Below are 72,089 nucleotides of genomic sequence, written 5' to 3'. Positions count from 1 at the left end.
GATTGCTGCTTGATAATACAATTTCAGATCTGGTAGGGCCAGGCCACCTTCCCTGGCATTTCTTTTCATTAGTTCCCTTGATATTCTGGATCTTTTGTTCTTCCAGATGAATTTTGATATTATTTTTTCTAGCTCTAGAAAATAATTATCTGGTAGTTTGGTATGACACTGAATAAGTAAATTAATTTAGATAGAATTGTCATTTTTATTATATTAGCTGAGCCTACCCATGAGCAACTGATGTTTTCCCACTTACTTAGATCTGACTTTATTTGTGTGAAGAGTGTTTTGTAATAGTATTCATATAGTCCCTGGGTTTGTTTTGGCAGGTGGACTCCCAGATAGTTTACAGTGTCTACCATATTTTTAAATGGAATTTCTTTTTCTATCTCTTGCTGCTGGGCTTTGTTAGTAATATACGGAAATGTAGATGATTTATCTGGGTTTATTTTGTAACCTGCAACTTTGCCAAAGTTGTTTATTTTTTCAAGTAGTTTTTTACTTGATTCTCTGGGAGAATCCTTCTGTTCTTGCTCAGTTTAAGACTGAGAGAATGCAAACTCCTTGAAGGTAGAGATTAGCATAGTTGTCCCTGTATTTCCAGCATACTGACTGGTACTCTGACATTTAATAAGTACTTGATGATTGATTGAAAGGCAAAAACAAAGAGTTTATATTCAATTGAAACCTAAGAAAAAAGAAACTAGTGAAAGAGAACTTTGTGTTTTAGTTAAGATCTCCTGGTCCAGACCCAACAGCATCCCAGGGTGTTGAACAAGCTTTGAGATTTGAATTTTTGATTGCTATCCATCTTTTTTAGAAATCGTAGCAAATCAGAGATATACCAGAAACTGAAGTTGGGCAAATGTCACGATTTTCAGAAGGATGGATTCTGTATGCTCTTGGCTGCTGAGCCTAATTCCCAGCAAACTTCTCAGCTGTATTATTAAACCAGTCAATGGCTTGTCAGCACTCAACCAAGTTGGGCCTTAGGGGTCAGCATACATTCATGAACCCACATATGCTAGGCTCACTTTATTTTCTCTTTTTTCAAAGCAGCATTGTATAATGCATAGAGTGCTAGACTTGGAGCTAGTAGAAACTTAGATCCAAGTCCTGCCTCCAACATGTACCAACGGAAGGACGAGGAACAAGTTCCTTAATCTCAGAGCTTTAGTTGTCTACCTGTAAAGTGGGAATAATGCCTGTAGTGTCTACCTCAGGGTGGTTGTGACGCTCAGGTGAGATTATGTATGGTGCTTTGCAGTCTTTAAAGCAGCGTATAAATGTCAGTTGTTATCCCTTAATATTTAGCATCCCAGGAGGATGTTGGTGTTAAGAGGATGGGTTTTTGTTTCAGGGAATAACTTAGGGTTCAAAAACATGGTGCATTTTCTCAAATGCAGTCCAATCTCTCTCTTCAACGGGGAGCGTTCATCTGTATTTTCCGTCTAAGGACTGACTGCCCCTTCGTTGCGTTTCAGCCTGGACAGTAGCCATTCTTCATGTACTTGACTTTTCCTGTATGAATCATGCCAGTATCTTTTGAGTGACAGTGAATGCCAGTGAGGTACATCTCTTCTTTATCACATCAAGACCAAGAATTCTAAAATTTCACCTGTAAAATGAAACAGCTGGAAGACCTCATCATCTCTAAGGATTTAGTTGTCCATTTGGAGTCTGCATTGGACATCTTTTGTAATAGTAACAGGTTTGGCCAGCATATTTTCCTGTTTTATACTTTACTTGACAATACTAGAAATGATTGTTGAATAAAGTTAACTGTGGTATTGTTTACCAAGGAATCTTATATAAACTTAACATGTGCATGACAGAACTTATTGGGAGAGAGCTTTTAAGTCCACATTTTGTCAACTGAAAACTTTAAAAATATAATTAACAAACAGTAAATACACTAGATCTTATTTTTTTAAAAAAGAATAGGTAGCATTTATATAACATTTTAAGGTTTTCCACAGCACTGAAGGTGTTATTTCACTTGAATCACTCCTGCGAAGTAAGTGTTCATATCCCCATTTTACAGATGAGGAAACTGAGGCAGACAGAGATTAAGTGGCTCCTTCAGGGTCCTACCGCTAGAAAGTGTTGGAGGTAGAATCTGAACTCAGGTCTTGTTGAGGATCTTATATTTTTGATAACTTTCATCTTTGTGGCTGCCATAGAAAATTGTATAGGCCTGAGCATTCTATTTTCAACAAGGATAATCCTTTACATATTGTAGATCATCTTCCTGTGGATTTCATGAGAAAGTATGAGTCTGGGTTAGAAGTTACAATGTTCCATATTGCTTTTGGGGGAGTTGAGCCATCCACAAATTTCTAGTAATAATACTGCCTCAAAAGTTCTACCTTGGTGTCTCATGTTCTGGAGGTGACATTGAAGGCAATGTTGGAGCAGTGCCAGTTCTGTCAGGTTCAGCCAAGACAGAAAGGCTTAGAGGGTGGTCCCAGCAGTATCTATTGTCTATTATCTGAGGACCAGCCCATGGAAATATGGAGAGGCATTACTCAAGAAGCTGGACACTGGGAAATATATTTCTTGGTCATGGCATCCTATGAAACAAAATAAAATGCAAAATGGTCTTCAGTCTCGTCTGGTCCCCACCTACTTAAAAAAATGGTTTTAATTCAACCTGTCCTTCCTGGGAAGCACCCTGATAAATCCTCTTACAAGGCTGATTTCCCACGTGTTATGCAAAACTCAAATGGTATAATTGTAACTCATAGTACGTTTCACTTTCCATTTTTGAAATTTGCCAGTTATATATGTAGAATGGTTCCAACATCATCTGCTGCATTTGACCAGATTTGTCATCTTTTAAGTTATTTACATTGTAATAGTCATGTATTTTGTTCTTTTATTCTGAATCACATCCTGCAGGTCTCATGTTTCTCTCATTTCCTTATATTATAATTCCTTACAGTGCTGTGAGGATCTGTTAAATGGATACATTATAGTTTTTTCAGTTATTGTGCACATGTTGGTTTTTCACATCTGTAATGATGGTGACAGTGGTGGGAAAAGGAAAAGAAAGCTAAGAATTAGTACAGTTTTTAAACAGTCTAGTCATTATTCTAGCACTGGGAACTCTAAACATAAGATCCTTGTCCAACAGCAAACAAATGGACATATGCTTAAAGGAAATGAAATTATTTTCACAGGTAAAAAGTAACTTACTCATGGAATCTCTTTCTTAACCTGTTAGAGTGAAGGTCAAAATCAGTACCAAATGAGAAGAAATGATAAAGTTTAGAAGATCCAGCGTGTCGTTATAGCACTTACGACTTGACCTGTTCAGATAAGCTACTGAGGATTAAAAATAGGAAGTAGAAAGACATTAATTCTGTTTACCACTATTTGCTACAGGAGTATAAACAGTGGAGAGACCTTCTATAACAAGGTCAGAAGAGTTTCCCAACCACACCACAACCATTAAAGGTCTTCTTGATGGGAGGCATGAGAGCTCAAAGTAACACCGGTTTAATGGGTTTTTAATGGGTTACTTTCAGTTCCAAATTCTTTTCCCCCTCAATCACCTGTAGAGAAGGCAAGAAAAACAAAGCCCTTTACAAATATGTACAATGATGAAAAATACATTTTCCCCATTAGCCATGTCCAAAAAACCCAAAAGAAACAAAACAAAGAAAACACACATTTGCTCTCTGAATCCGTCACATCTCTCTCTGGAGCTGGATAGTATGTTTCATTACGAGTCCTTTGGAACTATAATTAGTCACTGTGTTGATTTCAGTTAAGTATTTCAAAATGATCTTTATAACATTGTTATTGTATGAAATTGTTCTGGTTCTCACTTTACTTTGTATCAGTTCATACAAGTCTTCCCAGGTTCCTCTGAAATCATCCCCTTTACCTTTTTAAAAATTTTAACATTAATTTTTTAAAATTTCAGTTCTAAATTCTCTCTTCTTTTAGCCCCTCCCCCAACCATTAAGAAAGCAAGCAGTATTATACCCATTTTACATGTGAAGTCATGCAAAACATTGCAGTATTACATGTTGGTGAGGAAAAGCAAGAAAAATAAAGTGAGAAATTATGTTTCAATCTGCACTCAGAGTTTGTCGTTTCTCTCTCTGGAGATGGATAGCATGAATCCTTTGGAACTGTCATGGATCATTGTGCTGATCAGAGTAGTGAAGTCTTTCAAGTTGATTATCATTACAATGTTACTGTGTACATTTTTCTCCTGGTTCTGCTCATTTCACTTTCCATTTGTTGACCTGAAAACTTAATTTAAGAAAAGGCAGCAGGCTAAATGCATACATTTTATGATTTAATTAATTAATCAATTCCCTATTAAAGACAACGGTAACATAATGCATTATGGAGCCAGAAATGTTCTGGCTACCCAGTGCAGAAATCTTCTGGCTTATATACATTTTGCCGTGAGAAAGGAACTCTCCTAACTGAGCAAATCGTAAATTCAGTAAGACAGGACAATTAACAAAGCAATGTTGGTCAGGCCTTGGGATTCCAGGCTGGATAAACATATGTCTCGGTGATAAGGAAATCCCACCACTAGTGAGTGGCAGGCTTCCTGCCCTAAACAGATAACTGACATAGGAAAGGGTAAACAAAGTTCAATAGAAATTACGACCTAAGATGTCTGTGTTTTCTTTACCACTAATATGCCATAACATAGTATATGTCTACAAATATTAAGATATGGAAAATGTCCCATTATTCAAGATAGTGTCTTAGGTTAAAGGTCTCTTAAGGAATGTAGAGTCAGCCTTGGCTGGCTTTGTTGACATAGGAAGAGGCACCCTCTGAGTTTGCTTCAGAGAGAACAAAGAGATTATTCTAAAATTTTATATTAAACATTATCACATTAGTTCATATAAGGCTTCCCAGGTTTTTCTGAAACCATCCCCTTCAAGATTTCTTACAGCACAACAATATTCCATCACATTCAAATACCATAACTTGTTCAGGCATTCCCCTATTCATGGGCCTCCCCTTCAGTACAAAACTTTTTCAGAATGTAGGTACATTTGTAAAAATCTGTCAGAGCTGGATGGTGTAGGATTATCAGTAGTATACCTCATAAAACAATGAAAAGTGGTAGAGATTTCTACAGAAATTTTGGCACAAGATGCAACTATACCAGGTCATCCAAGGAAAATTTATAGATGAAACCAGAAGAAAGATCAACAAACATAAAAAACTGGAAAAGAAATGTTAGCATTTCTATGACAGTATTGTGTAATAAAGAGTGCTTGGACTTGGATCCAGGAGAAACTTGGATTCGACACCTGTCTCTGACATGTACTGACTATAGGACCATGGACAAGCACCTTTATTTCTTAGCCTCAGTTTTCTGATTTGTAAAGTAGGAATAACCTCTAGAATCTACCCCATGAGGTGATTGTGAGACTCAAAAGAGGTAATGTATATGTAGTGCTTTGCAACATAAAACATTATTTAAGTGTTAGTTGTTAATCATTTTAACATCCCAGGAGAATATTGATGTTAAGGAGATGAGTTTTTGTTTCAAGAAGCAAATGTAATACAATCTTCTGTTTCTTGAAAACAGAAGCTCAAGGGTAGCTTCCCACATCATTCTCAAGCTAATTATTAGCACTTCCACTGACCAGAATGCTAAATATTTGTCATCTTTTGCTCCTTAGAAGAAATTACCCAACACAAGTCACTTCTCCAGATAACAGACAACCTCTGCCTAAAACCACCGAAGGTGCTGAAAGATCCCTGAGTTCATTGATTTGTATTTTAGGAACAATCATTGTTTCTAAAACCTTCAAGACCAGAGTAAAGTGAGACTTTACTGATAAGTAACATCAAAATGATGTGCTATCATACTAAGATGCGATAAACATTTTCAGACATGGCCATTGGTGATGGCAATCAAATAAGGATCTTTTGCTGTTTTTGTTTTACTAAAAGTGCCTCTGATTGAATAATGTGATTAAAGAAAGTCTTTCTACCCATTGATGGGCCTGCCCATTGTGGGAAGCTTGATTAGGGGAGTTGTTTTGTAGGGGGATCCTGAGTATTTTTTTTTTTTGAGGCCTTGGGTGAGAGGGTTATGCCCTCTGGCTCTAAAAGTGTATAAATACTCTGAGAGTGAGGTTTTACTTTGGGCCTTAGTTTTTGTAAGAAGATTTGAGTGCCAGAAGCAGTTTTAAGGAGCCCCATCGCTTATGTTGGGGTGCTTACTGATACAACATTGTACTGATTTATTTTCCTTGACTGCACTTACTTGTTATAAGGGAGTGATTGTATTTATGAGGGTGATGGGAGTTGGTGGGTAGTCATAGTAAAACAAAAAAGAAAAAAAGGGTGAATGCATTTAAAAAAACACAGAAGAGAGCAGAATAAAATTTGTAAGGGGACAAGCAGGTTTTGTTACTGTTAAATTTTATATATATTTAAAAATTGAAATTAAGTTCAGTTTCATATATAATCCTTTCTACTTTTGTTATTTGCATATGAATTATCCATGTTTACTGATGTTTAAGTTTATAACAAAAAAAAGAAAAATATTTAATTTTAAATCAGAAGCAAAAGTTTTTCTCTTAATATAAGCATGAGTAGCTCAGCTTCAAATCATACCTGCCTAGAAAATGCACAGCTACCAAAGACCATGACTGCGTGCTCTCCATAGATCCAAAAGGTGAAGAAAAATGAAGACATATCTCAGGACCAGGAAGAATGCTGGAAACTGTCATCTGCCAGCATGCTTCTCCTTCCTCTTGGGCCCTAGACAGATAACCTTTAAACATCAATAAACCCCAATTGTGTGCCTAAATTATGTATCCGGTTCTGCTTTCCTTTTTAATGACATGGTGGCCATGTAGAGAGCATTTGCTGCTAAATATTGAGAGAATGAACAAGAGAAATGACTTCTCTGATTCCAGGATACCCATGAGTACCTCACACTTGACGTGCCCCTAACTCAGTTTATCATCTCCAAACTTCCAGTCTTTCTCTTGTCTGAGTTTGTTAACAACAGGATTATTTGGTGATTCTGTCACCAAAGTTTAATAGCTTTGATTCTTCTCCTTATTATGTATTCAATCAGGTACCAAATCCTTTTTCTTTTTCAATCTCTCCACCTTGACTAAAACCACCTTTGTTCAGGCTCTCTTTTTCGTTGTTATTTTTAACAGAATTGTGAAAGGCTTTTAAATGGCAAAGCAGAATTTATATTTTAACCTAAAGGCAGTGGAGAGCCAGTAAAATATTTAGAGCAGAAGAGAGATATGTGCTTCCTAGAAGCAAGATTTTATCTCCATTTAGGAAGCATGTCTGAACAGGTCACTGCTTAGGAGCCATCACTGGTTTTAGGTTAAAGTACAAATGTCTCTCCGGCATTGATTGAAAGCATTCCAAAATCTGACTCCAGCTCATCTTTCCAGGATGATTACAAGTCACCACCCTATTAGTTCCAGCCGGACGGACTTGCTTACCATTCTCTCCTGGGACAGATGATCTCCCACTCCTGTCCCTTTGCCCAAGCTCCCCATGCCTGGGATATTCTCCTGCCTCACCTTCACGAGGGCACTATAGTCTGACTCTGAGACCTTTTTTTTGATTTCCTCAGTTGTTAATGCTCCTGATCACTCTGTGTGTATGTATATATCCTGTATTTATCTGTGAACATGTCTGCTCCTCCTGAATTTAAACTCCTCAAGGGCATAGACAGTGTCCCCCAGAACCTATCAGTTTCTGGCACACAGTAGCCAGTAGATAAGTGTTTATCAGTTCCTGGCACATAGAAGGCGCTTAATAAATGTTTAACTGATGAATAAGAATCCTAGTTGAAACATGTTTTAGAGAAAACTATCACCAGTTCTCCATTATGGTATATGCTTTCCACACTGGGCTATAACTGGAGACCAAACTTGTACCTTTTCACTAAAAATGAGAATTACATTTTCATACACACCCCAGAGCCCCAAGATTTCAGAGTCTTTCTAACTATCCAGGTGGCAGCTAGGTGGTACAGTGAATAGAATGCCAGAAGATTCATCCTCCTAAGTTCAAATCTAGTCTCAGACATTTACAAGTTGTGTGACCTTGGGCAAGAAACTTCACCCTGTTTGCCTCAGTTTCTTCATCTGTAAAATGAGCTGGAGAAGGAAATGGCAAACCACTCCAGTATCTTGGCTAAGAAATCCCCAAATGGGGTCACAAAGAGTTGGACATGAACTGAAATGATTGAACAATAACAAGAAAAACCACTCTGGTTCCTTTGGACTCTTAAAATTCAATATTTATTTTCCATAGGATCATCAGAACTTAACTACCAATTATGGTAAAAAACCCATTTCCATTCCAAATCTTCTACTTTTGTTAAGTAGAAAAGCCAGTCAATTATCTTCTGTAAAATTCTTCCTTCTAGAAGGGAATACCTGAACTATCTATCTGAAAGTCATAATTCCTAGGTGGTACATGGGACTTTGAGAGAGGAAGACCGAGTTCAAATCCATCCTTAGACATTTACTAGCTGTGTGATCTTGGGTAAATAACCTCTGTCTGTGTTAGTTTACTCAAATGTGAAATGGGGATAATAATAGCACCTACCTCCCAGAGGTTGTAAGGATCAAAATATGATAATATTTATAAAGCACTTAACATAGTTCTTGGAACATAGTAAGTATTATATAAATGCTATCTCATAATAACATTGTGATTGTTAACCTTCACTAAGTCACTAACAGTCCTCATTTCCCCCAAATAACCATCAATAATATCTACATTCATTCAACAGCTTTCAGTTCTCAGGATATTTTTGTACGTATCATAGAAATCATAGACCCCAGAGATCAAGTCTAGCCTTATCTTTTCAGAACTAACGAAACAGCCCAAGAATGATTAGATTTGCCTAAGGACACACAGCTAGAGAGGGGCAGAGTAGAATGTCCTGACTCTGTAGTTCCCTGCTTTGTACGCTGTCTGCCTTTCTCTTTCTTCTTGCATCACACCACTTAGGTGCAGCTTTTGAAACTGTCTTCAAAAAACCTGATGGCCAAAGTCACTCTTGGCAATATCACAATATTCCACAAGATGGGGATATTTCTCCAGAAAAGAAGTATTCATTCCAGCACATGGTTATACTTCTATATCTTTCCTTATCAGTAAGTTAGGTTCTACCTTTCATATCACAGGATAAACTAATCCCTTCAGTTTACAGGTGAGGCACAGAGTCCTACAGATACTCTCAAATACCACTTTACTAGGCATAATCCCTCGACCCCTGCCAAGTCCCATGGACTATATAGTGTTATTGTAGTAGCATGAGGGGGTCTTCCAAGGAGACCTCATGACTTTCACACCTTCCAGGCTTTTGCCATGACACCAAAGGATCATGTAGCCCCACTTTCTCTCCTCTCACGTTCTTCTTAAACCCTTGCAATCCAACTTCCAACCATAATCATTCCACCAAAACTGCTCTCTCCAAATCTACCAATACTTTCTTACTTGCCAAGTGCAATGACCTCTCAGTCCTCATTCTCCTTGACTTCTCTGCAGCTTTTCATACTATTGATCACTCTCTCCTTGATACTTTCTTCTCCCTAGGTTTTCAGACACCACTCATGGTTCTCCTCCTACCTACCTGACAACCCCTGCTCTGTCTCCTTTGCTGCATTCTCTTCCCAATCATGCCCTCTAACCAAAAGTGTTACTCAGGGCTTCTGTCCTGGGCCCTCTCCATCTATACCAATTCACTTGATGATCATATACTCTCAAGGATTTAATTACCATTTCTATGCCAATGATTATCAAATCTACCTTCCTTGCCCCAATCTCTCTTCTGATATCCAATCTTCCACCTCCAACTGCCTCTTGGACATCTATCTAGATGTCCAGTAGTCAAGATATCTTAAACTCATTATGTCCAAAATAAAACTCATTTTCCATTTTCTTTCTTCCCTAAAGTCTCCCCACCCCCACCCCTTTCCTATTACTGTAGAGGGCAACACTACCCTCCTTCAGGCTCATCCTAGATTCCTATCTCTCACCCCTCATATCCAATGTTACCAAGCCCTGTTGATTTTACCTTTGCAACATCTCTCACGTACATTCCCTTCTCTCTTCTGACACTGCCACCACTCTGCCTCAGATCCTCATCACCTCATGCCTGAATTATTGGATTAGCCTACTGGTGGGTCAGCCTGTCTCACTCTACTCCATCCTCCATGTAGGTACCAAAGCAATTTTCCTAAATTGAAGGTTCAATCATATTACTCCTTACTCAATAAATTTCTAATGGCTTCCAATTGCCTCCAGGATTACATACAAAACCCTTTGATATTCAGAGTCCTTCAAAACCTTGCTCCCTCCTGCTTTTCCAGTCTTTTCATACCTTATCCCACAACTCTTTGATTCAGTGACAGCAGCCTGTCCTATGAACAAGGCCCTCTTATCTCTCAGCTTCTGGCATTTTCTCCGGCTGTCCCCCATGCCTAGAATGTTCTCCCTCCTCTGCTCAAACTACTGACCTTCCTGGCTTCCTTAAAGCCCTGACCCAAATCTCATCTTTTTTACAAGAAGTCTTTTCCAGTGGCTCTCAATTTTCACGCCTTCCCCTTTGTTAATTATTTCCCATTTATCCTGTATATAGCTTGCTTTGTATGTATTTGTTTGCCTATTATCTCCTCGTTAAACTTCCTCAGTAATGTCTTTCGCCTCTTTTTGTATCCCCCACACTTAGCATTGCCTGGCCCATAGTAGACACTTTATAAATGTTTAATAAATGAGGCAGCTACGTGGTGGATACACCACCAGGTGTAGAGTCAGGAAGACTCATCTTCCTCAGTTCAAATCTGGCCTCAGACCCTAGACAAATCACTTAATCCTGTTTACGTCAGTTTCCTCATCTGAGCTAGAGAAGGAAATGGCAAACCACTCTAGTATCTTTGTCAAGAAAATCCCCAGTGAATTAAGACATAACTGAAATAACTGCACAACAATAAATGTTAAAGCTTCCCCTTCACTTCTTTGAAGACCTAGAAACAAATTAATTTCTGTTCCACTTCTGGAAAACTCTCCTTGTTAGGTAGTTTTTAAAGAATTCAAGCCTTTTCCAGGCTTAAGATGAAGAAATTAAAGCTATCTATAGTCATGTGAAAAAATTATCTAAATCATTATTGTTTAGACAGATGCAAATCAAAACATTTCTGAGATACCACATCACACCTATCAGAGTAGCTAACATGACAAACAGGAAGATAAGTGTTGGAGAAGATGTGGGAGAATTGGAACACTAATGCATTGCTGGTGGAGCTGTGAGCTGATTCAACCATTCTGGAGAGCAATCTAGAACTATGCCCAAAGGGCTACAAAAATGTGTATACTTTGACCCAACAATATCACTTTAGGTCTGTATCCCAAAGAGGTCAATGAAAATAGGAAAAGGACCCACATGTACAAAAATATAGCAGCTCTTTTTGTGCTGGCCAAGAACTAGAAAATGAGGGGATTCCCAAGTTATGGAATGTTACTGCTTCGTAAGAAATGATGAGCAGGCAGCCTTCAGAAAAACCTGGAGACTTACATGAACTGATGCTGAATGAACATTTTACCCTAACCTTAACCCTAAACGTGCAATGATTTTGATGACCTTATCTTTGCTTAGCAATGCAAAGCTCTACAACTCCAAGGGGCTCGTGGAAAGCACTATCCACATCCAGAGAAAGAACTGTGGAGTCTAAATGCAGATCAAAGCACACCATTTGCTTTTTTTTGTTCATTTCTTTTTTCTGGTTTCTCCCATTGCTTCTAATTCTTCTTTACAATAGGACTAAAGTGAAAATGTTTAATATGAATATATATACATACATATATAAATATATTTAGAGAGAGAGAGAAAGAGAGTCTGTATCAGATTGCATGCCATCTTGGGATGGGGGGGATGGAGAGAAAATTTGGAACTCAAAATCTTATGGAAGTGAATAGTTGAAAACTAAAAAAAAAAAAGTCTTTTCAAGCCTAAATTTATCTCCTCCCAACTTCTATTTTTCTCAGTTTTGTCCTCTGGGGTCAAGCAGACAACTTACCCTTTGTTCACAAGACAGCACTTCTAATACTAGAAGATAGCTATCATTCCCCTCTACCACATAAGGCTTCTCTTCTCCAGGGCTAATCTGCAACAGCTACTTCAACCAGGTTTCATTTGGCACAACCTTAAGGGCCTTCACGATCCTGGTCATCCTTATATGGATGATTTCCAGTGTATTCATGTCCTCCCTATAACTTGCAAACCTTAAAGAGCTATATAAATGCTGGAATTCATAATGCATGTGTCTATGGGGAAAGGGGAAGGGAATAAGCACTTATATAGTACCTACTACACACCAGGCGTAAAAAGCTCTGGTGTATGTTTCAAATCCTACCACCCTCACTACCTGTTCAACCTCAGGTATGTTATTTTCAGCCTTGATTTTCTCACCTATGAAGTGAGGAAGTTGGACTAAATGGCCTCATTTCCTTTCTGTGTAATGTAAACCTGTACACTGGTAAGTCAGGGGAATCCTCTAAGAATAACTGACCATTTATATGGTACTTCATATGCATTATCTCAGTTTTGTCTCATTTTTGTGGAAAACATGGAGGGATATGGACCTGGTGGAATAGCTAGACTGAAAAAGTTATTCTACAGAATTTCAGAGTTGGAAGGAACATTGGTGGCCAGCTAGCACAACCCGATGATGTCCCATTAGGGACATTCTTGAAAGTGAGTGTCAAGTCCTTAATGACTAGTTCTGAACAGCACATTTTAGAAAGAACATTGATATGGTGACCAGGATGGTAAAGGGTCTGCCTGAGTTCACATTAAGGACTGGCAGTAGGAGCTGTAGGCAGTAGGTAATGTTTAGCCTGGACAAGAGTTAGGGAAACGTGATAGCTACCTCTAATGAGTTGGACTTTCATGTAGAATTATCCTTGTTCTTTCGGGCCTTACAGGAATCTCCTAGGCTCCCTGAAATCAAGACTCATGTTTACAACAGCAGTACTCTTCTAGTGCTGCCAGAAGGCTTCATGTCATTGAGAACCATAACATCTACAGAGAAGTAAAAGTGATAGGCCAAAGGGGAATAAAGAAGCACATGGTGGATACCACATTATTACTAGTGGAGAGAAATGGCATGGTTAGTAAGTAGTTCACTTAGAGAACTTATCTGGCTTCTCATGACCTGTCACATCTCAGGTATATATTTAATCTTTGTGCCTGTTCCCTCCTCTAGAAAATGGGAGCTGAACCCGATCTCTGAGGACCTATCTAGCTCTATCTACATCTTGAATGGAAGAGGTGAATTGACATGGAGTTGGATCAAGGGATCACTCAAGGAGAGTTCAGTTGTTCTTCTGGTAACGTTATTCAATGCCATCAGCATATCAGGAGATCTGGGGGAGGTCGCTTTGCCCTTCCCAAAAGAGGACCATGACATCCCAAATCCACTAAAGTATGAAAATGGAAAACAGGTCCTTTTAAAACAATTTTCTTACTTACACAGGCTATCTGTCCTGCTGTAATTTTGTTAACTCTTTTTGGAACAGAAATTTGATATAAACATACAAACATGAATCTTTAAACTCATGAGCCCATTTAAAATACAAAGGGACTGCTAAGTTGGTGGGTGGGGGCTCATACCAGACTCAATTTAAAATGACAGCAGACAGTACAATACAGTTCTGGTTTCATTTAGAAACTCTTTGTCCTTTTCAAGCTAAATTTGGTTCTTGAGGTCCTGAAGATAAAATTCATGTCATAGCCCTATGTATATTTGGGTAAATTATATGCAAAAATAATATGATACCTTAATACAAAACCCAATCAATTCATTATTATAAGCAGATTCTTAGGTTAGCTGTAGCCCCTAAGGATCTGAAAGAAATGTATCCCAAGGTAGGCAGCTTCAGCTAACAAGTAACCAGAGCTGCCAATCTTTGCTCAGCAATTGGTAAAAACATCTATACTCTAACCTGCTCAGAGACCAAAGGTATGATCAAGAAAAAGCAGTTAGAAGTAGCTCTACTCAGGTTGGTTTCAATAACATTTTACTTGAGGACAATGTAAATCTGTACAGTGGTTGCTATTAGGTTATAGTATTCTATCATTTAAAATAGATTATGTGGTCTAAAAGATTTGAGTTGCTCACATAATGAAGAGTAACACAGCACAAAGATTTCACCAGAGGAAGGTTTCTCAGAAGATTCTTTAGGCAAATCTATATCCCAAAGAGATCAAAGAAAGAGGGAAAAGTTCTATTTGTACAAAAATATTTATAGCAGCTCTTTGTGGTTGCAAAGAATTGGAAATTGAGGGGATGCCCATCCATTGTGGAATGGCTGAATAAATTGTGGCATATGTTTATGATGGAACACTATGTGCTGAGAATACCGTGTCATGACCAACTGTGAATGACCAAAGCAATGATCCCAGACAAGTGTGAGGAACTTCTGATGAAGATGCTGTCCACCTCCAGAGGAAGATCTGATGGATTCCGAGTCAGATTCAAGCTTATTGCATCATTTTTTTTCAACTTGGCTAATATGAAAATAGGATTTGCATGACTTCCTAGGTACAATGGGCATCATATTGCTTTGCCTTCTTAATGCTGGGGGGGAAGGGGAAGTAGGAAGAGAATTTTGAATTAAAAAAAAAAAACCTTAAAAAAAATTGTTGATTCAGTAGGTCCTCTATGGAGGATTTAGCTGACAGGGATAAGGATGTGAAGGAATTGATAGATTACTTAATACATGGTATCTATATTTAAAAGCACAAAAATGTATGCCAAGTATGACTTGGAGTCTATACCATCTCCAACAGAAGACAACTGACTCTTTCTTCATTTTCTTTACAACATACAGTTTCAGACTTCCCCTCCTCAACATTAAATCCAGTTGATTGATAATGAACAAATTGATTGGCCCATAACTTACCTACCAAGGTCAGAGAAAATATTTTAAGTTGCTACAACTAATTAATAACTTCTAAGATAAGATCTCAAAATTGTGATAGGAAATGTCACCCATAATCTGCTTTTCTATTCCCTAATTTTCACTTTAAATGTCTCCTCTTCTCTCTACTTGCTTGGTTTAACAGTTCTGGCTGAGTACCCCTCCAAACAAGAAACCTTTGTAACAGACTGTCTACTGATAGCTCCATAGTGACGTGCTGCTCTTAGCATTTGGTCCTTTCCATGACTCTCAGTCAGGTTTGCACCATTTTGCTGGTGCTACTGGAACTGGAAACTTGGTCTTCCCTAACTTCTAGTCAAGCCCTTTTCTACTTTACCATTACTATGTTACCCTATGTTATAAGGATCTGACAATATGGAGAAAAGAGGTGTAGACAACAGTAGGGAAGAAGTTCCTTCTTTTATTGAATGGAAAAACTAGCATTTAAATGTTATGTAAGCATAACCTACATAAGTAACCATTAACTTTAATTATGATCAAGTCCCACTAATTCATTTACCTAATTGTTTATAAGGTCCACTCTTCAGGTTAATTCAGCAGCATTTTCTATTCCATGCAGCAAGGGTAGAAAACATTGATTTTCATATCCATCTATCTGATAGAGGATTTTAACATCAGTAATAGTTGCAGTCATTTTCTTCTCTTTGTCAAATGTCAAATGTATGTGGTATTCTGACATTGAGAAATGAATCAAGTCTTAGGAAATTTAGACTGATTATTTGATACATAAAATGTGCTTAATTCAGTTTTAAATTCAACTCTCTACCTTTATACACACCCTGGCTTTCACCAACCATCTTTGTGCTGGAATTTTCCATCAGTTTAGTGTTGTCCCAAGCACAAAATCTGTAAGTGATGGGATACCAGGTCATGAAGTAACATGGCAGGACAGGAGAAACCTTCTTCTGAATGTTCAGGAGGGCAGAGATTTATACTTAGCTGAAGATTCATCATTTTCGCCTGTGACAGCATTATAAATTTGGTCAGGCGTCTTCGAACTGGTAGGTGTAGTCTGTGGTGTCACAGTGTGTCCAAACCCTTGGTAGTGACCCAAGGGTGAAGATGGCATAGAAGAAGCAACAGAAGTCTGGTCTTGAGATGATGATAATAAACTTGTATTTTCACTTTGTTCTTCCTCATTAGGAAAAAACTTTTTACTACGATGACCCAGGACTGTCCTTCCTTGAAAGGAAATACAAAAGTTTTATGAGAACTTTTGCTACAATTCCAACTGATAAACACAAAATAAGCCACTCTTTAAATATGCTAGAACCTCATTATGAAAAGCTAAGATTGCCTTCAAATAAAATCTTTCAGTAACAAAGTTCCTTACTCCATTCTTTTCTACCAAATTCTGGTCCACAATAACGTCTTAGTAAGGTGTCAGTACAGGCATTCAGTAACCTCCTGATCTAGATAAATTCAAAGTAAATACACTTATTGCCAAATACTTACCAACATTTCTTACTTGTTCAGATATGTCATCTCTAATATCTGAAATGTCCCACATTGCAAGAAAAGAATCGAAGCATGAGCCTTCTTCTGCCTCCTGCACATAGGGTTTGTAGGAAAAACTGTAGTGATGAGCAATAGCAGCAAAGAACATCTCAATACAGATGATGAAATCCTACAAGAGAGCACATGCTGGTCACGTTCTCTTTTATATCCTGTTTTTCACATACAGGAACAATTCCACGGCACTTCATAGAATTACAGAGGGTTGGGGTTAGAGCCAAGATGGTAGGGTAAAAGGTAGGGACTCACTTGGGCTCCCCCCAAAACTCTTCAATACCTTTAAAAAATGACTCTAAAATTCTAGAGCAGCAGAACCCATAAAAAGACAGAGTAAAATGTTTTTGAAGCATTCAAGTTTCTCTGATAAAGGCCTCATTTCTCAAACATATAGAGAACCGAGTCAAACTTATAAAAAGCCATTCCCCAAATGATAAATGATCAAAAGATAGAATCAGTTTTCAGATGAAGTAATCAAAGCTATTTATAGCCACATCAAAAAATATTCTAACTTACTGACTGGAGAAATGCAAAAATTCTGAGGTACTACCTCACACCTATTAGATTGTCTAAAAGGACAGAAAAGGTAAATAAGAAATGTTGGAGGGGATGTGGGAAAAATGAGACACTAACACTCTGTTGGTGGAGTTGTGAACTGATTTAATCATTCTACAGATCAATCTGGAACCATGCCCCCTGACCTAGCAATACCACTACAAGGCCTGTATCCCAAGAAATTAAAAAAAAAGACCTACATGTACAAAAATATTTATAGCAGCTCTTTTCTGGGGGTGAATAATTAGAAACTGAGGGGATGCCCATCAACTGAACAATGGCTAAACAAGTTGTGGTCTGTGATTACGATAGATTATTCTACTGTACGAAATGATGACTAGGATACTCAGAAAAACCTGGAAAGACTTCCATGGGCTGATGCAAAGTGAAATGTACTATACACAAAGTAACAGCAATATGTAGGATGATCAGCTGTGAATGACTGCTATTCTCAGCAGTACAACAATCCAAGACAACTCTGAAAGACTCATGATGAAAAATGCTCACCCTTTAAAGAACTAATGGTGTCTGAATACAGACTGGAGCATACTTTTTTACTTTTTCCTGAGATTTTTTGTGTTTTCCTTCACAACATGACTATTGGATATGTTCTGCATGACTACACATGCAGAACCTATATCGAATTGCCTTCCTTCTCAATGGAAGAGGGAAAGGGAAAGAAATGGAAGAGGAGAAGGGGCAGAGGGGAAGGGAGTGAATTTGGAACTCAAGTTCTAAAAACAAATGTTAAAAACTGTTTTTACCTAACTGGGGAAAAATAAAATACTAAATAAAAACACACAAAAAATAAAGGGTCACATTCTGGCCCCTTATCATGTGACTACAGTCAAGTTATTCCACCCTCTGGGTCTCATTTTCTCATTTGTAAAATAAAAGACTTAGAATAGGGGACATCATGGTCCCTTCTAGTTCTAAATCTATAACCCTATAATCTAGTACTGGAAGGGACCAATGTTCCTTTAGTCCAATCTCATTCTTTATGAGGAAACTGAGCCTAGGTGTAGACGATGAAGAGGCCTGAGGCAGAGAGACTGATTAGGGGGCCCTTACGATAGTCCAGGCAAGAGGTAATGAAGGTCTGAATCAGAGAGAAAAGTAAGTGGATGGAAGAGAGAACATCTGTGATTGGATCCAGGGGTGAGAGTTCACTTACTTGTAGACCTGTAGCCACAGCTTCTACTGTCTGCCATTCCCAGGTATGCTTTTCAGAAATAACTCCAACTTTTACCAACAAGGCAATGATTGCTGCTTGCCTACATGGAATGTTTATAAAAAGGTAATCAGTGCCAGAGAGATTGAACCCAATGTTTAACAAATGAAATTTTAGATTATATCTTAAAACTGTTGTCTTCACACGCCATTTTATTTATTTTTAGACCAGCAGGTATTGGCTAGCTTTGATATATGAATCAATTGCTACCTATCTCTATCCTATCCACTTGCTGTCACTGGACTCTGAGGATCTGCTCCCTCAAAGAGAATTAAGATATATATTCGTGGCATCAACTCCATAAGGACCTTTTTAAAACAGGGATAATAATACTGGCACTACTTACCTCTTAGAATTGTTTAAAGAAAAGTGCTTTGTAAATATTAAAGCTCTATATAATATAAATGTGAGTTAGTCTTTGACTAGAGTTAGATATATCATGTCCTAAGTTTAGTAGTCTGGACTGTGTAATATAATTGCATTGAGAACAGAATTTGCAAAACTGAACACAAAATTGTATGCCAAATATGACACATGCAAAGTAAGTTACTGTTCAACCACAATGTGAGAGGAATTTTTCTGGTAGACTTAGTCCTTCATAGCAATGCAAGGACCTAAAAAATTCCCAATAGACTTCTGATGCAAAATGCCTTTCACATCCAGAGAAAGAACTATGGAATTGGATCGCAGAATGAATCAGAACATTTTCTTCTGTATTATGTTCTGTTTTATGGTTTCTCTCATTCATTTTAATTCTTCTATTTAACATGACTAAGGTGAAAATGTATTTAATAGGAATGTATGTGTAGAACCTATATAAGGTTGCACGCCATCTCGGGGAGGGAGTGGGAAGCAGGGGGAGGTAGGGGAAAATCTCAGATATATGGAAGTGTTTGTAGAACACTGAAAACAAAATGATTCTTAAAAAAGTAAGCTATTGCTGTTATACTGGAAAATTCAACATTTTGACCAAATGAAGATAAGTGTTGGTCAATTAATTTTTTCTATGTACTTTTACTTAACAGTTATATTGCTTTTACATAAATGAAAGAATTTAGTAGAAAAGCAGCACTTACCAGAAGGAAACAAAAACAACCATCTTTACACAAAGAAATTTGCCAACAGGCTGAATTGGATTCAGTTCTTCCCTCAGTACTTTATAAAACAGCACAAGGCAATACATAGCAAACTGGGGGGAAAAAATTTTGATATCTCAGTTTTTTTTTAACTACCTGTCTAGAAAAAGTAAAATTATAAAAATGATCAAAATCTAGTAAGGAATAGCTCTTGTTATAACCCAGATATATGGGGGAAGAGAAGAGAGGAAAATAGAAAGATAAGACAGTGGAGAAAAAAAAGTGACAAGGTATATTGTTTTGGGAAGTATTTCCCTGGGATTGGACAGATGTATGATTATCCATAGATTTTAATTGTTAAAAAAATATATCTTGCATAAAATATTAATAAAAATGAGAATGTTTTAGTATTTTCTTGAAAATATTGTTTAAAAACAGAGAAGCTGGGGAGAAAATACTATACAGAAAACAGTGATTATCCAATGAAGCTCACTTTTGTAAAGGAGTGGAATTTACATATGCTGAGTAAACAAAGCAACAGATTTTACAGTGCTCTTTATTAGAATTATTTTGGTAAAAAATAACTTGAAAGTAAACATATAATGTGAAAATGCAATTTGACGATAAAGTGAAGTTCAGCAGTAAAATAACAATTAAGAGACTAAGACAAAACTATTTCCAGCTATCATTGAACTATCTAGTTTAGAACTGACTCATATAACTCATACTGGTAATTAATGATGTTGTGCTGAAGCCCTGATAACTATGAAACTAAATCTGATTAACTTCTTGAAGCAGTACACACATTTATATCTTCATTCTAAAGACAAAGATATCTTCAGATCTGTTTATATATTATCCAGTTCTTTAAAACCTGTTATCTTCCTTTCATCATCTTTTAAAAATCTAAAAATTATCAGATAACATTTAATTCAGAATTATTGCCTCGATTTTAATCAATTCTTTTGACATATCACCAATAACAAAGTTAAACACTGTCTTTTGTTTAATGAGCTAATCTAAAGTTTCTCTCACTTTCAGGAGGCCATAATGTCTCACTTACATCTCATACTGAGCTACAGTGGCTCATATGCAATTGACAGGTAGGCGGAACATGGACAGGTCAAGATAAGTCAACAAACAGTTAACAGATTCTCAAATTCCCAAGGTGGGCAGCTTAGAAAATTAAGTTTGAAAGTAGTATCAAATTGATCAACCATCATGTATTTTTTACTAGGGATTTAGTCACAGGTATTGAGTACTATCCATTAATTATCAGTAAAACAAGGAAAACGCATATTGTAAACTCACCAGTTGTGACACGTTGTTGAATATAACTAAGTAAGTCCAAGCATTTTTAAAGCTAAAGTTCCCTTCATCATATACACCAAGCAGCTCACAGATTCTAAAAATAGTTTAAAAGAAACATTACATTTACAATATAATTTCAAAGTTGTATTTCAAGGTCTTATGAAAAATTCATTTGCAGGGTTTCAAAATATCATTTATTAAGAATACTCTAAAATATTCAAGGTTGGATAAACAGGTTGCTCAAAAGTTACAATTAAACTATTTTTGTAAAAATGTTATAATGTGTGTTCATAAATAGAGCAAGTAAGACATTCAAAATAAAACATTCACTCATTGTATACATATAGTAACCATGGCTAAGTAAAAAAAAAACAAACCCCCACAATGCTACTAAAAAAAGATTCAAGTATTATTGTAGCATCATTTTAAAAAAGAAAACAATAGTCTGTTCTACTTAGTTTTAAAAAATCTAGTTAATGATATACCAATGTTAATTTCAAATCAGTTACCATCATTCATGTCTCGTTAATATCAGAACGGTTAAGAAAGAGATACGTATCACACAGAACACTATAATAAATGCTGCATGCCAACCTAAAGTAAAGCCAAAGATGTGACTAAAAATGACTAACTTAGAAACAAAAGAAAAAAAGGGGGCCCACAAGCTCTCTCTTTTGCAAGGTCATCTTCTGGTTCTCCCACAGCATGTTCATTACTATTCTGGATATAGTGGCAGGCACACTATAGGGTCCTATTAATATTATTTACTACTTTCTCACATCCAGAAAGCAGGGATATTGAATAACTCAAACTATTTTCCCCAAAGAGGTAGCAAAGAAAAATCCTGAAATTTTTAATTTCTTTGCTTTTTAGTATCTATTAACATTTCCAGGAAAATGCGTGTAAATTAAAGCAATATGACAATTTTGCCCTTTGTGTCCTTTGTTTTATACAACAAAGATTTCTGAAAATGACAAATTAATTACTTTAAATACCTTCTGGCATCCTCTAACTAACCATGTAGCCTGGCTCCAAGCCACAAAGTTAAAACGTAGCTCCAAAGCATTAATTCCTATTAGTCAGTGATGCTGTGTGGCACAAACATTTTAAAAATGTATTTTCTTGCCACATGGTAAGTTAAGAGGTATTTTCAGGTTCTATCTCCCACTAGAATGTAGGCACCTTGAGAGATTTCTGTCTTTAGTACAGCGCTTTTGCACACAGAAAGCACTAAGCTTACTGAACTGTGTTTTCTTGTGCAATGGAACTATGACTGTTTAACTCATCTGTTTTAAGTTAGAATTTTCACAAACTAAGTTGTATTAATAACAGCTATGTTATCCACCTGAATAACTGACATATCCTTAACAGTTCCAACAAAGAAAAAGGCAACAGAATGAAGTGCTTCCGAAACATTCACTTAAATACTTACAGAGCAATAATAGTTGTGAATGGTCTGACAACAGTATACTGCAGGACACCTAGTTTGCACCTGAACAGTAATACTCTGCAAAGAAAATGCAAATAATTCAATACTTTAACCACTCTTCCTAACTCAAATTGTCATGTGCCCCACTTGGAAGTACAGATAATAAAGCTAAGGAGGAAACAGGCAATTGCAGATGACTAGGAATAACTACTGTCTCTCTTTTCCCTTTGATACCTTAGCCATCAACAAATAAGCCATGCTACACTTACCCCAGCAAGGACAATACTGTTCCATTAAAAGTAACTTGGTAGTGGTGTAGTGACTATTTCAAAGCACAGGTAAGTATTATATTGATGTACAAACGCACACACATATACATCTATAAATATACAGATATAAATATAAATTTTAAAAATGAATCAAGTTAAATGGATTAAAAATGCTTCTTAATTGTCTTTTCACTGTGTCTTGAGACACACACACTAGGACGCTTTTAATATTCTAAATATAAACTTAATGAAAACCAAAGATTCTCAGCGATTGACTTGGCACTATAAAATGTCCAATACTATATACCAAAAGATATTGCCAAGTAGGTTTTTTTTTCCAGTAAAAGCAATAGGCTGATATTAAACAATCATATCTAGTTCCACAGGTGATCAAGTATACATATTTGCAAGCTTAAGTTAGAGACAGCCTACTGCTATAAGAATCTGAGATCAAATATAATTAGAACTTGGATTTGTGGACTTGTTTACACAGTGTAATAACCAACCCAATTAATCCACATCATGTATTTCAAAGCATGAAGTAACATCTGAATACTGGTTAACAATCTAAAAAACAAGCATAGAAATTACAGCTGAGGCTTAGTTTTGGCATACAAAATTATTATGATGTTCTTGTTTTGACATATTTTAAATAATCTAATAGAATTAAGGAAAAACTATACCTGATTAAGGCCATATAGAGATTAATCAATTTGGGCATTTACACGCAGTATGTTAGCAGAGAGGTACAATTCAACAAAGTTTTGGTCTTCTACCAGTAACATGCTAACATTTTATAAGGCTGGCATTATATTTGAAGCAAGGTGGTAATCATGGTTAACTTTTACCTGAGAGTGCATGCTCTGTATTATTATTTTTAGATACTGTCAACTTGATTTTTCCTGCTGAAGGAGGGGGATGGGGAAGGAGGTAACAGATGATATAACATGGCTTTGAAATACACCTTCATCCTTACATTCAGACTAAAATCATGAAAGCATATGACATTCAAGGAATTCTTACTAGTTAACAAATAAAATAACATAAAAAAATGACACTGGTTTGAAAGATGTTTGGCAAGTGTCCAATATCACTATCCTGCCCTAACACTCTGCTCTGTACTGATGGACACATGGCTTTGTGAGACAAGGTGAGGCCCTACCTAAGGAAGGTTCTCTTCTGCCTTGCTTCCTGCCCATGTCTTCTCTGCACAAGAAAAGTTACTGTTTTGGTTGACAAAGTTTTCTTTTGAAGTTGGAGTGTTAGCTAAACAAAGGGTAAGAAAACACCCAACAGATTGGCTGACAATAAAGGACTTAAGTGAAGGCAGTTAAAAGACTTCAGCAAGGTACCAAAAATGAGATTAAAAAAAGCTTCCCTAGCATACAACTGCCAAAAATTAGGTGTAACTATAGAAAATAAATAATCGTGCTTGTTGAGGACTCAATTACAACAACAACCGAATCGATGTGTACTGAGGATAAAATCAACACCAGAAGATTAAGAATCGAAGGGTAAAACCCAACATTTTGTAAGAAGTAGTTCAAACTCTTCCAAACACAAATACCATGAGTCACTCATTCCTTATATGGAGACTTTTTAAAGCTTCGATATTTGTGATTCCATGACTCACTGAGTAGGGCTAGGAAATTATACAACCAGCAATTGTCTATCTCTATGTAAGATGATGTTATTTTTCAACTTTGGCACCCTACTGGAATCTTAGGACGGATGTGAAGGTAAATCCAAAGTTACCTCAGATTTACCTTTTGTTTTTTGTTAAAAGCATCAAAAGCAAAAATTTAGTTTTTTTGAATGAATGATTTTAGTTTGCTAGGTTAGCTTTTTAATACATACTAAACTGAGTATCACTTCCTTCATGACCTCACTCACTCTTACTTGCTCACTGCCACCAAACTAGCTCAGACCATAAGCATCTTATGACTGGATCAAAGATTTAGAATCAAAAGGAACCTTAGTAATGACATAGTCCAAAACCCACTCATTTTGCAAATGAGGAAACTAAGGTCCAATGTGTATCTAATGTTAGGTATTAAGTGGCAAAGTCAGGACTGGCTTGTAAAAGCCACCTAACTCATTTCCTCAAGGCTAGTCTCATTCCATTCCATTCATTCTGCACACCTCCGCCATATCAGTGTTCCAAAAACATAGCTCTCCTTGAAAAGCAGAGACACTCCAGAGCCACAGAGCCTAAGTGAGCACAGCAGGCATTCGATAGACACAGCATTAAAATAAGAACAAACATACTTACTCTCCCATTGCCCATGATGGACAGCAGCAGAAAGGAGGCAAATGTTTCTGCTGATCTTTGGCTTCAAGGATTAATACCAGATTTGGATACCGGATAGTCAGATAATTGGAAATGAATCCCATGAAACTGTATATGACATAAGCTTCATAGCATTCTCGGCAAGTATCCACATATATTGCAATGGTAGGATACTTCAGAGCTATCCACTATGAAAAACATAAGTTAAAATTATTTCACCCAAATGACAACAAATCAATATTCTAATTCTCAGTACATTTTATATGCTACTGAACGTTATATTTCTTTTCATGTAAATATTTGAAATTGCCTCAGATGTGTTGAGCCTATCTTTAGCCTTCACTGGTATACAGATCATGACCTGGTCTAAAATTCCAGCCTGATAATCACTAGCTATGGGATTCTGGGAAATTTACTTAATTTAAGCTCTGGGAGTCTCCAATTCCTTATCTGTAAAATTGGATAATATTTTCACTATTTCACAGGGCTGCCGTGAGGACTGCATTTTGTAAACCATGAAGTGTTTTTGTTAGACTGGATGTCTGATATGTAATTATTCTGGCCAAATTTATTAATGTAAAAATCTGAAATAATAAACCTTACATTTTGAGAAGAGAAGAATGAGAGAGAAGATGAATGGGAAGACATATTAAATTATATATCTGTATCTGAGAGGGGTTTAGGATTCTAACCTGGATAAGTGGAGGTCAGTTTCTTTTACCTATTTAATCAAATGGAGTAATGATTCAAATCTAGATTTTCTGAATGCTGGAACCAATTTAAAAAGTAATGGTAACTCAAACTGTTGTGAGGAAAACACTTTGTATATTATTACAGTAACAAACTGCATTACAATTAACCACATTAAACATGGGCATGCTCAATTATGTAGAACAGCCAAAAATCCAGAAGTAAACTGACACAAAGGGATAATTTCAGGGTATACACTCCACCCGCCATGTACAACCACAGTCCCCAGACAAAACTAGGAGTTTTCGCTGAGTGTATGAGACTTTGAAGGCTTAAGGAGCTTTGGAGGTAATTCCAGATATTTAGCAGTACTCCCTAGCTGGGAGATCCAATATCCTCCTTTTGAAAATGCTTTTTAAAAGACAGACTTCATAGGAATGGAGGCCAGAGATGAGGACTTCACAATAATTGGCCTGCATCTTCTCAGTGGAATGGGAAGGCTAAATCATTTACTGTAATTGTGAGTTTACAATGTGGTTGCATGACTTAAGCAAGAGGTATAGTTCATGTAAAAAGACCTTGTGGTTTGGGCAGGTGACATGTTCAATGAGCCAACAAATATACATGGCATGCACACATAAAAAGTCTTGGGCTCTGGACTTGTCAGATGACCCTGGGAGTGCTGTGGTTGGTTTTCAACACATTGTAAGAAGGACAAATTGAAAGAACATCCAGAGGATAGTGAACAGGATGGTGAACAGTATGAGGATAAAGAAGGCCCCTGCTGAATAAGTTTAGTTGGAGAAGAGGGTAGGAAGGAAAGAGAGATTTTGCAGTCCCATTTCCAAATATTTCAAGGGTTCTGATGTGGAAGAGAGATAATTTCTTCTACTTTGTCCCAGGAGGCAGAGATAGAAATAAGAGATGGAAGTTATGAAGCAGATATTGACTTAATGTAAGGAAAACCTGAGAGCTATCCAAAATTGGACTGGATTTCCTATCATTCCAGATTGGGAATTAACTTTGTGTCATAGATATCCTTTGGCTGTCTGTTGAAATCTACAGACTCCTTCTAAGAATTATATATTTAAATTCACAAAACACAGTAACCACAAAGGAAAAAAATTATATTGAAATAGTTACCAAATGTTACATATATTTTTTAAAGTTTCTCCTGGAGTCCAGGATAAGCAGCCCTCAACTGAGCTCTGCAAGCAGAAGCTGGCCACTTCACAGGAATATCTGTAGGAGAATTCCTGTTCAGTCAACAGGTTGGACCAAGTAATCTCCGACCTTTCCAACTTAGATTCTGTGACTTGGTAAATGTCAAGATGAGCTTTTTAGGTTATTCACTTTGGATAATCCCCTTTCTCTCACTGGTAAGGAAACTAGCTTGACAATTCTTTTATCTGTCTGTCTGTCTATCTATCTATCTATCTACCTATCTGTCTGTCTGTCTATCTATGTTTATATACATGTCTACACTTAATGTAATAAATTACAAAGCAAAGGAGAAAAGCTTAGAAAGGAAATGTTAACTTTTAGAATGTCATTTTTACTATACAATCAAATACTGCTGATCAATACTAACAGAAGGTAGCAGGGACATGGAAAAAATAGAGTATCAAAGCACTTAAAATCACACAACAGAGCTCTAAGGGGGCCTATACTGTTTTTCCATCATGCCTCAACCCTGTAGCTCCTACAATGCCACCAACTCCATACTGAGAACAGAAAGCACAATTGTTCACGAATTCCTTTAAATTTGCTAGGAATTTCAAAATTAAAGTCATCTTCAGCTTTTGTGCTAAACAAAAATTTTGTTTATGTCAACAAGTACTTAATTTGGTAACAATACTAATAAAGTTATTAAAGAATTGCCACGAATAATCTGATGAACAGTTGAGGGGTGACTAATTATAATTGGATGATTGTTGTTATTTCCCCCAAATCAAGCTAAAAGTAATCAGTGTTATAGAAGCAAAGTTCTGGAATTATTATTATTAATGACTTTTAACAAAAAAATACAGCATTTATTTAGTCACATTTATTTTAATGATGTAAAATCTTCTGTAATTGTAGCTGCTATATTAGTATACAAGTTCTCAAGTAACTAGATAAAGGGAAGCATACTTACACTATCCAAGCTGTATATAGGCACCATCCAAAGAATCCTATTTAGAGAGCAAAGAAGACAATTTAACAAATTTAATAAAAAACTCAACATACTCTGAAAAAATCTCTAAGATAACTGGAAGATTAAATCAAGTTAAGATATTACCTTATTATTGGCTTCTGTAGTTCAGGTTGAGTGTAATGCACTAAATGTTGCAAAATCCCCCAGAAAGATATTGGTACAGTCATTAGTAAAAAGATTCCAGCAATAAACCATGCTTTTGTGTGTATCCCAACCTTTGAAAAAAGAAAACAGTTTAGCATAAATATTTCACTGTTACAAAACTAGAGAATAAAAAAAGCATGCCTTTTAAGAGAGTTCCTATTTTTAATTTTAAAGAGTAACTTTTGTCATAGTAAGAGCAAAACATTTCACAAATATACCTATCTTTTTTTTTAATAGAGGCACTTCATTCAATCTGGTTACAAAGCTAGCTAAAGCAAAACATTCCTGTTGTCTTTCATTATAAAATATTAGGAAGAACATTTCCAAAGGAAAATCTCCCAAATGATTTGGCTGGCAGCTTTTACTAAGGGCTAAGAATGATCAGTCGTAATGCACTGCTGAGCATCATGTTAAAGAGCACAGCTAAACCTTTTAGAAGTTAATGGTACCCACAAAATTACTTTTTCTTTTCAGTTGTTTTCCAATTTTATGGTTGCAATTTGTTCCTTTTCATCTTTTCCATTCTTAAGAGTTCCCAAAATTCTGACCTTTTTCTCCCTACTGTCTGATACTTAGAATGCAGTGTGTTAAAATGAATTAAGGTAAAATATCCCAATCTGCCAGTGGAACCCTTAGTTTGTACGATAAAATTTTACCCGAATTACTCTTAATTGAAAATTTTATATAAAGTTGCCTCTAAATATTTACTAGTTTCAAAGAAATCCAATCCAAATAAACAATGCTTATAGTATTCAATAAATATCCAATGAATTTTAATAATCAGGGAATTAAATATTCTCTCTTGGTCTTCATAAAAAGGGTTTTCTACCTCCAAGGTTTCTTCTAGCTTTAAAATATCATGTTTCTTTTAACAATACTTATTCTTGTTCTAAGCAGGACATGCCAGGCTAATAATGATGTAGTATGATAACATTCCACACCACTTCTATGAAGTCATCTCTGATTGCCTTGCCTAATAGTTTTTTCTTCATCTTAACTCACTGCATTTTGGATATATTTCTTTTATGTACTCATTACATTGTAATTTATACTAATTTTGTTTTTTGCCTGTTATAACATTCTGGTAGAGTGAACTGAGACCTGGCCTTAGAGCCAGAAAGACCTTGGTTCGAGTCCCATGTCCAATATATAGTTGTGAGACCCTGGGCAAGCTGAACCTCTCAGTGTCCTAGCTAACTCTAAGTTGGTGAGAAAGTGGTATTAGTAGTGGGACTTTCCTTATAATGATGAAATATTATATCACACTTCTAGTGCCAATCTGCCCTAAATATGTTATAACATCCCTTCAGAGTAGGGGCCATCTTATTATGGTTTTTCCCCTTCCACAGTCTACTGCACATAGTGTGTGTTCTTCCTTTGTTGCCGAAGAAGACCATGACATCAGAGAAATGATGACATGACTTGCACTTGACTTTGTCTTGAGTGAGGGAGGGCTGTGCAGGTCTCATCAGCCTCAATTCTCCTCCAGAGTCTTCTGAATCCAGTGACCAGATATTCATCAGGATGACTGGAGATGACCCAGGATGAGGCAATTAGGGTTAAGTGACTTGCCCAAGGTCACACAGCTAGTGAGTGTCAAGTGTCTGAGGTGATATTTGAACTCAGGTTCTCCTGACTCCTGCACTGGTGCCCTATCCACTGCACCACCTAGCTACCCCACTGCACACAGCAGGTGCTTAATGTAAGTTCACTGAGTGAATAGTGAAAGGAGGCATCAGGCTACTTACTATCATAAACATAAGAAATTTAGAACACTAAGCAAATATATAGAAGTCCTCCAAATGCTACTAATTCTGACAAGGATAAAAATTTTCAACAGAGCAATCCCCACAGAGCAAAGAGGACTTGGTGAATATTTTAAAATTTATAGAGTAAGGCTTAGCAAAAAAAAAAATTCTTTGGGCTCAAAAATGAGTAAAGAGTATACTTCTAAGGTCAGGAAGACCACAAGGCACTACTTCATCATACAGATCTGGTTACAAGGAAATGCAGAGTATTTCTCCATTATAATATGGCACTTCACTTACAGGAAGGTTATTGTTTTACCTTCTAAGAGATCCCTGAACATAGTAGTCACTCAACAAATGTGGTGAACTAGGGCCAGAAGGTACCTTCAAGGTCCCCTAGTCCAATTTTATGTAAGAGGAAACAGACCTCAAGAGTAATCAAGGTCACACAGGTAGTAATTGGGAGACCTGGGATTGGAACTTCCAATAAACTTTATAACATATTCTCTTTTCCCCAGTGGTCATTATAATATGGCAATGGAATCCCATTCTACTTAACAATAATATTTTAAGCTCTACTGTATCCTTGGAACCACAATTCCTTTCCCTCTTCCAAAACATAGTAAAGGTGATACTGGACTTGGTACATCAAAAGATCCATTATTTTACTCTTGTGGACACTCCCCACACACTGTAACCCTCTCTGCGTAATTTGTTGTAACTAACCCTCAAATATAGCTTATCTCCAAATCTAGCTAGGCTAATTCTTGGACTACAGATACAAAATCCATTTCTAGGCCCTTATTTGAAGTCTTTTCAAATTGGCAGAATTTACTTAAGAGTTCATCTGGAATACTTTCAAGAACCAATGGTCATTTTTACCCCACAATGAAGCATCTGAATACTATTTTAGTAGAGTTTAAATATAAAAAGTAACTTAATTTCCAACAGAAATTTTTGTACTTACCGTGAGGTATAATAAAAAGTTCTAAGACTTGTAGTTTGTTTTTTGCCCTTCCTTAACTGATCCCTTATCCCATTTCCCAAAGCTATCCTAAAACTTTCACTTCTTAAGCCTCTCTCCCCCCCAACCCTCTTACCTGAGGATCTTATCTGTTACTTTAATAAGAAAACTGAGATCTTTTCCCTCTTATCATTTTAACAACTCTTAGCAACATCTTCCACTCTTTGCCTCAGTCTCTAATCAGGTGGTCTTTCTCCTTCCCAAGGAGAAAAGTATATACTCTTGATCCCATCCCCTATTCAACAGAGTGCCTCCTCAACTACCTGTCTAATTTTCAATCTCTCCTTTTCTGCTGGTTCCTTCCTTGCTGCTTTCAAACATGCCTAAATCTCTCCATCAATAAAAACCTTAACAATATCATATCATTCCTTCAAGCTATTATCACTCTATACCTCACCTCCCTTTCTGAGCCAAACTCCTAGAAAAACTCTATCCTCATTGCCTCCACTTCCTCATTTCACAGAGATTTCACTGAATGCCACGGGTTCAATTGTCTCTATGTAGTTGACTCCAAGATCTATATGTTCAATTTTCACCTATCTCCTGAGCTCCAATCTCACATCACCAACTTTCTGTTCAATATTTCAAAACTGGACGTCCCAGAGGCACCTCAAACTCAGCGTGGTCCAAACAGAACTCATTATCTTTTCCCCAAAAACTCAATCTCCTACCAAACTTTCCTATTTCTGCTGAGGAAACCACAATTCTTCTAGCCTCCCAAGTTCACAAGGTGTTATTCTTGAATGATCACATTCTTTTTCACTCCACCTATCCAAGCAATTGCCAGATCTTATAGTCTTTGCATCCACGTCTTTTACAATCAAACTGTTCTTCACAGTCAACAATTTATTTCAGGACTTTTATTGTCTCTCCCCTGGACTGCTGCCAAATCCTCCTACTTGGTCTCTACTCTAATGCAGCCTCGTCTCATATCCACCAGGGCATAAATCTGACCATGGTCTGTCACTTCCCTACTCAAACTCTAGTGGCTTCCCCTATTGCCTCAAGGCTGTTTGGATTTAAAGACCTTTACAACCTAGTCCCAATCTATCTTTCCAACCTCATTATACATTACTCTCCTTCTTGTACTCTACAATCTAGCCAAACTGACCTCCTCTCTGTTCCTTATACACACAGCACTCTATCTCTCATCTCCATGCTTTTGCACAGGTCATCCTCCCCATTGCTGGAAAGCATTTACTTTTCACCTCCAACTCAAAGGATCCCTCACTTCCTTAAAGTTTCAGCTCAAACACCACTTTTTTACATCAAGCCCTTCCTAATAGCAACTGCTAGTTCCCCCCTCCTTCCTATCTTGTATTTAATTTGTATTATTCTATAAAAACTTACATGTGGCACACATTAATTCACTCAATAGAATGTAAGCTACTTAAAAGTGGGGATAGGGATAATTTTCCTTTTTTTGATCTCTGTATTCTCAGTGCAGTGCCTGGTATATAGTAGCTTAATAATGCTTAATTGATTTCTGAATGGTTGAAAGGATTTTAAGGAGATGAGAACCACAGCAATATAATCAACTTTTATATATATATATGAAATTTAGATTGAAATCAGTGAAATTCTAAGATGCTCCTGAAAAGATTCATCTAAAACTGCCTCACAATTTCTAATAATTATTGTTCTTTTGACTTGTCTTGGAAATTCTCTCATTCTATATAAAGCAACTATCATTTAAAACATACAACTGTTTTTTAGTTAAGTTTTTTTTAGCTAATATTTATGAACATAAGGGAGATTTAGCTTTAGAGTTAACATGTTATTTTAAACTCTGCTTTACTTTAATACTGGAGACTTAAAACTTCAAGAGTCAAAGTGTTTGATCTGCTTTTGCTTTGTTAAAAAAAAAAAAAACACAACCCTGTAACATATCTGTTAATATCATTACAAAACCATCTACAAATGAAAGAGCTGATTAAATCATTTTTTTTTTTTTTGCTATAAGCTGCAACTAAATTATATGATCACAAACATGCTTGCATTTTGTTGGTTCACATTATCACCATGCTCACCAATTAATTCAAGGGTGGGCAGACCACAGCCCAAGGGACACCTGGCTCTTCTGAGCTTTACGTGTGGTCCTTAAAGCAAGCAGAAAGAAAAAAAATGCCACCACAAACTGTCAATGCCATGATTAAAGTTAATATCAGGTCCTCTGCAAAACCTAAAATGATGTGGAACTAAGCAATCAACATATTCAGCACGATAAAAAAAATCAGGTATTAACATTTGGGGGTTTGAGAGGGGAGAAGTTGCAAGTCAATGATACTGTTAAATCCTGGGTTCCACCTATGGTTCAGAATAGACATCCTTAAACTATTGCTCAGAGTGTGATTACACATATAATCTTATAGTAGGGTGAGTAAAAAGCCAAGGGTTTCATTTTGAGGGGGAAAAAAAGCTTTTTGCAACAAAGGATGACCCAGGTCCAATACCAGCAAGTTTCTCAGACACAATGACAAAACTGAAAAAGTGCAGTACACTAAAAAGTGAACAAACAAAATGTGTTGCAGAAACATTAATTTATATAATTAAATGGCATTCAATCAGGCAGCACAGTAGGAAGAAAAGGCCACTGAGCCTGGAATCAGAATACCTGCTAGAAATAAGTTTACTTATCTTCAAAAGTATATTTCTCTTATACCTATTTTAAAAGGAATTTTTATTTACCTTTGAAAGCATATTACTAAGTGTTTTTGAGGTGAAGAATCTGATTCTTTTAAACCATTGTACCCTGAAAGTACCTTTCAGTATGCTGCTTGGTTGGTGGCAATATTTATTACAGGGATGATAGAAAATATAGAATGTATTTGTAGTTTATGGTGCTGTGGCCTAAATTTTGTGCTTATTTTTAGCCAGTCTGCATTGGAATATCATTTTCAGCATAACTGCGGTTGAAAATTAGTAAGAAAAACAAGAATACAAATCATTCACCAATTGATAAATGGTCAGAGGATGTGAACAGTTTTCAGAGTAAGAAATTAAAGCTATCTATGTCATAATGAAAAAATGCTCTAAATCACTATTGACTAGAGAGATGCAAATGAAAACAATTCTGAAGTAACATATTACACCTATCAGATTGGCTAACATAACAAAACAGGAAGATAATAAATGCTGGAGATGTGGGAGAGTTGGAACAGTAATTCATTGCTGGCGGAGCTGTGAGCTGGTCCAACCATTCTGAAGAGTAATTTGGAACTATGCACAAAAGACTACAAAAATGTGTATATCCTTTGACCCAGCAATATCACTTCTAGGACTATATCCCGAAGGGATCATAAAAATGCAAAAAATTCCCATATGTACAAAAATATTTATAGCAGCCCTCTTTGTGGAGGCCAAGAACTAGAAATCAAGGGGATGTCCATCAACTGGGGAATGGTTGAACAAGTTGTGGTATATGAATGCGATGGAATACTACTGTGCTATGAGAAACGTTGAACAGGTGAACTTCAGAAAAACCTAGAAAAACTTATATGATCTGATGCTAAGTGAAATGAGCACAACCAGGAGAAGTTTGTACACAGTAACAGCCACAGGATGTGAGGACTGATTCTGATAGATTTAGTCCTTCATAGCAATGCAAGGACCTAAAACATTCCCAAAGGACTCAAGGTAAAATGCCATCCACATCCAAAGAAAGAACTATGGAATCAGAACACAGAATGAAGCAGACTATTTTCTCTCGTGTTATATTGTTTTTATCTCATGGTTTCTCCCATTCATTTTAATTTTTCTTTGCAACACACTAATGTGAAAATGTGTTTACTGAGAATGTATGTGTAGAACCCATATAAGATTGCATGCCATCTCGGGAAGAGAAGAGGCAGGGAGGGGAAGAAAATTTAAGACTTATGGAAGTGATTGTTAAAAACTGAACACAAACAAATTAATTTCAAAGAAAAAGAACTATGGATCAATATCAATCAATTCATATATGAATATTAATTCTAAAATTTTAAATAAAATCCTTTTAGAATACTAAAAAAAAAAAAAAAAAAAGAAAAGAAAATTAGTAAGTAAAAACTTGGTCTATGTTCATGAACAAGTAGTTTATGGAAGTGCCATTGTATCAAAGCTCAAAAATTCAAGCTATGCTGACTATGTCAATAATGGATAGATTAGAAATGTGAACAAATCGATAAAAGTATAGCACTTGGTTGCTTGTTTCAAAATTGCAAATGGACTGTTTCAAAAGTTAGTTGGAATGCTATACGTTTTCATCAATGTCATAACTGGTGACCAGATTCCCAGTTCAGCCATCAAAAGCTTGAATCTCACACAGGAAACTCCACCTCTCAGCCTTTGCACTGGCCGTGTCTTGAGTCTGGAACCTACTGCTGCACCCTCTGTCTCAAAACCCCTTATTATCTTCAAAACTCAGCTCAAGGGTTTACTTTTTAATCTTAGCTTTACTAGCTTTGTGAAAAAACTTCACAAACTCTTCTTTCCACAAATCTGGGTAATTTTTTCCCCTTGTTTCTCTGATTTGTTTATGATGCAAACTTTTATGTCTAGGTCACATACCCATTTGGAGTTAGGGAAAAAAAATCTTCGCAGCAAGTTTTTCTGATAAAGGTATCATTTCCACGATACAGAAGGAAGCCATTCAAATTTATTACGAAAACAAAAACAAACCCAAGGCATTCCCAAATTGAACTGACAGTTCTCAAAAGAAGAAAACCAGACTATCAATAATCATGTGAAAAACTGCTCCGAATCACTACCTATCAGAGAAGTGAAAATTAAAGCAATTCTGAGATTTTTTTTCCTCACACTCATCTGGGAAAAAAGGAAAATGATAAATGCTGGAGGACCTGTGGAAAAAGGCACACTAGTGGACCTGTGGTTTGGTTACTAAATAGCATTGTATCTTTTAATCTAGCAAGGCCTATCTCCTAAAGAGATCAAAGAAAGAGGGAAAGGTACTTTCTACATAAAAATATTTATGTAGTGGTTATTTTTGTGGTGGCAAAAAAACTGGAAACTAAAGGGACAGTCATCAATTGAGGAGTGGCGGAGTAAGTCAGGGTATATGAACGCAATGGATAACTACTGTGATGTACGAAGTACATGATTTTTCAAAACATGCAAGTATATGAACTGATGCAGAGTGAAGCAAGCAGAATTAAAAAAATTTATATCATAACATTAATATCATATTATTTCAAAAACACTACTAGAGTGAAGAAAATGAGAAAAAAGAAAAATTTATACAATAAAAACATTATAAAAACAAACTCTGTGAGAACTATGATAAACATAATGATCATTCATGATTCCAGAGATCAGATGAAATATGCTATCCCTACAGAAAGATGATGGATTTAGGATTCAGAAGGAGATATATTTTTTGCATACAGTCATTGAGGGAATTTGTTTTGCTTGAAAATGAATATGTTATAATAAATGGTTTCTTTTTCAATAAGCCAGAGGCTGGGAGGGAGAGAAAATGGATTTCTATTCATTTTTAAAACAGGAGGAGGGTTACATACCAATGTAAAATATTGCATGCACTTTCAAATGAGGTCACTGTATTATTAGTTTTACTTAAATGTTTTACTTTGTTACAAGAGACCTCTCACGAAGTAAGAGTAATTGGTAAATGTCTGAAAATAAAAAAAAAAATCCAAATCAATAAAATGTAGAAGAGGAAAAAACCTTAAAGATCACCTTCTCTCTAGCTGCCTATATCCTCTCCCCAACAAAGCACCTTTTATTTATTTTGCATACATTTTGTGTGTTATATATATATGCGCCTCCTCTAGAGACTTTTATTTTTATTTTTGTTTCCCCATAATTAGCAGAGTATTTTTTTGGCTTTCAAAGTGGGGAGATGGGGAGGAGGTGGAGTCAGAGATGTTCTTGAGATAACAAGGGCAGATCCTAAGTTTCCCGAAGGAGGTCTTCTCAAGGTGGAATCAACACACATAAAAAGCATAAGCAACAATAATAGGTAATCAAACTTCTAAAGTCGTTGGATACAGTTCCCCGGCACTCAAATCTCAAACAGCATCAGCAAACAAAAACAAAGCTAAAAACTGCTTTGGGGTCAGCAGAGTGAGTGGAAAGCCAGTGGGCCTTTCTTAAGTCCGTGTTTGAATTTTCAAGTCAGATATTCTTAACTTGATTATAGCAATAATCCATAAAACAAAACTTAGGTGCCGTGAGAGAAAAAATGATACTCCAGGGGAAAAATGAGGAATCACAACTCTTGGGCCCATCTGGCTTTTCTTCAGACTAAAGAATATGCTTATCTTTGTGGTACGCACTACTTTTGGAACAACCAATTTCTACAATTTACTTATTTAAAGATGTTATCAACCACATGAGTTGCAAATCTAAAGGTATTTTACAGGGTTTGTCTAACAACTATAATAATTACTCTCTATGTACTGGCTATGAAACCCGTAAGTAAAAACGGAATGTTTGAATAATCATCTCCATTAAAAAGCATCAGAAGCCCATTACATTTAGTACCAAATACTGACATATCTGGCAAAACACGTTTTATTAATAAGTGACACTAGCAGTATGATTTATATGGATTTACAAGATGTCTAAAAACATTACTCTTTCTAGAATAATGTGCTATAAAGTTTTTTTTGGATAAAAGTGCTTTTCTTACTGTAATAAATCATCTTGCTTTTAAAAAAGCAGTTATTATGCTACTACAGGACAGTATGGGGGCCAATATGAGAATCAGAAGACCCGAGTTCGAATAGTATTACACACATTAGCTTTGTGAGCCTCAGGGTGCCCAGGCAAATCTTGAAATTGGTTAAGTTCCATTACATTTGGAGGAAGTTTCTCCTTCCGGAGTTCTCTAAACTAATACATTGGCTGGCCTTGGGACGGAAGGGAAAAGGAGTCTCTTCAGTTAAAAGCTGAGGTTGCTTCCAACTGCTTTACTGGATAAACACATATGAAGTTTTACTTTAAAGGACATTTAAATTGGAGCTGATGAAAAGCTTAAGAGTTTAACCACTTTACCTCTGAAAAAGTTCTATAACAAAAGTTTTTACCTTAGGAATTTTCAAGTTCCTTAGAGTTACGTTACTGATGTCATAATAAGAATGTGACATTTAAAAAATTGTATACAACCTCAAGGATCATTTTGCAAAACCTTTGATACGTATGACCTAATTACCCTCTAAAGGGAAAGGTAAATTAATTGGATCTTTTAATTTAAGAAGCTAAAGGTTGCTAAAAATGCAAATGTCACTAATGTCACTTATTCGATATAATTACAGAAATCCCAATCTGGGTACAAAACCAAAATCATCGATCATTTTGTTCCGGGGCAAGTCCCTTCCTTACAACATCTTCCACTTACAAAAAGTTAGGCAAACTCACCCGAGTTTAAAAGTAACAAAACTCGACATAATTTTAAAAAGAGGAGTATTTGTTCCTGAGAATGGAAAGGAACTTAGCTTTGCTAGGCTTCTTTACATGTCCCAAACATTATTTCTGAACAGACCAGGCGTCTTTTCAGACGACAACCAGGCGGGTTAAAGCTGCAGTCCCCAAGGGGAGCACTGCCTACGGAATAAGGGTCTTGGGTTCCAGTTCAGCACGGCACTCAGCGGCCGGGCAAGGCCCCTCAGCTCCACAGGGGGCCCTACGGGAAGGATCCTCTTACCTCCAACTTCTGCAGCTCCCACACGCACAGGGGCAGAGACACGACCAAGGCCACCAGGTAGAGGAACACCACGAGGGGCCGGATCCATCGCCTCCAGTTCCTCCAGGTGCAAGGCATGTTTTCGTCAAAACCAACCCCGGGAGAGAGGGAGGGGAGGGGGCGGGGAGAGGAAAAGAAAAGAAAGAAGAAGAGGAGAGGTAAAGGAAGAAAAGGAGGAGGAGAGGAGGGGCAGCCGGAGGCGGCTGGAGGCCAAGGGGCCCGATGCCCCTCCCGTCGCCCTCCCGGCCTCCCCGGGGCGCGGGTGGCACGACCAGAGGCGGGGAGGGGGCGGCCGGGCTTTGCCTGGCTTTACTTTACCAGGAGGTGTCAACGCCGCGGCTTCCGGGGGGAGAGCTCCTCTTTCTGCTGAGCCCGCCGCAGCCCGCGTCTTTGGCCCGGCGCGGCTGGCGCCGCTCGGCCCGCTCGCTCGGGTATCGCCCCAGCTCGGACGGACGCAGCCGCGGAGCCGACCGGGCCGGGCCAAGTCGCGGCCGTCACCCCCTCCCCTCCGCCCCCTCACCCGGCAGCCACCCCACGCTCTGCCTGCACCATGGCGACGGCGGCGGCGGCCTCAAGGAGCCGCCTCCACACGGCCCAGACCCGCGGCCCCCTCCTGCCCCTTCCCCCCAAAACCTCCAAAGAAGAAACGCACGGTCCCCCTCTCCCACACAAACACACCAGTACCCACAACAGCTCCTGTTTCCCTTCCGCTTCCGCTTGTAGCCACCCGAAGGCGTTGATTGGTTCCTCAGCTCCCAGCGTGCCCCGCCTCATCCGGCCTGTTACGCACGCTCCGATTGGGCGAGGCGGGCCGGCGCCTTGTGATGCTTGCGGTTGCGCAGTGGAGGGTTGGCGAGCCTTGGTCCCGTCTTTCGTTAGTGGGATGCTGGTGAGGGAGGGAGGAAGGGAAGGAGGGAGGAAGAAGGAATGGAAGGAGAAAAGGAAGGGAGGGAGGAAGGAGAGAGAAGAAGAGCCCCGGGGGCCCGGGGCGCGATGCCGCCCCTCCCCCCGCCGCCCTCCCAGACCAGGGCTGCCTCGGGGCGCTTGGTGGGGAAGGGCAGCCGCCTGACCTCGGCTTCTCCGAGCTGACACGGACCCCGGAGGGGAGGCAGCTCGGTGCTGGGCACCTAGCGAAGGCTGAGGATTGATCTTGGGGAAAGCTGCGTTCCTGTCCCACTCTGTGCCGCCTTGACCTCTCTGAGCCTGTGTCCTCAGCTGTTAAATGAGGATAATTGATAAACAGCCGCATCAGGTGCTTGTGTGTACTCCGGGGTCGGTGTGGGTCTCAAATGGACGGAAGTTCTGCGCACACTTTCAAGACTTAGAGTCTGGAATCCTCTAGGATTCACTTCTCACTGATCTCAAACTGAAATTAGTATTTCCTCCAATTATGATTTTTAAAAATCCCTAATTTTTAGAAGGGACCCGTAGGTTTCACCAGACTGCCGAAGGAGTCCACGTCAGAAAAGGTGAAGAACTCCGGCTTCAAAGGGAAATATAAATGAGTTTTTGATGCAGTCTAGCTGGCCTTCCTTCTACTCCCTGCACACAACACCCTCGTCTTTTGTGTTAATGCCTTTGCGCTGCCTCTTCTCCATACCTACAATACATTCTCTCCTTACTTCCCCATTTCTTAAAAGAAGCTGCTCAAGCACCATCTTTTGCATGAAGGTTTACGTGATTCCCGTAATTACTAGTGCCCTTTCTTCCAAACGAAGATATATAACTACTTTGTATCTACTTGTGTGTATTATGTATACGTATATGTTGTGCTGTATCTATCTTTATATGTACTTGTTCCTGCCATTAGAATGTAAGTTCACTGAAAATAGGGATTGTTTCATTGTTTAAAGGCATAGCTCGGTGCCTGACCCTTAGTAAATGCTTAAAATAATACGTTTGATTTCCCACCATCAAAATGACTAGTACTTTATTGCCTCAAAGCAGAATTTTGTTGCAACGATTGGGTACATTTATCAGTCTAGAACATATTCTTTTGTTTGAACTATGATTTCTATCTGTGTTTCACACAATTTGGCCCCATCCTACTTTTTCGGCCTAGTTAGATATTACCCCCTTCCACACCCTTCAGTCTGGGCAAACTGGCCTTCTCTCCGTTCCTCCTTTCTAGTCCCCATGATTTTTTATTGACTGTCCCATGCTTCTGCTGCCTCTATCATTCCATCACATAGGGGCTGTCTCTTCATTTAATACGCAGTTCAGACACCAGCTTCTGCACTGAGCATTTTCTGATCGCCTCCAACTGCTAGTGTCCTCTCTTGCTATCAGACACTGTTTTTAACTTTATGTTTCTGCTGTATGTAATTTGATAGATACTTGTATCCCATATTGTTGTTTAAGCTCATTGAAAATAGCCCAGTGCCAAGAACAAGGATCCAGTCTGTCATCGTTTACAAGTGGTCATCCAGCTTCTGCTTGAAAACCTCCCATGGCTGAAAATCCAAAGGCAGCCTATTCTATTTTAGGTTAACTTCAGTTGTTGAAAAGTTTGTTTTACTACTCTCACATGGATCTGTGATCTCTTCAATGTGAATACTCCCTTCAATAACACAGATTGCAACCTCTCTGTGCCTATCTATTAGATCCTCCCCTGCCTCCTACGCACACGCCCATGTCCTCTATCTTAAAAAAAAACAACCCCCTCACTTGCCTTCTAGCTATCGTCCTGTATCCCTTCTCTCATTTTTAGATAAACTTATTGAGAAAGCTGCCTCCAGTTGATGCCTCCTCTTCCCTTCCTCTCGCTCTTTTAAATCCTCTGCAAACTGGTTTCTTATCATTCAATTAAAACTTTCTTTCCAAAAGTCAGACTTTGATATCACTGACTACGCCCTTCTCTAAGTTCCTGTAAGACACCGCCCTCTTCTAGGTCTTCTCTAACTTTTTTTTCCTACATTAGGGGCAGCTAGGTGATACAGATGCCAGGCCTGGAGTTAGGAAGACCTGAATTCAAATCCATCCTCAAACACTTACTACCTACGTGACCCTAGTCAAGTCACTTAACCTCTGTCTGTCTCCATTTCCTCATCTGTAAAATGGGGATAATAATTGTACCTACTTCCGGGGTTGCTGTGAGGATCAAATGAGATCATAATTGAAAAGCACTTAATACACTGCCTGGCACATAGTAAGTGATATATAGTTGTTATCTGTTATTAATCGCTAATTATTATTATTATCATTACATGGCTAACAGGTCTTCCGCAGTCTCCTTTGCTGTATCTTCATCCAGATCATTCTTGTTAATCATGGGTATCCTTAAGGCTCTGTCCTGGGACTTCTCTCCTCTTCTTTCTCTGGTGATCTCATCAGCACCTGTTACACAGTTTTTATACAGATGACTCCCCAAACGATCCAGCCCCAACCTCTCTCTGGATTCCTCTTGGGTATCTTGAAATGGATTTCCAGTAGGGGCCTCAAATTTGACATGTCTAAAAGAAGACTCATTATCTTTTCCCCTAAAACTCAATGCTTCTTCCCAACTTCTCTTTTACTGTCAAAGGCACCACCATCCTCCCAGTCACCCTGGCTGGCTAAATTCGGTTTTGTCCACTCTTCTCTTGAACTCCACAATCTGTCACTTGTCTTGTTTCAACATTGACAATATTTCTCATATATATTCCCTTCTCTTTCCTCGCACAGCTACCACTGTAGACTATGGGTTCTAATCACTTCATACCTAGACTATTGTATTAAACTGCTGGTTGTTCTTTTTGACTCAAGACTCTCCCCACTTCAGTATATCCTTCACTCAGCTGCCAAAATGATTTTCCTAAAATATAGGTCTGATCACATATGTCACTTCTCTTACCCTCTACCCAGCCCCTCAATAAATTCCAATGGCTTCCTATTATTTCTAGAATCAAATATAATTTCATTTTTTGCTGTTAAAAGCCTTTACATTTGGCTCCTTCCTACTTTCTCAGTACTGTAATGTGTTCTTCTCCATGTATTTCATGTCCTGACGTAGGACACTTGTCTCTACACTCTCTCTACCTTTTCACTGGATGCCTCCCAAGTAGGAGTTCTTATCTCAGCCTATTTTCTTAGTTTTCTTCAAGTCCCAACCCAGATCTCATTTTCTACTAGAGGACTTTCCCATTCTCCACCACCCCCACCCCCATCCCTTGTTCCTAGTGCCTTCCTCCAGGAATTATCCCCTATTTACATAGCATAAATCTTTTATGTACATAGTTGTTTGCATGTTATCTCCCCCACTAGAATTTAAAGTCTTGAAGGTCTGGGACCCGCCTGTTTTTGGTTTGTTTGTTTTTTGCCTTATTTGTATCTTCAGCATCCAGTACTTAGTGGGTGCTGAATAAATTGATTGACTTTTAATTGACTTTTAGACTCTTGTGTTTGTCCTGGGATAAATTCATCATTAGGATCCAGCTGCTGGACAGGGGAGGGGAAAGCTTCCTCGATGACGCTCCATCAGTTATTCCTTACTCTTGCCAGATAAACAACGGATCTTCTTTTCTGATCATACATTTCTTTGACATCTTTTATTTTAGTTCTTTACTGTTTCTTGTTCTGTGTCATATACCCTGCTCCCACCTGCCGTATTCCTTTTGTTGCCTTGCCCACTGAGTGATACTCATTTTTCCTTTTTTGAGTCTAGCTCATTCCAACTTCTTGTCATTTCTCCTTGTTCTTCTTTCATCCATAGCTCCCAGTTCTTTCCTCCAGGGCAAAGTAGTGTACATGTAATCCCTCTTCCACTGACAACATGAAACACCCTTCCCTACTCTGTCTTTTATATGCTAAAAAAAAATCCCTAGTTCTTTCAGTCAGTTTCCCTGTGTCATGAATTTAAGGTTGTTCCATATCTTGGGTGCTCCACTTTAGAGGTCCTTTCTAAAATATGACCTCTAGAGCTGGACACAATACTCCCAGATACGCATTAACCAAGAAAAAGTACAGTGGAACCATTACTTCTTATTCTGTGCCTCTCGTCTAATTTACATCAGCTTTTTTGCATGTCATATTACATGAACTTGCAACCCAGTAAAACTCTCAAATCTTTTTTTTCCAACCAGAATTCTTTACTAACCACATTTCCCCCTCTTCCACAGTTGATTTTCTGCACCTGCGTAAGACTTTATATCCCTAAATATGTTCACTAGGTTAGACCCATCCTTTTAGCCAATTAATATTGATGAAGAATGAATGACCCTTGTCCTTTTTCCCAAATGAATTTGAGTAACCTACTTCTTGAGTGGGGAGATGATGAGATTCAAACAGAGTGGTCAAGAGAAGCCCATTATCTCAAGTACCGCTTAACAGCCACTTGAGGAGACAATGAGATTCAAGTAGGCAGGTCAGGGAAAACCTAGAACTAACTGGGGCCTCTCTGCCAGTCCACCTAGGCCCGGTCAATGGAATAATAATGATGAAGCTGTTGATGATAACAATAATAGATAATGCCCTAAACTCTGAAACTAACTTCGCTAATTACCGCATTTCCTCATCCCCTTACCTCCAAATTTCTGGTCATCTTATATCCCTGCCCATATGGCAGGTTTTAATCTATAAGAACCCCTAATCTTTCCTGGCTAGTAGGTGTCCTTGGTAAGCAGAGGACATACCCTAAGTGAGTGTCCCCTTTAATGGGGGTCCTCCCTTGCTTGGGTGTCTTCCTAATCCTGCTTGGTATTTTGTGCTTGCTGTGTTGTGTTACCCCCAATAAATGTCCATAGTTGATTTTGATATGGCCTCAGTGAATTTTTTTCCAGTTGACTTTGCACCCCAACATTTTGGGGTGCTCCTGAACCTCTTCAGTATCCTGGATCTCTTGTCCAATTTATTAACTTTCTGTTCTCGGTTTGTGTTACTTGTGGATTTAATAAGCATGCCATAGTTGATGTCTTCATGGTGCTTTAAGGTTTTTTCAAAGACGTTTATAAAATTATCTCATAGGGTCCTCACAGTAATTCTGTGATGAGTGACTACAGGCATTATTCCCATTTTACAGGTGAGCAAACTGAAGTTCACAAAAGTTTTAGTAATTTGTCCAAACCCACACAGCTAGTAAGTGTCAGAGGCATGATTTATGTTTCCATCCAAGTCATTGATAATATTTAATAACATAGGGTCAAGATCAGATCCCTGTAGCAGACCACAAAAAAACTAGCCTGCAGGTTGACATCAGTCTATTAATGATTCCTCTTTGGGTCCCATTTTTCAAACAGTTCCATTTCTACCTAGCTGAATGTATTCTGCCTCAGGTGTTAGAGCCAGGATGATCCTCTCAGTCATTCTTGATTGCCCAAGGGCAAAGATGGAATAACCCAACAACAAATTTGATTCAACAAACATTTATTAAGCATTTATGTTCCAGGCACTGTGATAGTCCCTGAGATTACAAAGATAACAATAACACAGGCCCTGCTCTCAAGGAAAGGGAAAGATTGGCACAAAAAACTATGGTAGAAGAAAGACCATGATAATCTGCAAAGGGCAGGATCAGAAATCATGTTTATTTCTGATTATGTGAAATGTAACTTTGGACTAAATTCTCAATGAGAGGTTTGTTGCGATCTCTATCAACATACTCTCTTGTCCTTGAAGAGTGGAATTGTTAGACTTTGTCACAGATATGTCCCATCCCAGAGGTGCAATGACATCTTAAAGGGGGAAGCATAAAGGCAAGTAAAAAACCAATTTATAGGAAAACTGAAAGTATTCATAAAAACTATTTTCTCTGATTTTTTAGATTTTGTGATTGTGGTCGATAGACTGGTGGAAGACAAAAAGGCTTTTCGTAAGGCAGTGGATGAGGACTTGGTATTCTTTTGGTTCTAGCATTCCCTGTCCTTTGAAGTGCTTGGGACTATCACCCACCCCAGGGAAGTGCCCACTATTCCATCATTCAGAATTAGTATTGTTATTATTCATTCTTCTCGTATTCTGAAGAGATTTTTGATCTCTAAGAGGAGTCCCTTTGAATCTTAGGGAAAGTGGTAATGCCGTTGGAGGTTGCTGGGAACCCTGAAATGTCAGGGTACCAGGGCAAGTCTGCTTGGAAACTCAAGTCTTCTTTCATTCAAGGTGGCAAAGTTTATTGTAACACCAATAAGAGCAGGTGAGATTACTAGTGAATCTGAAACAATGGGGATGAGATTTATGCTTATGTACAAAAAGCAAGGGTGAAAAAATCTGGATGGGCTTAAGGAGTGGTAAATAGCCTGGGGTGGACCTGTGAAAGGACTGTCTAGTAAACTCATTGAGTGATTTATGTGGACTGGGGTGGACTGGATGCCTTGCCAGTGATCTGGGAAATATATGGGAAAATTTGGGGACTGGGTTGCTTTCAAAGACATGATCTTTTTTCTTTTAGGGGTCCAGGTCCCATTGCCCCATCAGTAGTCTTGGAAAGAATAGGATGGTGACTTTTGTTATTTTAACTATTCTGGAATATTAATACCCAAATGTATTTTTTAAAACATGATTTTTCTTCTTCGAGATTTTTATAACTGTTACCTCAAATCAGAGGAGAGTCATGTTCAAAGGCATGGTAGAGGACTATGCCAGTTTGGACATTTATGTAGGCTAGAAATGCTTGAATACGGTATGTTTAAATAAATAAAATTGTTTCTGACTTAAGGCTAAAACACAGAGTACCTACTTTTTCTTCCTCTGTAGATAACTCTGATGAAGATGATACATTATTTCCTCCCCTATGTTTAACTTCCCTCGAGGGAATCAACACTTGAACAAATAAGAAGTGCCATGCTGTGCCAGGCAGTATGTTAAGCATTGTGTATACAAATATAAAAGTGAGACAGGTTGCTCCCAACAATTATACAGGTCATAGCCTCACAGATTTAGAACTAGGACAGACCTTCCAGGTTATGGATTCCAATACTTTTCTAGTGGTTCCTGAGATCAGTAGGATCCTGAGCTAGGATTCAAACTCAACTTCTTTGATTTGAAATTTCATGCCCACTTCACAATACTAAGCTGCTTCAGACATTAACTGATAAGAGCCTTCCATTTTATCCACTTTAGTGTTTTTGGACTTTTAGCCTTAGCTAGAAAGATCTTTAGATCTGCCTTTTGTTAGATAAGGATATGCCTTTCTCTATCATATCACCCTTAGTTATGAAAGTTTATGCCCTGATCCCGTCTTTTCTTTCACCCCTCCCCGCCACATTAATTCAAGTTCCCATTGTTTTTGTTGTTGAGAGATTTTTCAGTAGCATCCAAATCTTCCTGAACCCTTTGGGGTTTTCTTGGCAAAGATGCTGGAGTAGTTTGACATTTTCTTCTCCAGCTCATTTTACAGATGAGGAAACTGAGGCAAACAAGGTTACCTGACTTGCCCAGGTAACACAGCTAGTGTGTGAGATGAGATTTGAACTCAGGAAGAGGATATCTACTGCGCTGCCCTCATTACCTCTGCTCTAAATTAGTACAGTAGTTTCTTAATTGGTGCCTCCCATCTAATCTTGCTTTAGGACCCCATGGCTGCTACAAATTCCTCTCTCTGTCTAACTTTTAAAGCCCTTCTCTATCTCTCCCAGCCTATCTTTCTGGCCTCCTTGGATATTACTCCCCTTCCCACACAAACTCTCCTTTTTCTGTTCCTCACTCATCATTTCCAGGGTTTTGCACTGGTTGTCCTACATACCTGAAATACACTCTCTTAGTGACTCTCTCTTCAGTTATGATTGTCTGGCCCATGTATCTCCATTTTCAGCACAAGAATTATGTGAGATACTTGCTAAAATACAGGCAAATTGTATCTACAGCATTCTCTGCACCTTCTAGAAATTCTTTCCAAAAAAGGAAATTAATTTAGCCTGCCATAACCTATTTTAGATGTTGCCATGCTGGCTTTTTAAAATCTCCCCCTTTCCTTTCTTGATATTTGTGAAATGTTACTTTTATTGATCCTTTCTAGAATTTTCCAGGGTTTTGAACTCAAGCTCATTGACCTGTAGACACTTCTCTTCCCATTTTGAAAATTTTGACATTTGTCCTTTTCTAGTCTTAGGGTTCCTGTTTTCCACATCTTTCAAGACAGTGCCTTGACCATCACATCTGTCAGTGCTTTGAGAACCACGGATGCATTTCATTGGGAACAAATGGCTGGAAATCTTCGAGTAGCTAGGAACTCTCTTACCCTTTCCTCTAATCTTGGGCATTAGCTCCCTATTAGTAATTTTTGGTCATTTCCAGGGTAAAGGTTGATCTCCTTGGCATAGAAAACAGAAAAAGAAAACAGAAAGAGAAGAAAGAAAAGGAAAATTAAATTCAGATAAAACTTGAACAGCTCTACTGTTATCATGACCACATTCACCCCAAGCAAATGTCCTTTCTTTGAATGTTTTTCTTTTCTCAGTATAACTTTTAAAAAATATATAACCCCCCCCCCCCCCCAATCCCTTTAACTGCCCTTGGCTTCCCCTTGCCAAGTTTAGCTTATTTAAGCTTCATCATTCCTGACTATTTTTTTATAAGGCTATGCCACACTTTTATATTCATTTTTTTGCTACTTGGAGTTGCTTTGATCTTCTGTAATTCCATTTAAAATTTAAGTTTGTTGGCAAGATCCTGCATCTGATTTCCTCTGAAAGCATTTTACTCAGTGATATCCTACCTGTCTTTCTTATGAATCACTTGAAGTCTGCTTTCACAAAATCTAGAGTGCATGTTATACTGTGCTTAGATTTCTTATCCTCCTTTAGCTTGAACCCTAAGATGTAGTGGTCACTTTCATTCAAAGTTCCTATTTTTCCCACTCTCGAAATCAGTTTTTCCCTTTTAGTGAGAACTAGATCCAGAAAAATTCTTATTTTGTTTCCTCTGCTTTTTGAAAGTATCACAACCTTTGTGAGTAGAAAAGGAGCAACCCACTGGGGATCAAACTGGAACTGTCTAATTGGGCAACATTCCTTCCTTCCTTCCTTCCTTCCTTCCTTCCTTCCTTCCTTCCTTCCTTCCTTCCTTCCTTCCTTCCTTCCTCCCTCCCTCCCTCCCTCCCTTTCTTCCTTCCTTCCTTCCTTCCTTCCTTCCTTCCTTCCTTCCTTCCTGTTTTTTCCCATTCCCCCCAGTCATTCATTATAATAGCTGTTTTTTTAAAAAGGGGAAAAAACTAGTACAGCTGATTGCTACATTGAAAAAACAACATATATGAATCTCCAAAATCATGCTTGATCTTTATAATTTTGTTACGTTTACTTTTTTATTTTTTGGTGTGTGACTATTCTTTATATTTACATTGTTATGGTCATTATGTATATAGTTTTCTTGGCTCTATTGACTTCCCTCTTCATCTGTTCTTATATCCCTTTCCACACCTCACTATATTCATCACATCATTTTTATAGCACAGGAATATTCCATTATATTCAAGTACCGAAGTTTGTTTAACACTATTCCCCAAATGATGGGTGCCTACATTGTTTCCAGTCCTTTGCTATCACCAAAAAAACCCTGCTATAAATATTTTGGTGTATATAATGATTTTCTTCTTATTCATAGCTTCCATAGGGTATAAATCTAGTAATGGAGACTCTGGACTTAGTAATTTTACTTACATAATTCCAAATTGCTTTCCAAAATGGTTGTGCCATCTCAATGCCACCAACAGTGTATCAGTGTGCCTATCATTCCACAGACCGTCTAACTTTGCTATTGCTATTTTTGTCATCTTTGTTAGTTTGCAGGGAATGAGGTAAAACTTCAGGATTTTTTAATTTGCATTTCTCTTGTTATTTGTGATTTGGAGCATTTATTCGTGTGGTTGTAGATAATTTGAAATTATTCTTTTGAGGACTGTTCATATCCTTTGACCCTTTATCTACTGAAGAATGGCTATGAATCATACATACATATGAATCATATGTCACACATGTGTATAACATATTTCTTGGATACCAAACCCTCATCAAAGAAATTTTTTTCTTATATGACCACTTCTATTCTTATCCTAGATACATTCATTTTGTCTATGTAGAAACTTTTCAGTTTCATGTAATCAAAGTTATCAATTTTATCTTTCATAATTGCCTCTATCTCTTGTTTGATTAAGAATACATCTCCTACTGTGCTTGCTTTGGCAGCACATATGCTAAAACTGGAATGATACAGAGATTAGTATGACCCCTGCAGAAGGATGACATGTAAGTTCGTAAAATGTTCTGTATTTTTGTATTATAAAGCAGCAATCATCAAAACTAGTCGGTACTAGCTAAGAAATAAAGTGGTGGATCAGTGGAATAGGTTAGGTACACAAGACACAGTAGTCAATGACTATAGTAATCTACTGTTTGATGAACCCAAAGATACCAGCTTCTGGGATAAGAGCTAACTATTTAACAAAAACTATTGGGAAAACTGGAAAATAGTATGGCAGAAACTAGGCATAAACCAATTTCTTAAACAATATGTCAAGATAAAGTCAAAATGGATATATAATTTATAAAGGCTGATACTATAAAAAAAATAAGAGAGTGAGGAATAGTTTGCCTGTCAGATTTATGGAGAAGGGAAGATTTTTATGACCAAACAAGAGATAAAGAATATTAAGAAATGCAAAATGGATAATTTTGATTACATTCAGTTGAAAAGTTTTTGCATGACCAAAGTCAATGAAACCAAGATTAGAAGGGAAGCAGAAAATTGGGAAACAATTTTTATAACCAATAACTCTGACAAAAGTCTCATTTCTAAAATACATAGAGAACTGAGGCAATTGGTATGTAAGAATACAAGACATTGCCCAATTGATAAATGGTCAAAGGATATGAACAGACAGTTTTCAGATGAAGAAATTAAAGCTATCTATAATCATATGAAGAAATGCTCTAAATCATATAGAGAAATGCAATTCAAAACAGCTCTGAGGTGCCACATCACACCTATCAGATTGGCTAACATGACAAAACAGGAAGATGATAAATGTTGGAGATGTGGACAAATTGTTGGTGGAGTTGTGAACAAATCTAATCATTCTGCAGAGCAATTTGGAACTATGGTCAAAAGGCTATAAAACTATGCATGCTCTCTGACCCAGCAATACCACTTCTAGATCTAAGAGATCATAAAAATGGGAAAAGGACCCACAGGTACAAAAATGTTTATAACAACTCTTTTTGTGGTAGCAAAGAATTGGAAATTGTGGGGGTTCCCATCAACTGGAGAATGGCTGAACAAGTTATAGTTTATTAATGTAATGGAATACTATTATTCCATAAGAAAGGATGAACAGACAATTTTCAGAAATACCTGGAAAGACTTACATGAACTTCTGCTGAGTGAAGTGAGCAGAACCAGGAGAACATTATAAATGCTAACAGCAACATTGTGGGATGATCAGCTTTGATACACTTAGCTCCTCTCAGCAATACAAGATCCAAGACTGTTCCAAAAGACTCACAATGGAAAATGCTATCCACATCCAAAGAAAGAACTATGGAGTCTGAAGGCAGATTGAAGCATACTGTTATCACTTTTTTTTGTTTTTTTCTTTTTCATGGTTTTTTCCTTTGTTCTGATTCTTCTTTCACAACATGACTAATGTGGAAATATGTTTAACATGATTGTATTTGTATAACCTATAGCAGATTGCATATTATCTTGGGGAGGGAGAGGAAGGAATAGAGGAACTAAAACTTGGAACTCAAAATCTTACAAAAAATGAATGTTGAAAATTATCTTTATATGTAATTGGAAAAAAAATACTATTAAGTGCAAAAAAAAAGTACATCTCCTACCATCCTACTAGTCTAATTAGTAGGATAGACTAAGTAGAGAGAGACTTGAAGCAGGGAGAGCTATTAGGAAAATGTTGCAGTAATTTAGGGGAAAGGCAATGAGTCCTTCTACTGTTGCTTGTTAGAATTTGTTACTATTATATAGAAATGCTATGGATTTTTAAAGTATATTTTGTAGCCTGCAACTTTGCTGAATATATTACCTCAGTGAGTATCTTTACTGATTACCTAAGATTTTCCAAGTACAGTATATCATCATAGCACCAAATAAGAAGAGTTTTATCGGCTCTTTACCTATCTTTATGCATTTAATTTTTCTTTTCTGATTGCTATTTTTAGTATTACCAGAGCTATATCAAACAGTTGTGGATAGAGTGGGCATCTTTGCTTCCACCTAGTATTTGTTGGGAAAGATTCTACTATATCCCTGCTGCATATGATGCTACTTTTGGTTTCAGATAGATGCTTTTTATGACATTTTTAAAAAGGACTTTATGCTTATATTTTGTAGGGTCTTGAGCAAAAAGAAAGCTATGCTTTGCAAAAGTCTTTTTCTACATCTATTGAGATGTCATGTCGTTTTAGGTGTTTGGGTTTTTAATATGGTTAATTATGTGGATTTTTTTTCCTGATGGTGAACCATCCTTGTATCCCTGGCATAAATCCTACTTGATCATAATTAATGATTTCCTGTATAAATGGCTATAGACTATTTAACAGGATTTTGTTTTAAATTTTTGAGTCAATATTCATGAATGATACTGGTGTATAGTTTTCCTTCTGTGTTTTATTTTTCCTTGGTTTAGGTATTAATTAGGGCTGTATTTGCTTTGTAACAGGATTATGGTGGGGTACTTTCTCAACTGTTGAGAATAATTTGTGAGTATTAGTACTAACTGTTCTCTAAAAGTGTGATAAAACTTTCTTGTAAATTCAGTAGGACCAGGAATATTTGTTCTTTGGTAATTCATTTATGACTATTTCCTTTTGTGAGCTTGGGTTATTCAAGATCTCTATCTGGCCTTCTGATAGTTTGGGTATTTTATATTTTTGAAGATATTTCTCAATTTCTTTTATGTTCTCAGTTTTGTTAATATATAACTGTGCTTAATATGTTCTGATTATTCTTTTTATTTCTTCTGGTTTTGCTATGATTTTACTTTGCTCATTTGCTATTTTACTGATTTGATTTTTTGCTATCTTCTTTTTAATCAGGTTAGCTAAAGGTTTACCAATTTTAGTTTTTTTCAAAGTACCAGTTTTTAATTTTACTTTTACAATTTATCTACTTCTCTGATTAAAAAAATCATCTCTTTTTGTGTTTATTTTAGGTTTGTTTATTTGTTAGCTTTCTAATTTTTAAATTTGTATATTAATTTGTTAATCTTCTCTTTTTCTGTTTTGGTAATATATGTTGGTAAGGATATTATTTTTCCTCTGAAGACTGCTTTAGGGGCATCCCAGAAATTCTGGTATATTGTTTCATCATTATAATTTTCTTTCACAAAGTTATTATTATTTCTATTTTTTGGTCTTTGATCCACTCATTATTTAAGATTTCATCGTTAAACCTCTATTTGAGTCTGCATCTTTTGTTTGTGGTCCCTGAATCAATGATTTGTGTTATGGTCTGTAAAAGATGCATTAAATATTTCTGCCTTTTTATGTGTTTGTAATATTTTTGTGGTCTAATGCATGGTCAGTTTTTGTAAAAGTTCTACGTGGTGCTGAGAAGTATTGCTTTAATAGTACAAGCTAGCTTATATATGCTTGCTTACTCACTAGAGGTGAGGAAAAGAAAAAAAAATGCGTTCCTAAATTCTCAGGTATGATATGCCAGGTCAGAGTTGTAACTGGTGGCTGTAGTGGGAAGAGAGCAGGGTTTGGAATCAGAAAGATTTAAGTTAAATCCCTTTTCTTAGACATAATGGCTGTGTGACCCTGGACAATTCTGTTAAATTCTCATTGTCCCCAGGCAACTCTTTGTGATTATAAATTGTGGAATAGTTGTTATATTTTTCCTGGTAGATTCCATTTCCTCACGAGGAGTTACTGCTATTCTGACTATCACGGAGCTTGAGTGTGGGCTTGGCAAGATGGCTTGTTGTAGTGATTTGCTGCATTTGAAACACTAAACTTTTCAGCCCAGGCTGATGGTGCCCTCGAGTCAGACACAGGATTGGGCTTCAGCAGGAAGAGTTTGAAAGGTTTCCATTTGGGGGTAGTTATTTACCTCACTTTTAATTTCTTGTTTGTGTTTGGCTTGTTGTATCTGCCTCTGCTACTCTGACTGCCTAATGACTCTCAGATCTACTGTTTGTTTTGTATTCTGGCTTCAATTATACTCCTTGGCTCTGCAGTGCTGGCCTGGCTTTGACTGCCCACTCCATCGGAATGCTTCTGAATCTTGGCTAACACTGTTTAATACTTAGCACATAGCAGGCGATTCCTGATGTAGTCCTACATGTATTAGTCCTAGCTCTTCTCTTTCTCCATCCTAATTATCACAGATTCTAAGAATGGGAAAGAATATCAGAGACCTAGAATCTTCTCCACAAAAATCCCCTCTACAAGATTCCTCAACCATTGATCATTAAACTTGTACTTGAAGACCTCTAGTGAGGAAGAGTCACCATCTCCTGAGGCAGCCCCTTCCATTTTGACAGCCCTGACTGTGAAGCGTTTTCTTACATTCAACTGAAATATTCTTGTCTACAACTTATACTCATCCCTCTCTTTAATATGATATCGTTTCAAGCACTTAAATAATTAATTTGTTGATTTCCTAGTTTGTTTAGTCAAATACTTTATTGATCTTTTTCTCTATTTTACTAAATATTCTTATAAGACAGGGATTCTTAACCCTTTTGGTATCATGGACTTTTGGCTTTCTGGAGAAGCCTGTGGACCCCACCTCAGAATAGTGTTTTTAAACAATTGAAAGAAAGGTTAAATTTCATGTCAAGATTTGTGAAGATAAAGATGTAATTTTTTCTTGTCCATGTTCATGGGCTCCCAAGGGTCCATTGGATCCCACTTTAAATGTCCCTACTCTGAGGACTGCTTTAGTTTCATCTCACAAATTTTAGTATTTAAAAATCATTATAATTTCCTTTAATAAATTCTAGTACAGCTTCCAGCAAAGCTGTTTTTTGTTTGTTTATTTCAGGCTTTGCTTATAAATGATGTGGAGTTATTCTTTTCTTCTGAGTTTATCTCTTGGACATTATTAATTGCATAATTTTTCTTTATCATTGTTTTCCTTTGTTTATTGATTTTTATTTTTATTATTTTAAAAGTATTAATTAATATTTAATTATTAATTAAAAATTAAATTGATTTTAAAATTAAATAAAAATAAATTAATAAAAAATTAGTTGAATCAATTAAAATAAATAAATAAAATTTTATTATTAATAATATTGCTATTATTTAGTTTATTAATTTTCCCAGTCTTATTCCTCAATTAGAACTTCTTGTTAGGGTCAGACTCTGTATACTTCTGCAAGTAATGGTGTGCCCTTGTGTGATACTGATTTGTTTTGCCTGGGGTCCTGTCATTACTTCCTTTATCTATCTGAGCACTGTATTTGTTCTCAAGGATGTTAGGAGAAGCTCAGGCCCTTGAGCTGAACATGGATGGTCTGATTCAGATCCGGGTTTGATTTTTGCACTTTTGGTAGAAGCTACCAACCCCTGGCCTGAGGTCAGACAAATAGAGTTGCAGACTTCAAGTGTCCATTCTTGACTCTGCTTCCATGTACCCAACTGCAGGCTCCAGGTTTTAGCTCGCTTCTCCCTAGTCTAAGAGCTGCAGAACTTTCCTCTGCTGTGCTCATGGACTGGGATTTTCTGGCTATAGGGCTGGCAGGCTTTTGACTAGCTCCTTGTATACTCCTGGTGTAGAAAAAAACCACTTTCTGTAGTTTCTCCTTGGATTTTTTGATTGTTATTTAGTGAGATGGTTGTTTTTCAACTTGCTTAGAGGAGTTGTGTGAAAAAGCTGGGCTGTTCTCTGATTAATTTCACATTGTGAGGAGGTCTTAGCAGTAAATTATTGACCTCTTTATTCTCTCAAACAACTAATGTTTTTTATATTCCCCACACTAGGGCTGAGAGTCTGGTGAGGATCTAATCCTACAGGTGTAGACTAAGTTACCCTAGCTTGGAAGGTTTAGACAGTGGTAAGGATGAGTTTTTGTATGATTATCTATCTACACAATATCTGTCTATCATCTATCTATCTATCTATCTATCTATCTATCTATCTATCTATCTATCTGTCTGTCTGTCTGTCTATCATATCTAATTTATCATATCATATATATCATATATAATTTATATAACTTCTAATGCATGAGATATAAGATTATAAGATATATAAATGATATATATGCAATAATATATATGATATATTATATGTATATACACAACACACACACATGAAGGGGGCCTAAAGTGTTCAGATGTGATGTTTAAAAAATTCAAGAGACAGTTTCTAGGTAAATTAATCATTTTATTAATAAAGCTAGCGTGTTATTAATACAAGAGATCAGTGGCATTCTAAATGCCAAAGACCCCTCATGGTGTTGGGTTCACAGTTTATATGCCCTTAGAGGATGCCCTCAAACCTGCTGGTGAGTTAGAAGGGTGTCTACATCAAGCTTATGAAAACTCCCTTAGCAGAATGGGCAGATGAGGACAATTTGTTACAATGATCTTGAAAGTGTCTGAAGCAGATGCTGTGGAGGGCTTTGAACGTGGTAAGGCATTGAAGATGCCAAGGTCATCCACTGCATCCTAGACTATTGCCAATTGTCCTGACTTTTATCTTGCCACTGAACTCTGATGACTAGAGAGAGAGGCCGATGACCTTGCACAACTGTCTCATTTAAATCCAATTTATACACAAGTCAAAAGACATCACCCACACCATTTCATCATTTTTGTTTAAATCAAAGTCCTGTGGCAATATGCAAATGATGAAGCAGCAGGTGCAGATACACTGGGAGCTATAGTCATAACCCTGCACACAAGTAACCCAGAGCATAGGATCATTTTTCTACTTCTCTGGCAAAGCAGTGGGATTTAGCAGCCCCTCACCATGAGCAGCCTTTTTAAAGGACTACACTGCCCACCTCCTGGAGAGAAGTAGGGGTTAGAAAAGGTTCCCAAAAAATTGTCTGCTTCACCCAGACTAGCTTTGGCCTGCTTGCTATGTGTAATGTTTTTTTTAAATTGAATTATTTTATTTGTTTTCAGTGTTTGACAATTCACTTCCATATATCTTAGATTGTTTTCCATTCCTTCCTCCTCATTTCCCACTCCCTCCCTAACCCCTCCCTGAGATGGTGTACAATCTTATATAAGTTTTACACATATATTCCTATTAAATGCATGTTGCATAGAAGAATTAAAACAAATGGAAGAAATCTTAAAACAAAACAAAACATAATACAAAAGAAAATGGTCTGTTTCTATCTGGGATCCAATTCCATAGTTCTTTCTCTGGATGTGGAAGGCGTTTCGCCTCAAGAGTCCATTGAAAATTAAGTCCATGCATTTCAGTGAAGTACTAAGTCTACCAGAAACACACTGTGGTTGTTACTGTGTACATAGTTCGCCTGGCTCTGTTCCTCTCACTCAGTTCATATAAGTCCTTCCAGGCCTCTCTGAAGTCTTCCTGTTCATCATTTCTTATAGCACAATAGTATTCCATTACATTCACATACTACAACTTGTTCAGCCATTCCTCAATTGATGGGCATTCCTTTGATTTCCAGTTTTTGGCCACCATAGAGAGCTGCTATAAATATTTTTGTACATGTGGGACCTTTCCCATTTTTATGATCTCTTGGGGATACAGTCCGAGAAGCAGTATTGCTGGGTCAAAGGAAATGCACATTTTTGTAGCCCTTTGCACATAGTTCCAAATTGCTCTCCAGGATAGTTGGATGAGCTCACAGCTCCACCAGCAGTGAATTAGTGTTCCAACTCTCCCACATCTTCTCCAACATTGATCATCTTCTTGTTTTGTCACGTCAGCGAATCTGATAGGTGTGATGTGTTACCTTAGAGTTGTTTGATTTGCATCTCTCTAATCAATAATGATTTAGAGCATTTTTTCATATGATTATAGATAGCTTTAATTTTTTTCCTCTGAAAATTCCCTGTTCATGTCCTTTGACCATTTATCAATTGGGGAATGACTTGTATTCTTGTAAATTTGACTCAGTTCTCTGTATACTTTAGAAATGAGGCCTTTATCACAGACACTAGTTGCAAAAATTCTTTCCCAGTTTTCTGCTTCTCTTCTAATCTTGGTTGCATTGGGTTTGTTTGTGAAAAAATTTTTTCAATTTAGTGTAATCAAAATTATCCATTTTGCACTTCATAATGTTCTTTATCTCTTGTTGTGTCATAAATTTCGCCATTCTCCATAAATATGACAAATACACTATTCCTTGCTCTCCTAATTTGTTTATAGTATCAGTCTTTTATATCTAGATCATGTATCCATTTGGACTTTATTCTACCATGTGTAATGTTAATGGGATTTAATATCTTCCCTGCTCATTAATAGGCCTCACATGAAGTCTATTAAGGGAAGCTTGATTAGGGGAGGCTTGCTTGTAGGAAGGCTTTCACATCTTTTACTAATTTCTAATTAGGCACTGAATCATGAGGGTTGTGATGCCTTCTGGCTCTGACAAGTGTATATATACTCTAGGTAGGTATTTTGCTTTGGGGCACTCACTCATGAGAAGGATTTTGTGATTCTCTGGTTGAGACTCTGAGAGGCCATATGTTCACAGCTCCCTGACTGCTTAGATGTAAAGGCCCTTTCAATCCAGGGATGTACATAAAGTATATAGCAAAATTACTTTAATTCAGACAATAGAGCCCTGTCTGTTGATCTTTATTTCTCTTCTTATATTCTCTCTGAAGTTCAGGGTGCTGACTTTTCCCCTGAACTAGTGAATGTAATTAAAAAAGATTATTGACCCCTTAAACAGCTATCTTTCCTAGTAAAGCAGATCTAAGAACCTGTGCTAGCAGCCATCCTGTGTATGCCAGTCTGGTTGCTGTTACACCATGGCAGGTGAGATTCTACCCTGGAGTCAAAACACAAAAAAAATGTACAAAAAGTTTTACAAAGATGATTCCACTCACCATTGGTATATGGAGCATGTGTACTCTTACGACATGAATGGCAATAGTTCTTGTTGTGAGAGAACTCAGGAGGTATTGCATCCAAATAGCAAGCTCTGAGTGAAACAAGGTTGGCAAAAGATGACCAGTTAACTGAAGTTACAGCTGGATGCATATTTTTCTGGAGTGGTCATAGTGCAGGGGAGTGTTGTGAAGCTGGTGTAGGTTTTTCAATCAAAATTAATCTAGTCAAGCTTGTATGCCTCCCAAAAGACATGAATGACAGGCTCATGACAATACAATTGTCACTTGCAGGAAAGTGCTGCACCACCATCTTCAGTGTGTATATTTTCCTACCATGCTGCATCCTGATGATGTCAAAGAAAAATTTTATGAAGATCTGGAGACTCTCATCAACAATTTGCCAAAATAGGATAAGTTTTAATTCTGAGTGACTTTAATGCCAAAGTAGGCACTAACTATCAGATATGGAGGAAGTCCTTGGAAGGAAGGGAGTTGCAGACAGCACAGCAATGGTCACTTGCTACTGAAGACTTGTGTGTCATATGGACTTCTTATCATCAGCACTGTCTTTTTTTTTTTACCTAAACTCAATAAAATTTTATGGATGCAGCCTTGTAGCAAACAATGGCATTTAATAGACCATGTCATTGCAGGGAGAAGAGACAGATATGATGTGAAAGTGAAGAAGGTGATGTGTAGTGCAGAATCCTAGGCTAATTATAGACATCCTCTTCAAGTTAAATATTCACATTCAACAAAAGCGGAGACCCCGAGACAAAATAACTACCAGATGACTTATTGTCAACAGATCAGTGTGCTTCTCTGAGTATTAACAGTTTGTTGCTAACTTGGAGATAAAGCTGAGCTTTCAGAGATTTGATGAATAGGACCACATTTACACATGTGGGCCAGTACACTTGCAAATCTCAAGGTTGTTTTGACTAAAATGATGGGGAAATTCAGAAGCCATTAAGCAAAAAACAAGGATTCCACAGGGTTTACCAGCAGCATAGTTCACCTGTCTCTAAGAAGGCAGCATTAATTGTGCCAAAAGTAAAGTGCAAGTAAAGTTTAGAGAGATGCAGTTTTCTTGGGCTCAGTAAGAAGGCAGATAAAATTCAGTTTTATGCTGATAGAAATGATGCAAAGCACTTCTTAATGATGCCCTGAAGGCTATTTATGGGCCCAAGTCCTATATTGCATCTCAACTACTTAGTGCTGATGGAACCACATTGATTAGTGATAAAGATATGGGCTTTGAGAAATAGGTAGAACACTTCCATAGTGTTCTCAACAGACCAATATGAATTAATGCTGAAGCCACTGACTGTATAGCTTAAGTTGAAGTCAGTTCCTCTCTATCTGAACTGCCAACTGAAGAAGAGGTTTTAAATGCCATTAGATTTCTCTCATGTGGCAAAGTGCCTGGTGCTGATTCTACTCCAAATGAGATTTCAAGGCAGGGGTTCCACTGTTCATATAAAAACTGACTGAAATATTCTGGGTTATTTGGCAAGAGAGCTATTCCCCAGGAATTCAAGGATGCCTTCATCCTTGAATGATGATGAATGGCTTCATCATCTATAAAGGAAAGGGAAATAACTTTTTTGCATGACAGTCGCAGTGGGGTCTCTCTTGCCAGAATCCTCTTTAAAAGGCCAATCCTTCACCTGGATGATAGTCATTTACCTGAGAGTCAGTGTGGCTTCAGAGTTTGCTACCCAAGAACTCCAGGAGAAATGCCAGAAGTAGAACAAAGGTCTGTACACAACATTTGTTGATCTGACCAAGGCCTTTGATACTGTCAGTTGCAAGGGTTTGTGGAAGATCATGGCTCATCAACATTGTATGGCAGTTCCATGATGGCATGCTTGCACAGGTTCTGGATAATGGGCAATGCTCTCAAGCTTTCTCAATCACCGATGGAATGAAGCAGAGCTGTAGGTTTGCTCCCATGCTTTTTAAAAGCATAATGTTTTCAGCAATATTATCAGATGCCTTCAATGAGTTCAAAAATGGCATCAGGGTCAGCTACCACACTGATGTTATATTATTTAACCTGAAAATGCTACAAGCCAACACTAAAGTGGAAGGAGAGTTGATACGTGACTTTTCGTTCACAAATGATTGTGCACTCAATGCAGCCTTGAAGGCTGAAATGCAGCCGAGTATGGATGGATTCTCTGCTACTTGTGCTAATTTAGGTTTGACAATTAATTAGGCTTGACATAGTTCTCCACCAACCAGTGCCACACCATCCATATGTGGAACCATGGTTACAACAAATGGAGAAATTTTGAATGCTGTGGATTCGTTTACTTACCTTGGCAGTATACTTTTCAGGGTTGTAAACATAGATGATAAGGTTGACATATGCATATGACCCAGAGCTGGGTCAGTGTTTGGGAGGCTCTGAAGGAAAGTGTGGGAGAGAAGATGTATTAGGTTGCCTACCAAACTGAAGGTCTACCAAGTCATTGTACTGACCTCATTGTTGCAGGTCAGTGAAACCTGGACAGTCTACCAGCACCATGCCAGGAAACTGAATCACTCTCATTTGAATTGTCTTAGGAGATCACCTGGCAAGATAAAGTCCTTTCTAGAGCTTAACTGCTAAGCTTTCAAATTCTACTGCAGAGAGTGCAACTTGGATGGACTAGGCATCTAGCCTGAATGCCAAACATACCTTTGCCTAAAAGATTATTTTATGGAAAACTCTCACAAGCCAAGCATCTACAAAGAGGTCAGAAGAAGTGATACAAGGACGCTCACAAGGTGTCTCTGAAGAACTTTGGAAAGTATAGAGTGCCTATATCAAAGAAGGCTCTGTACTCTGAGCAAAGCAGAATTGCAGTAGCTCAAAAGAAACCTGAAATGCACAGATTTAGAGATATCTTCACTCTAAATATTCATATAGATTATTTGTGCTTGACCTGTCATAGAGTCTTCCCAGCTTGTATTGGCCTGATCAGTTAGGCACCTTGACCCTGACACAGTGATCTCATTTTTGTCCTATTGGAGCATGGACAACAACTAACCATGTGTGGAGGCTATATGGGGTATTCAGGGAAGATTAGTTATTTCTGGTATGAGGGCTTGCCAAGTTTTTTCAGGGATACTTATCTACCTTTGGTATCCACTGGTCTCCCAACTCTCAGCTCTGATTCCAAGAAGCTGTAGTATGGATAGTGGCCACAAAGCAGTAAAACTGTCTCAGCATATGGGTTTAACCAGGTTGAGGGCAATTGACAGGCTTTGAACCTATTGGAGAGTTAAGGGAATGTCTGCACAAGCATGTGAAGACTTCCCCTGGTGGAATGGGTGGATTAGAACACTGCATCCTGGGCCATTACCAGTTGACCTGACTTTTGTCTTACCACTAGACTTCAGTGACTCTAGAAGAGAGAAGCTGATAACTGTGCAACTCTGCCTCACTTAAATCCAATTCACAAGCAAGTCAAGACATCACATTGTGATGTCATTGGTCTTCTTTGAAGATGAAGGGGAACAACATATGTATACACACACACATACATGTACATTTTCAGCTAGATGGCTCAGTAGATAGAGCTCTGGGCCTGGTGTGGCCTCAGACACTTACTAGCTGTGTTACCCTGGGCAAGTCACTTAACTTCTGTTTGCTTTAATTCATTGGAGAAGGAAATGGCAAACCAATATCTTTGCCAAGAAAACCCCATGGACCCTATAGCTGTACTGGGGTCCATGGGGTCACAGAGTCAGACACAATCAAATGACCGAACAAAACAAAATACACATACATAAGCACATATATATTTGGGGAACGTGAGAGAGGAAGTTTCATCTCATTACAAGAGTAACATGATGAAGTTGAAAGAGCTTTAGAAACATACTTCCCTTCTCTTGGCAAGAAAGTGGGGACTATGAGAAGGGTGAAAGAAAATAAACTTTTATATGGAGCCTACCATGTGGCAGGCATTGTGATAAGTTCTTTATTTTATTACAAATATTTGTAATTGCAAATTTTATCTCATTTGATCCTCACAATAACTCTGAGAAGTAGGTGATAGTATTATCCTCATTTTATAGTTGAGTAATGGACAGAAATTAAGTGACTTGCCCAGAGTCATATGACTAGTAAGTGTCTAAAGCTGAATTTAAACTCAGGTCTTCCTGACTCCCAGTCCAGTGTCATTGTGCCACCCAGCTGCCCATGGTTATAGAATACACATACAATGCCAGTGTTGATCAGTTTTGCCAAACTATTTTCTTTGTTAGGGAGAATTCTCTGCAGGATTAAGGTATTGTGAGAAATAGCATTTAAAAAAAAGAAAAAGAAAGTACTTTGAATTTGGAATCAGATGATCTGGATTCACTCCCCAGGTTTGTGGCTTATTTACCTATGTGGTTTTGGCCAGGTCTTTAACCTTTCTGGGCCTTAGTTTCCCCATATGTAAAATGAGAACATTGGATTAGCCAAGTGCTAAATCCGTTCTTGAAAATTATTGTTTTCTTAAAGGGAAAACCATTTTAAAACTCCTGAAATAAGATATAAAATGAATGTAACAACTCTTTCACAGGGCTGTTCCTAGGATACTGAATTACCAATTTGACAAGGAGGTTTCTCTAATTACTTGGTGAGCGCTAGTTAAATATCAGAGGTAGTTCTTAAGTGACTTGACGCTACTCAATAGCGTGTGTTGTTCTTCATTACTGAAGAGGATACTGCCAATGGTAGGAACAACATGTATAATAAATAATAGAGGACTTCTTTTATAATTTATTATTCACTAAATGAGTCCTAAAATATCTCAGCATGGGGGTTTAGTATTTTTATCTCTGTCGACATTTTATTTTCAGACAGAGGGATTAGGTGACACTGCTGAAAAGTCCAATTAAGCTCTGAAAGGAATGAGGGACCTGAAATAAAGTTATTTAAATAGCTTTAAATAGCAAATATTTCCATTTAGAATTCAGAAAAATCTCCAGTTGGTGGGGCAAGCAGTTACATGGAAAAGCCTTTCTGGTCAGAAGGGAGGTTCTCATGTTGCCATAAATTTGTAAGAAAAGAAAAACAGTTAAGAAAGAATGGGGCGGGGGGAAGTATCACAGTGGAGAGAAGACATGAAGACAGGATGGCTGAGTTGAGCCCAAGGCAGCTTGAATTAGAGGATGGTGGCGATGGGGCCCATGATTAGATGGAATGGACATCAGGTGTAAATGCCCTGTTTCAAGAAGAATCCCCTAAATTACGTTGTTTTACGACTGGAAGAGCAAGTCTTAAAGCTGTCAGCCCTGAGAGAAATGCAACTGTCGCTGTTGCCATTGTTACTTCATCTTTCTCAGGCGTTTCCTGAGCGCATTGTCAGCCTCACTTTAAATAATGGAAATATCACCTTCGCCTGGACTCTGTCGTCCGTGCCAGCACTGCTCTGCTTCTGAGCTGCTGAAAGGAGAAATTGTTCGTTGTTAGGAGGGTGGAATGTCTTCCATCCACCCTCACATTTTTAAACTAGATATAGGTAGAAAGGTTTGCATTAATTATTTTTAAAATATGTAGTGGAATTGTAGACTGAGACCTGCAAGGAACCTTAGAAGTCACCTGGTATGATCCCTTCATTATCATTTCATTGAAAAAATGGAAATGCATAGAGAGAAATTGACAAAAAAGTTGAGAACTTCTGCTTCAAGTCTGTGATCCCATGTTTATCAGAAAAAGGAGATTACAGGATTCCGCACTGGAAGGAGGCCCACAGGTCATCTACATTATTTTACTGATGAGGAGACTGAGTCCCGGAGAGAAATTTCCTTTCCAAAATCATACAGGTAGTAAGTAGCAGTGCCTGAACTCAGGTGTTCTGGCCCTAAATCCAACAATTTTCCCACTGTACCACAACCTCAGCATCTCTACGGAAAATTGTTCTTTGAAAACATCATCTAATCAAGTGGTTTTGCTTGCATATTAAGGTCTTTTCAGAGGTAGCTGTCCTGCATAGCTAAGAGTAGTATCAGTTTCCTCATTTATTTAATAAGAGTGTTAAACTATGTGATTTCTTCAAGCTTTCCATTGGTATGGTGTGAAATTGAAAATTACTGCCCCACTTTATTCTGTATTATTTATTACTTATTGATTGAGAATTGTATGTACTTGAATCAGTTCTTGGGAATTATTTTGATTTAAAAGACAGTGTGACTACTTAGTCTGTAAGATGGTTTGCCTTCTTTATAGGAGTTTAACTTCACCACTTCTCTACACCATAGCCTGGTCTCATTGAGTCAACATGGTCATAAGATATGCTCCCTGGTCATTGTGGGACCACTCTGGCATATGCGGTTGCTGAGAAAGAATTCTTCAGAGGATGTTAACTCATTTTGTGTTTTCATCTTATCATGGTCATTGGAAATCCTCTTTTGCAAGCAAGTCAGTATGATTATGCCAAATATAAGCCCACCACACACCTTTACCAACTGTATAGACTATTCTTTCTGCTTTACTGCATCCTTTGCCACTGAGAAGCTTTGGGATCTCACTTATTGGCAACTGCTAGTCTTGTTAATAAATGATCATGCTCAGACTTTGTGCCTCAGTTCTCTTCAGTGCAGATTTTTATCATGTTAATTGGCAACCCTGGTCTAGCTAGGCAGTGAATGGGGGTGGGAGGCAGAGAGAGAAAAACTAATTCACTCAAAACTTCATTTTGCAGGTGAGAAAACTGAGACTCAGAGAGTTGAAGTGCTTCAGAGTGGTGCTCAAGTTTACAAGTAGCAAAATCAAGGTCTTTTAAAAAAACTTTTTTATTTTCTCTCAATTATATGTAAAAGCAATTTTAAATATTTGTTTTCGAAATGTTGAGTTCCAAATTCTCTCTCTTCCTCCCTCTCCACCCTCCTCATTGAGAAGGCAAGCAATTTTTCTTGCCTTTTATGTGAGATAATTTACTCATTCTATTCCTCCCTTTCCTGTCCTCCCAGTACATTCCTCTTTCTCATCCTTAATTTTATTTTTTTAGATATCATCCCTTCATACTCAACTCACACTTGTGCCCTCTGTCTATATGTACTCCTAACTGCCCTAATAATGTGAAAATTTTTATGAGTTACAAGTATCATCTTCCTGTGTAGGAATATAAATGGTTTAATCTCATTAAATTCCTTATGATTTCCCTTTGTTGTTTATCTTTTTATGCTTTTCTTGAGTCTTGTATCTTAAGTTTGAATTTCCTATTCAGTTCTGGTCTTGTCATCAAGAATGCTTGAAAGTCCTTTATTTTGTTGAATACTCATTTTTCCCCCTGAAGAATTATATTCAGTTTTGCTGAGTAGATGATTCTTGGTTGTAATCCTAACTCTTTAGCCCTCCAGAATATCATATTCTAAGCCCTCCTGTCCTTTAATGTAGAAACTGCTAAATCTTGTATTATCCTGACTGTGGCTTCATGATACTTTTTTTTTCTGACAGTTTGCAATATTTTCTCCTTGATCTGGGAACTCTGGAATTTGACTATAATATTCTTTGTAATTTTCATTTTGATATCTCTTTCAGGAGATGATTGATGAATTCTTTCAATTTATATTTTACCCTCTGGTTCTAGAATCTCAGGGCAGTTTTCCTTGATAATTTCTTGAAAGATGATGCCTAGGCTCTTTTTTTTGATCATGGCTTTTAGTTAGTCCAAAAATTTTAAAATTGTTTCTCCTAGATCTATTTTCTAGGTCAGTTTTTCCAATGAGATATTTCATGTTGTCTTCCATTTTTTTCATTCATTTGGTTTTGTTTTATTGCTTTTTAATTTCTAATGAAGGCATTACCTTCCATTTGTTCAATTCTAAATTTTTAAGGAGTTACTTTCTTCAGTAAGTTTTTGTACCTCTTTTTCCATTTGGCCAATTCTGCTTTTTAAAGCATTCTTCTCCTCATACCTCTTTTACCATTTGACCTGTTCTATTTTGTAAGATGTTACTTTCTTCAGTATTTTTTTGCATCTCTTTTACCAAGCTGTTGACTCTTTTTTTTCATGATTTTCTTGCACCACTGTCATTTCTCTTCTCAATTTTTCCTCCTATCTTTCTTACTTGATTTTCAAAACCCTTTTTGAGCTCTTCCATGGCCTGTGGCCAATTCATATTTTTCTTGGAGGCTTTGGATGTTGGAGCTTTGACTTTGTTTTCTTCTGAGTGTGTTTTGATTTTCTTTTTCACCATAGTAACTTTCTAAGTTGCAGATTTTTTTTCTGTTGTTTGCTCATTTTCTAGTCTATTTCTTGACTTTTAATTCTTTGTTAAAGACGGGCTCTTCTTCCAGGGTAGAGGGCATACTGTCCCAAGATTCAGGGGTTTTGTGTAGCTGTTTACAGAGATATTCCTAGGGACCTGTAAGTTTTCAGTTTTTCAGAAGTGGTATGATCTAAAGTGACGTGCATTTACTACTCTCCTGGTCTGTGCTCTGGTCTATGAGTGATCACAAGCACTCCTTTCTGAACTGGAACTGTGAGGAGGGTGCCTGCTTCACTGTGACTACAAGCTCTGGTGTGTTAGTGCTTCTCCTTGCCCTGGGATTGCCACTCAGGACTGCAATCCAGATCTGAATATGGCTGAAGCGACAGGGTCCTGCCTCCAGTGCTAGCAAAGAGACTCCTGTGTAATCTCTTTATGATCAGTTATTCAATCCCTTTACCCTCTGTGGGCCAAGAGCTCTGAAAGCAGCCACTGCCACTGCTAATTCAGTGACTCTCAAGGCCTGCTCCTAGTCTGATGGGTCCTGGGCTATGTTGGTGTAGGCCTACACTGGACTTTATTCCACTCTCACACATGTGCAATAGACCTTTCCTGTTGACCTTCTAAGTTGTCTTTGGCTAGAAAATTATTTCACCCATCCTTTTGTGGGTCCTGCCACTCCAGGAATTGTTTTATGGCCTTATTTAAAGGTGTTTGGAGGGATTTGGGGGAGACCTCAGGCTAGTCTCTGCCTTTTCTCTGCCATCTGGAACCAAGGTCTTGAAATCAGAGGACTGTGCTTTCCCCTCACTATAACTGAGGTAAAGGCTTTGCAGGTAAATGTACGTTCTAGATTTTTGTAACTCATACAAAAATATTCTCTTCCCACATCCTTCTCTGATGCTTTATGAGGGTATGCTGGGTTTTCAAAGGTTATCCGAAAAGAGTGCAAACTGTGATGGGTGCTATCAAGTTGCAAAATTTCTGAGAAGAAGCTCTGGGAGGGATCATTCTAGTATAATTCTAGCTAAGTACAGACAGACATCATCAGAGGATCTGTCATCAGGTGATGATTTATTTTAGGCCCTAGCAATTCATGATGACCACCCATTAAGGTATGACCTATAAAATATACTTATTTCTCAATATTGTTAGATACAAGTTAGTAGTAAATATTAGAAATCATGTTTTAGTTTAAAATACCTTCAATTGCAACATCAAACTTGAAGTCAGAAATACTCAAGTACGGCTCTTGTTTCAGACACTTCCTGGCTGGACAATCACTTAGTTTTTCTGTGTTTTAGTTTCTCCATCTTGAAAATGAGGATAATAATGGCACTTACCTGATAGATTTTTGCTAGGATAATTTAAGATAATAGCTGTAGGGAGGTTTGCAAACCCAGAGGTTCTAAACCTGGAAGCTATGGATTGTAAAAAAATTTTTGACAACTATATTTCTATATAATTGGTTTCCTTTCAAATCCTCTATATTTTATGCATTTAGAAACATTATTCTGAGCCCATAGGTTTGATTAGATTCTCTGAGTCCATGATGTAAAAAAAAAAGTTAAGGACTTTTGCCGTAACGTATTACATAGCTGATAATAATAGCAATAATCAATTAGCTTTTCCTTTGTATTTATGTAAGATTGAACAGGAAACTAGGTATTAATATTTAAATTTGTCAATTTCAAAAAAAAACCTATTTCCTCAATGTATGCTAATATTATTGTAAGTTTTATCAAGATACTTACAGATGATAATGACCTATAAATTTTTGCTAGTAGTTTTCTGGATCAGACCAATAATATATTAATGTTACCAGTATCACTATTTTATAGGTACGGAAATGAAGGCAGGAGAATAAGCTGAAATGCATAAAAGGAAACCAGGAAACCAGTGATAGAGTTTGTGGAGTCACAAATCATTTCTTTAAACTAACAAGCTTTGTGCAGTGGAAAGAGTTCAGGATTTGGAGTGAGGAGATTTAAATCCAAATCTCTGCCTTATTGCCAATATGACCTATCTGGATTTTAACATCTTTATTTGTTAGAGAAAGAAAGGGGAGGGAGGGAGGGAGGGAGAGAGAGAGAGAGAGAGAGAGAGAGAGAGAGAGAGAGAGAGAGAGAGAGAGAGAGAGAGAGAGAGGGAGAGAGGGAGGGAGGGAGGTAGGGAGGGAGGGAGAGAGAGAGAGAGAGAGAGGGAAAGAGAGAGAGAGAGAGAGAACTAAATCATCTCGAAGACCCTTCCTTGCTCTAAGTCTGTGATGCTTTTTACTCAACTGATTTGAGGGAAAGTTAAGTGGTGCAGTGAATAAAGTGTTGGGTCTTTTTCCTGAGTTCAAATCTGGCCTCAGATCCTTACTAGCTATATGATCCTGGGCGAGTCCCTTAACCCTATTTGTCTCAGTTTGCTTATTTTTTACTAAAATGATTTGGAGAAGGAAATGGCAAACTACTACAGTATCTGACAAGAAAACCCCAAATGGGGTCATGAAGTGTTGGACATGGATAAACAAGGAACAATGAAACAACTGATATGATAAAGTTTTCTACAAAAAAAGTTTTTTTTTAAAAAACTTTCTTCACCCAACTTTGTAATCCTTGATCCCTAGAACTGACTAGTCAAATCTCTTAAGGAAAACTTCTTATGAGTTTGCAGGGATGAGAAAGTAGAGCAGTAGGACATCTATGCAGTGGTAGGGTTGCTGTGATAGAGTTCCTGGCATAAAGCTAACTGATTGGAAGAACTGACCCATTATAATTTTCTAAATATGGCCACATTTTTTCAGGTGGTCCTTTAACTGAACTGTTGCAACAGCTGACCCAATTATTTCAGCCGTCTTTCCAATTAATTGCAATAACTAGGGTCGAAAGAACAGTATGGTCATCTATAGTGGTTGTTAAGATAGTCAAAATGATAAGCTGAGTCTGGTCATTCTGTAGCTAGAGACCCAGCCTGTGGATCAGGGAAAGGGAAGATGCTGTCCAAGGTTCAATTCTTTTCCATTTGAGTTTTCTGCTCACCTGTCATACACCTTCTTTCAGACTAATACAACAGGACATGGTATCCCGAAATAAGTGCCCCACTTCTTTGAGAAGAGAAACAGATGACAACATGTACAACAACAGGGAACTGTCCATTTCCATTATCTTCAGGGAGGCCCTCACTGCCCAGGGTAGACTTCCTGGAAGAAGTGACAAGGAGTAGAGTGATAGAAATTTTTGTAGGTGAAGACCTATAAAATTTTGTGCAAAGATATATGTTTAGCTAGAATGAAGTATGCTGACCTACTTTGCTTTCGTCTAAGAGCCAATCCCTAGGAATGCTGAAGAATGACCTTTTACTGTGCAACATGCATTTAATAGAAATGTACGTGTAGAACCTATATAAGACTGTACACCATCTCAGGGAGGGAGTGGAGAGGGAGGGGGGAATAAGGGAGAGGGAGCGGAAAAAATCTAAGATATATGGAAATGATTGTCGAACACTGAAAACAAATGAAATAATTCAATTAAAAAAAGAAAAAAGAATGATCTATTACTATATACTGCATTAGCTATCTATTTCTGTATTTTGCAAGTGGCATTAAAGAATTCTGAATGAAAAGGGAAAATAGGCAACATAGTTTTCTATTCAGATTTTCTGAAATTTGGAAGACCTGGGGGGGAAAAACAACTGTTCAGTTTAATTAGGACAGCATACAATGATTAATTTTTTTTCCAGGTGTTATATAAAGTGGTGTCTCTTTGGTCAGTTTGCATGAATTCTCCTCCCCCCCTCATAATTCTACCTATAAGCCATTATAGTGGAAATGATGTAGTGAGTTTGGAATCAGAAGACCTCATTTTGTACTAACTGTGCAAGTCATTTAATCTTTTTTTTCATCTCAGGGTCCCCTGCAAGAAAATGAGGGACTAGAAGACCTTTGAAATTCTTTCTAGTTCTAAATCTATGATGATAAAAATTCTTCTAATTTACTACTAATCTATGGCTCCAAGAGGCTGCAGTATGTGCAGCAGACATACGCTGGTAAACTGTTTTGGCAGAAGGGATAAACTAGGTTGAGGGTAACCAAAGGATCTCAAACCATCAGTGAGTTGGGATGTCTACCCCAAGCATGTAAATATTTTCCCTGGTGGAATGTGTGGATAAGAACAATTTGTTCCAATGGCTAGGAAGGCAGCTGAAGCAGGTGCTGTAGAGCACTCAGAGCTTGGTCAGGCATCAAAGACGTCAAGGTCATCCACTGCATCCTGAGCTGTCACCAGTTGCCTTGACTCTGTCCTGCCACTAGACTGTGATGACTGGAGAAGAGAGTGAGGCTGATGACTTCGTGCAACTCTGCCTCACTTAAATCCAATATATGCATGAATCAAAAGATATCACCCATATCATTTTACTACTTTTACCTATCTCAAAGCCCTATAGAGACATGCAAGTGACAAAGCAGGTGCAGATACCTTGAGAACACCGCATGTAGGTGGCCCGGGTCCTACAATTGGGTCATCTTCTCACTGGAAGCAGCAGTGGGATTCTGCAGCTGCCTGGATGTCTGAGCAACCTTTTAAGGACTGCACTGCTTACCTCCTGGTGTGAGGAAAGGGTTAGAAAAGGTGTTCTAGAAATTGTCTGTTTACCCAACCTTGACCTGATTACCCTAGCAGGCACGGATCCCACCCTGCAGTCAAAACACACAAAAATGTACAGAAACATCTGCAAAGATGATTTCACCTAGCATTGATACATGGATTGTGTGCATACTCATAGACAACATGAAATCCAATAGACCTGAAAGATGAACAGCTCTTGTTGCAAGAGAACTCAGCAGGTATCACAATCAAATAGCAGCCCTGAGTGAAACAAGGCTGGCAAATGAAGGCCCACTTACTGAAGATGGAGCTGGATATATGTTTTTCTGGAGTGGCCACAGAGAAGAGGAGTGCTGTGAAGCTGGAATAAGTTTTGCAATCAAAATTAATCTAGTTAACAGGGCTTGTATGGCTGTCAAGAGGAATGGACCACAGGCTCATGACAATGTGATGGCCACTTGCAGGAAAATATCATACCACTATCATCAGTGCCTGTGCTCCCATCATGATGAACCCTGGTGAGGTCAAAGAAAAAATTAATGAAACCTGGAGATGCTTATCATCAATGTGCCAAAAGAGGATAAGCTTATAACTCTGGGTGACTTTAATGCTGGAGTAAGCTCAGACTACCAGACTTGGCAGGGAGTCCTAGGGAGGAATGGAGTTGGAAACGGCAAGAGCAGTGGTCACTTACTGCAGAAGATTTGAGCATCTTATGACTTTCTTGTCACCAATACTGTTTTCTGTTTACCTAAACACAGTAAAACTTCATGGATGTACTCTCATAGCAAACATTGGCATTTAATAGACTGTGATTGTAAGAAGAGACAGACAGGATGTGAAAGTGACAAGGTGATGTGTGGTGCAGAGTGCTGGATTGATCATAGACTTATCCTCTCTAATCTAAATATTTACATTCAACAAAAGCAGAGATCCCAAAGCAAAATGACTGCTAGAAGAATTAATGTCAACAGATTAGGGAATAGTTTGTTGCTAACTTGAAGGAAAGTTAAGCCAACACATAGTTGGCAACAGTGGAGAAGAAAAGGAGTGGGCAGCTTTCAGTGATTTGGTGTACAGGTCAGAACGCTCTCGAATATCAAGACTGGTTTCACAAAAATGATGGGGAAATTTGGAAGCTGCGAAATAAAAAACTAGAACTGCACAGGGTTGACCAACAGGGTAGTTTATCCATCTCAAAGAAAGCAGCATTTAATTC

The 72,089-nt window shown here is 37.7% G+C and overlaps 1 protein-coding gene and 1 non-coding gene across 5 annotated transcripts; one reads left to right on the top strand and one right to left on the bottom strand.

The window, feature by feature from the left end:
* Positions 1 to 15,368: 15,368 nt before the first annotated feature.
* On the bottom strand, positions 15,369 to 38,865 carry TMEM184C (transmembrane protein 184C). Of its 4 annotated transcripts, XM_072621205.1 has the most exons (12): positions 38,845 to 38,865; positions 38,128 to 38,227; positions 32,495 to 32,563; positions 27,633 to 27,763; positions 27,489 to 27,525; positions 24,644 to 24,849; positions 22,106 to 22,180; positions 20,674 to 20,767; positions 19,363 to 19,475; positions 18,230 to 18,329; positions 16,444 to 16,615; positions 15,369 to 16,170 (listed from the first exon to the last, which is right to left on the bottom strand). In XM_072621205.1, exons 4-12 carry the CDS (start codon positions 27,713 to 27,715, stop codon positions 15,902 to 15,904), a joined length of 1,149 nt encoding a protein of 382 aa, XP_072477306.1. In that variant the 5' UTR covers positions 27,716 to 27,763; positions 32,495 to 32,563; positions 38,128 to 38,227; positions 38,845 to 38,865; the 3' UTR covers positions 15,369 to 15,901. The 4 variants fall into 4 exon arrangements, with proteins under 4 accessions (XP_072477306.1, XP_072477305.1, XP_072477303.1 ...); XM_072621204.1 differs by lacking the exons at positions 32,495 to 32,563; positions 38,845 to 38,865 and adding an exon at positions 38,485 to 38,668; XM_072621202.1 differs by lacking the exons at positions 32,495 to 32,563; positions 38,845 to 38,865 and having other exon boundaries at positions 38,128 to 38,387.
* Positions 38,866 to 49,240: 10,375 nt separating this feature from the next.
* LOC140512998 (U6 spliceosomal RNA) lies at positions 49,241 to 49,344 on the top strand. Its single transcript, XR_011970043.1, has one exon. It is a non-coding gene; the product is annotated as a U6 spliceosomal RNA (small nuclear RNA).
* The last annotated feature ends 22,745 nt before the right edge of the window (positions 49,345 to 72,089 follow it).

The sequence above is a fragment of the Notamacropus eugenii genome, chromosome 6, assembly GCF_028372415.1.
Source record: "Notamacropus eugenii isolate mMacEug1 chromosome 6, mMacEug1.pri_v2, whole genome shotgun sequence".
NCBI classification, from domain to species: Eukaryota; Metazoa; Chordata; class Mammalia; order Diprotodontia; family Macropodidae; genus Notamacropus; species Notamacropus eugenii.
The sequence above is the reverse complement of the archived record's forward strand: the minus strand, read 5'-3'. Positions and strand labels throughout refer to the sequence as shown.

Coding starts and splice junctions, on each gene's coding strand:
- TMEM184C (XM_072621202.1), bottom strand. CDS start 38,244: ATGCCTTGCACCTGGAGGAACTGGAGGCGATGGATCCGGCCCCTCGTG. Junction 24,850..27,488: donor CTATATACAGCTTGGATAGT/GTAAGTATGCTT, acceptor TGTTTTTCATAG/TGGATAGCTCTGAAGTATCC. Junction 22,181..24,643: donor CCATCATGGGCAATGGGAGA/GTAAGTATGTTT, acceptor TTTTCTTTGCAG/AGTATTACTGTTCAGGTGCA.